The following is a 72,089-nucleotide window of genomic DNA, read 5'->3' as shown; positions in this document are numbered from 1 at the left end:
TAAAAACAATTTAAATTCATGTTCGTAGACCATCTAACCATGACTAAATTTTGGAAACACATAAGAGAAAAAACGCATGATTACAATATGGTGTGTATCTTTTTTCCTTGGCCATATCTATCCAAATTCTATAGGAATTGATTTGTTTAATTGTATCAAAGAAGGAAGAAAAACGATTCATTCCAAGAGTATTTAGTGAATGCAAAATTTCTCATGAATATGAAATATATTGTACGAAGGAATATGTAAGGAAGACTTATATCTGTCCCTATATATATATATATATATATATATATATATATATATATATATATGTATATATATATAAAATAAAGCATCGATTGCTTCTGGTCGTCCGTCGTGTCTTTTTCAAGAAAACCCTCTGCCTTTTTCAATAATTAACCCGCAGTTCATCGTTAAGTTAGAACGAACCGTTTTTTGCTGTTTACACAAAAACCTCTGGATTTTACATTAATTAACCCGCAGTCCAGAATTAAGGCATAGTGAGTCGTTTTTTGCAGTTTTATATAAATGCCCCTGATATCTACGGTAATCATAGCGCAGTCTATTAAAAATAAATAAATATTTTCAAATAACCATATCTTTTAAACCTTAACTCCGATTTTAACATGTTATATATGAAATTTGATTAAAAAATATGTAGAATTTGAATATGATGTTATCTTATATTTTAAATATTTTTAAAATTATATTTAGGATACAATGTTAATCAATGGCGCATGATCCGCCTTTATTTCATATCGACGCAGATAAGTATTACAATATGTACAATTGAACGTTAATAATTGGGAAAGATTATAATCCTTGGGCATGTTGTACTTGCACCAGATTCTTTTTTTGTACATGTTTCATGAGATAAGACCTTACGTACATACTTTTTCTTTACAAAATCCGTGCGCGTACTTACCATCGGACTACACTTTTTTTATAGTGAATACACAAACAATTTTTATAGGATGTACATACACTTATCAAATTCATGAATATCAGATACATGAATGTTTATTTCAAAAATATCCGAACTTTTTGTGTGATAGTCATGCACGTTCATAGTGCAACCGATAAATACAATCTTAATTTGTCTTCCATCTGTTGCATGTGATGGTGATACATGTAGGATTTCTAGTATAAACTTAATCTATAAACGCGGCCTCCTTAGTGTCAAACGACACCACAAAGGTACTGACTGAGTGTGGGTGTAGGTGCTTGCCATCAATATGACGAGTCAAAATTAAAATTGAGCCGAAATGATAACGGCTTAGATAAAAAAAATTACTCCCCATTACAACACACGGGCATATTTGCTAGCATGATTCAATATAACAAATCAAACGACCATCGAAGAAAAGGGTGCGGTTACACGTCAGTCGATTGGTTTTTCAAATCCGGCCAGTCGATTCATTCTAGACGTTGGATGGAGATCTAACGGCCCGCGGCCCTTCTTCTTCCTTCTTCTCCCAGCGTTCCACTAGCCGAACCGCTGGCCACCACCATCCGTGGCCGCCGCCCCGCCCTCACCGGAACCACCCCGCACTGCCCCGGACATCCCTCTAGCCCCCCCCCCCCCCCCCTCACGCGCCGAGTTTTTCTCCGGCGAAGCCCCACACCACCGCCCCCACCCTAAATAAACCGTAAGATAGATAATAGGGTACTCCGGCGAGCCCCTTCCTTCCCTCGGGCTCACTCCGGCAAACTCTCAAAAATCGACTGACCTCAATTCGAAAATCAGTCCACCTGTCATTTAGTTAAACTGAAAAGAAAATTGTCGTAAGGTTTCAATCCTCGAAAACCTATAAAAATCTGAGAGGCGCTTAACCTCGTACGCGGTTCGGTTCAGGATGGCGCCTGGTCGATCGATAGAGTGCTGCTACGACGCAGGACCGCGATGTGTTAGACAAGTACTGATGATTCTGAAGGCGGGTCTGGCAACCGAAGATTCACTTCTTTTTTAGCCTGTGTTTTTCGTGCGTGCCACTGTCGGGGAATCAGCTTTTTTGCTAGCTGCGACCGAACATTGACCAGCGATAGATGATTGATCAAACAAGCTTGATGCATAGTGGGTAAATCACAGAATGGAGGGGACGTGTACACTGTTAATTTGCCATCGTTCCTTCTCAAACATATACTGCCAGTACAAATTGGTGAACTTCCATGTCAAAATATATAGGAAAAAAGAGGGCAGGGGTAAATGCAGTGGCGATTCTACTCAACAGGCTTCATCAGGCTCTAGCCTACCCTCAAAATTTGCCACACAAAGAAACACCACCAATGATTAGCACAATAGTAGTTAGGTGCAGCGTATAAAATAGCTTCTGACACCAAAAAATCAGTATCCTTGAAGTCGAGCCTGCCCTGCAATTATGTTCTAGATTCGCCACTGGGTAAATGTGGTAGATTGGATACGACCATTTTATGTAAACACACATGGTTACAGAGAAAATATTACCTTCATTTGCGTATCATAGTTTTTGGTAGCCAAGTATATGCAATATACCCACTAATTACTTCGTTCCATCTTCGCGGTAACAAATTGAAGCACGCTGCATGGGCTCGCCCGGACAAAGGACGTAGTACGTGTCAGTGGTTTAGTCTACACGTGGGTGAGCGTGTGTCCATGCAAGCCATGACTAGTCTTGCCATGCGCGGACCAAACCAACGATCGAACACCATTCTCCTCCATCACTCCAAGCAGCTTTAGTACTATAGTACAGTAGCTTATTCTTCTTTGGGTGTGCGTGCTAGCTACTTCTTCTTACTGCTGCTGTAGTAGTCCTCCGCGAGGAGCTCGTCCAGGACCCTGTCGTCGAGGTACTCCAGCTCCACCTTCTCCGTGTCAGGGACGCGCCTGCTCGCGGCCGCCTGGGCGGCGGCCGACGACGAAGAAGACCCGCCACTCATCCTGCCAGCCTCGCCGGGGAAGTTGAGGATGGCGGTGGCGCCCTTCTGCGCGAATGCGGCACGGTCGTAGGCGCGCGCGGCCTCCTCGGCGGTGTCGAAGGTGCCGAGCCAGACGCGGGAGCCGCCGCGCTCCGGGTCCCGGATCTCGGCCGCGAACTTGCCCCACGGCCGCTTCCGCACGCCGCGGTACTTGCCCTCCTTCTTGTCATCCTCCATGTGCTATTGCTAGCTAGCTGAGGGTCGGTCTGTACTGTATGCAGGCAGCAGCGCTCAGTTAGCCAGCTCGCATGCAGGCAGGGCAGATGCAGCTATAGCTTGGTGAGGTTATAATCTAGAAGGAGCTAGATAGCACTAGTATCTAGCTTGCTAGCCAGCTAGCTATGCAGATACTCGTAGCTAGCTAGCTGCGTATATGTGGCTGCCGGCATATGCAGGTGCAGCTAGCTATTTATACAGAATTGGCGGTGCATGCAGCAGCTAGCGAGCGAGCTAGCTTAGGGCGTTTGCATCATGCGCGCAGGCGTAATTATCTATCTACCTACCTTACGATCACATCACCACACAAGCAGTGCACTACCGCGCTCTTCTGACCGTTCTGGGAAGCTAGGCCGTAGACCATTCTACTGCCGCGACGGGCGGGTCGATCGATCGACATGGACGAATAATCAGCCGCAATCAAGCAGTTGGGGTGGGATAGGGAATGCATATTCTCCGATCGACCGAGAAAAGTACGTCAGTTTAAATTTACTGGTGATCGATCGATCGACATGACCCCGACAGTTAAAGATGTAAGAAGATTGGGCGGGCGGCGGCTGCGCCTGCGCCCGCGCGCGTGAGCTCCATTCCATCCTTGTGCGTGGCCGGCCGTGACGCTCCACGGATGCCGATGCGTACGTCGGCCGACCGGCGCTGGAAAGCGGGGGCATCGGAATCCCGGTTCACGTGGGGGCGCGGCCCGGACGGCGGGACTAAGCCGAGAAAAGCAAGCCCCCTCACGGGCGGAGAATTTTCGCCCGCCGGCGCCACCAGCCAGCTGAGCTCCATCGGCTATGTCTATCGGTCGACCTTACAGGTAGGTCTGTGTATCTACGTCGCCGTCATTTTTTCCCGATGATGGACTGTTAGCCACATGCATCTGCATGCATGTCACGGATGGACGGACGGGATTTGAGCAGCGGATGCATGCACTGCCGCCGGTGCAGTGGCATCAACTTGCACCGTACGTACGTCCATCCCTGTGCCGTGAATGGTGAATCGCGATAGCCGGCCTATCGGCACGGCCGCCTGCCGCTCGATCGGCGCCACCAGTCGTGTCGTTGCATGTCTCGCCGGGATACATACGTGCGTACACCCGCGCGCCTCGGTACTTGTCGACCGGCATTGCCAGAGTACGTGTACGTGCGTGGAGGGCCATGGATCAGATCAAGGGCGCGAGCAACACCAAGAACGTGCCGCCTTCATCGAGCTCTCTGGTACGTTCACACATTCCTCTCCCTTTCCTACAGTAGTTAGCTAGTGCCAACTTCTTCGTCTCTTCAATTAAAAAGAAAAAAGAAAAAAAAGCTGGTGCCAACTTCTTCCAACAGAATCCATGCTTCGACCCCAGGAAAAGGAAATATATGCGAACCCGATAAAGGAAATCAAAGGAGCCGGAAAAAGGAAAGAAAATATTGGCCAGTGTGATGCCTCTGTACCGAGACCCAAAGTTACGTACGATCGAGGCCTCTCGTTCGGGCCATGCACGTAGCCAGCCTATCGGCATATTGCTTGTGTGCTACCACCTACCACAGCAGCGTTACGTTAGTACCATGCATACCAAAGGCACTACGGCTCGATGTATGGCTAGCTAGCAACCACAGACGCATTGGATCACAGACTACACACGGTTTACAAGTTATCTCACACGTTTTTTAGTTTATCCACTCACTCTACATCCATAGGTATCATTCGGTACACCTCCCTTGGAGAAATGCTTACCCATCTTAACGCAACCCTTTTATGTACTATTTTTGTTGACTAAAACTAATTCAGCAAAAACAGTTCCCAATTATCATTGGATGATGAGGGGAAGAGCCGGAGAGGCAACAACACAATGAGAAGTTTTGCTACACCTACGAACTAATCTTACAGACTTAACTTTAATATTTGATTGGAATTAAAAGGGGTGAGGCGAGGGCCCACCGTGAAATTCGCGCCACGACTTCCTGTAAAAGCAGTTCATAGCAATCTCTCCATAAGTGTAGCATTTTTTGCAATGTCAGATTCTCTCAGAAAGAAGAACAGACAAGTTCCCTGGTCATAATGGTAAAATGCATGTAAGATTATCTATTCGGAAAATAGATCTAGGTTATGAAGGTGTAAGATTTAATCACAATCATTGATGTTCATCAAAAATTGAAATTTATATAAGTAGGGTATACCAAGCAAACCTCCAATTATTCATAGGATGTGGCTAGGTCTCAGTCGACTGAGACTTAACCAAGTTTCAGTCAAGTGACATAGTATATAAGAAGAAGAGAGAAAAAACTGAAAAGAAAAAAATGTATGAATCTTCATGCAAAATCAAAGGAATATAGTATCGACTGAGACATAATGCGAAGTCTCAGTCAAATGAGACTTAGCAAAACTGTTATCCATATGTCACTTACTACCTCCGTCTTGATTTATTGGTCCCTTTTATATTTTCTGCCCAATTTTGACCATAGATTTGACTAACAAAATATAAGTACTATGTCATAAAACTTATAGTGTTGAATTCATATTTGAACGAAGCTTCCAAAGATACTATTTTTGTGGTATACTAGTACCCTTCATATGATGCTCATTGATGTAGTAAAATGACGGTTAATTCCTCTCTTCTTCCTCGTCTCTAGCGGCTACCACAGTCGGTTCCCTCACCATAAATTCTAAACTTACGAGTAAATTATTCAGAGAGGACCTATGGGGGCACATGTCCACTCCTCCACTGCTACCCCCCCCCCCCCCCCCCCCAGAACCTAATCCCTCCACGTAATCCTATAAGGGCATCTCCAACAGGTTGTATGTTAGTCTTGTTGGTAAAATGTCCATGTCATCAACTAACAAGCTATCATACAACTACTCCAATGGGTTGTACGTAAGCTATCCAATAGATGGTGAGACAATAAATGTGATTGTTCTCTATTTCACCTTGGAGCTTGTGCAAAGGTTGTTGGTTAATCTACATACTCCCTCCATCCGCCAAAGAGTGTGCATCTGGCACTTTGGAGACAAATTAAGCATTTTTGCATAAAACCCCTTACTCTCCTCATTTAAGTAGCTGGCAGCGGCTGTGTTGCTTCGATTATAGTGTGCAGTTAATGTAAACAAGCAAAAAGGAATCCAAATACTAGAAATGGCTTCCCGCCAGCAAATGTACTCCAACTTTCACTGTTCCCTCCAACGGCTGTAGTACTAGTAAAACAACAAAGGTACTTGGCGCCACAAAAATTAGAAGGGAGACCAATGGTCTAATCCCAGCTACAAAGCCAGCTTACATAGACCAAACAGTAGACCACACACACAGCCATGGCCATCGACTTGAACTTAGCAGCACCAGATGAGCGAGAGGAAGAAGATGGCAGGTTGCCTGATCTCAATTGGCAACCTGTACAGGAAGAAAATGAAGCTGCCTTGGATGAGCAAGCTGTACAAGAAGAAGATGGACTTTGGGTTAAAATTATTTATCCAACTGTTTATTTAGTATGCACAAAATTGATCTTTTCATATCCAATATCTAGCATCTGTAACTTCAAAGACCAGGACTTATTGTTCGTTCGTCAACATAATACAAATTATGCAACCGAAAATTGTAACGACACTGTCATCTACCAACCATAATACGAATCAAAGATTGCATCAGCCAACCTACTTGATAAGATTGCAATGATATGCAGCCACACTTAGATTGCATCCAGCCAACTACTTTTCATACTTGACAAGATTAAACTGATTTGCATCTGGCCAAACTAAAGCCGGACTAATTGACAAGATAACCGTTGTATTGCAACGGATCATGCAAGCCTCAACGTTAGAGACCAAGACTTGATTATTCATTCACGGAGTACAGCTTGCATCGCCAAACTTACAGAGCTACTGGTACTCACGGAGTAGTAGAATTGCTTGTCTTCTCCATGGCGTCCTGGTCAGTCCCAAGACCAGCTTGCCCGGCACCTGCCGGTGCGCCGTTTTGCCCAGCACTTGCCGCCGGGCCGTCCTGCCCAGTCGCATGAGCCGCTCCACCGCAGGGTACAGTGCCTACGTGCCCGACACCGGCTTCACCGCCAACCCCTGCTCCATCTACCAGCTCTAGGTGCCTGAAAATTTTTGCTCCAACGCCGCTCCGCCGAACCAGATTGGTCTTCGAGGGCGGACGAGGACGGAACCTGGCTGCCAGAGCACGGCGAGGGCCTCCAGATCCAGATCCGCCGCGGTCGCGTGTTCCGCCGCCGGCCGTCGCGACGGCCTTGACTTGCTGGCCATCGCCGGCTTCTTCTCCTTCGCCGCCTTCCATGGATGCGGTTTGATGCACACCCTACCGGCAGCTTATATGGACCGGCTGCCATTAATCTCTGCATCACCAGCAATGGCGTTGGATTGGATGATTGACTCTTTGTGATGTGGCATTGGATCGGGAGGGAGAGAGTTTGGGGGAGAGGGGGAAGACCGGCTTCGATTTGGGGGAGGACGAGAGGATTGGGTTGTCGCTCGGTGCGGTGACCTCGAGGCGTAGACCAGGGGGGTGAATGGAAAATTACCAGCGGGGGAGCCAGATGTACACTTATTTTGGGAAAAAATCAGGAGCCAGACGTACGCTCTTTGGCGGACGGAGGGAGTACAACTTTGCTCTCTCTCCACATTTAATACATGCCACATCATCACTATATCCTAGATGGCAAATTTACCAACAACTATCTCACAATTGTTGGAGATGCCCTAATGAAAGCACCCACAAAGCACTCCGGACTGTCATACGAAAAGAAAAAACAAACAAAAAAACAGAAACTTGCCATCAGAATTTTTTTTTTTGCCATGCTTGACAACTAAAATTGATATCCTCGCGTCATTAAACTTATCATAAAAACGTTCGGAGTTGCCATGTGTTCGTGCCATACGTGTGACACTTATCAGGGTCCTAAAAGTATCTCTAACAGTACTCATCCGGCACCAATTTACTGGTTAGTTTGATCATCTATTTTTTGAATGTGCTCTAGCCAAATTGGTAGGGCGAGTGGTGATTTGTGCTTTTGGTATTCCAAAAGCCCCATCTAAGCTCAATGATCTGGTGGGTGGGTGGATCAAAGACTTTTCGCAGAGACCGGAGAAAACTTGTGTTGTGTGGACGGGTTATCGTTTGGAAGACTAGGAATAATGCATGAACTTCCTAATGATCATGCTTCTGTGGCGTATCACATGTACTGTTGTCTAAATGCTTGGAGTATTTTAAAGCAAAGCCAAGACAGAGGAAGAACTAAGCAATGGGTGGCCCTGATCAGGAAGGTGCTTGATCCTGCGTGATCAAAGTACTTTGTTCCTTTCTCTGTCAGCTACAGACATAATCTGTTGCCACTTGCCAACTTCCATAGAGCACATATACATTCCTTTGCAAGTTGCAGCTAGCACTTGTGTTGTCGATCACATGACTTTGCTGTCGTGGTGGTCTGGCTCAGACACGGATATGATCTCGAGAGCCAGCCAGATGGGACCATGACAGCAGAGCAGCGACATGCATGTGTACCGAAGTAGCCAAATAGGTCGACGCGCAAAATGGGCCAGAAGTGGTTCTATCAAGCATACTTACGTTTTGAAGAAAAAAAAAGGCGTACTTAGAGCATCCACAGCCGGACTTGACAAATCTGATTCTTCAAACGGCTGCGGATGCGTCCACAGACAGTGACCGATCACGCCTCAAAAAATGCATTCCACATCTGAATACCTCAAATTAGAAACCTCAGATCCATATTATTACATGCAACGCAACCATCTTTGAGCGGAACTTCATCCAGTTCCGCTTTCCACCCGCCCGGCTCCGTCGTGGCCATGTTCGGTGGCTGATTGCGCCCCTCAGAGTGTTGGTCCAGTCGCCGGCAAGGTGGAGTAGGACATGGGACACAGGACGGCTCACGGGACTCAAGGCGCCACCGTCTTCCTTGCCCTACTCTTTCTCGTCAGAGCCCGGAACCCGTTGGGTGCCGGTAGACGTTAGATCGATGACGGTGCCATGCACAGCGGGCAGCCGTGCCATGGCCTCGTTGGACGAGGCCCATGGTGCGTCCCGATGCTCGGCGCACCAACGGAGGGGTTGCGCGTCCGCCAGCGCGTTTGGACGCCTAACGTCAGGTCCATCCGCCATTTGGGCGGACGCAATGGATTCCCGGCAGAAGGAGTTCGAGCGCAACCGTGCACGGGCCTTCTCCCGAGCGTGGCAGAGCGCAAGCCAGACGGTCATCTCCTCCTCGGGTCAACAGATCTGGAGGTGAAGAAGTCGGATCCGCTGCCCACCATGCCGGAAGGACCCGAAGACGAGTTTGGGTGGCGGAGGGGAATGAAGTGGCTAGTGTTTGGTCCGGCGAGTGGATGGGGAGGAATTTATACGGGGTCGGGTGGGCCAGCGTGGCCCGGGTCCGACATGGCGGGTGTGTCCGAACAACCCCATATCCGCCCCATATTTGAGCTGGACATGAGGGTTGCCGGTCAGCCTAAACATTTGAGGGCCATTTAAGGGGGTCGTCTGAGTCGAAAAGTCATGACTGAACAGTGACGGGACGGCCAGCCCGAACGTATGAGACGAGTTTAAGGCGCCCAACTATGAACGCTCTTACATAATGGTTTCTAAAGCACATTACGATGCTAATAGATTCACATGAGCGAACCTCATTACCCCTTTCTTATAGGATATGGGCTGAACGAAAGCCTGAACTCTTTTCTTTCTAAACATAAATAGATAGACATTGCGGGTAGGCATCACAGTAGGCGTACATACACCCCAATTATTTTGATGGGGGTACATACACCCCACTTGACAGTCGACCACAGCATTGCATGGCATCCACATCAAGATGCATTAATCTTTTGAAAAGTCAAAATTTCCAAAATTCCTTCCTTTCTCATTTCAGTCCTCGCCTTTTCCATCTTTTCGATTAACATTTTCTATTGTCTGAGGAAACGGTCTAGACTTCGTATGGACAGAATCTCAAATAAAAACCTAACAAAAGTTATGTGACTCCTTCATGAAATATAGGTCTTGGAAAGACCTATGTTAGTTCAAACCTGGCGAGTCATTAGTAGATTCACATAACATAAGAAGAAGTTCACTCTCACTTGCGCACTACAAAAAGGCATCCAACGACTTTGGACGTACTCCGCCTTTCAAGCGTATTTTTAGATTTGATCAAATTTTGAGAAATTTATCAATATCTAAAATCCCAAATCGGTATCATTAGATTGGTCATGAAATATAATTTTAATTATTTTTAGTTGGTATTGTAGATGTTGATATTTTTATATAAACTTGGTAAAATATTGGAAAGTTTGTCTTAGAAAATAATACTACAACTTATATTATTAAAACATAAGGGGGTACAAACATGAGCAAATGTGAAATGTTACACCTTGGTAAGAGCAAGTACAATAAGGTGAAGTAGATGGACTATAAGACTTTAAATACTCCCTCCATCTAGGTGTATAAGTCACCTTACGAAAACCAAATAATCCCAAAATACTTAGGCGCGGTGCATTAACTCCCACCTCATCTTTTCTTTCTTGACATAAATAAAAGAATCAACCAATAAGAGGTGGGGGGCGTGCATGCTTTGACTTGAGACTATCAAACACGACATGCGGTGGTCATTTTATTGCATGCAATTCTATTAATTAGCAAATAAACATTAAGTACTCTCGTTTTCCCTTCGCCTTGGTCGCGGTGCACAACCTAAGATGACTTATGCACCTGGACGGAGGGAGTATTATATTTTTGCTGAGTTAGAGGAAAGAGAAGAGGAGAGAGGAGAAGCGGGCTATAGATTAACAGTCAGCTGCAGCACATGCTCCTATACACTATGTGAGAGAATGAGGCGGACCATGTATCAATAAAATGGTATATATTTAACTATTGCACTTGCCATCCATAAGCTTAACTATAGATAACATGGCAACATCATATAGCCAGCAACTGATTGTACTACTAACCATGCTCTAACACACGCAAACACAAGCATTTATCATCATCCTCGTGTTCCATATCTTCTTTTTCTTATATTTAAATTTTGCGTGAAAATAGGTTTTATGTTGTGTGCTTACTGACCAATAAGTGCGCAAAAAAAAACACCATTATGTGTCAATGGATATATGCTTTAGTATTAAAGGTTATGGCAAAACTTGTCTAGTTTACTAGTGATAAAAAGTACAGTACTAACCACATTCGGAAGTTGATCACAAAGAATAGTTTATGTATTTCTGATTCCGCCAACTTCACTGTATAATTATAGACCAACATTCCAACTAAAAAAACTATAGGCCAACGTCCATGGACACTAAAACCAGTCACAGTTGACAAACTAAATTGTAAAATTGGATAAATTGGTGCCTCGCCGCATTCAAACAATTTTCGACACATGAGGTGGTGGTGGTTTTGCACACACAGCAACGGAGTCAGCTTAGGAAACTTTGGAAAATTCATAAGAACAATTAATATGAAAACATAAAACATTTATAAAGTAAATATAAAGTTAGTAAAGTAACTGAGTATGTTGGAAAATGAAAAAAATAGAAGTATTTCTAAGTAAATTGTGGAATTAGATAAACCTCAGAAATAAGTTATGAGATCATGAAAAGTAGCCATGTTTCCCATTTTTCATGGAAGATCATTTACACTAGTATTTTTACATAATAAAATTATCAGATTTTGAAATAATAACTATCTTTAAACTTTGGATGTTTCCTATTTTCATTATCGTTAAAATAGTCTAAAATATATCCATTATTTCCCCATTTGCCGTACCATTGAAAAAAGTTTTTATATTGTTGCATTGAATGGCTTTGAGTCGGATAAGCTGCTAAATATATCTGAGCTATGAAGTTGATACAAGGTTCAAGCTTAACTGGGTGCAGAGTTTAGGAATGAATACTCCTCCCTCAGTCTCATAATATAAGAGTGTTTTTGAAAACATGCTGAATATATCAGATTAGACGAATATAGCTGAATTATGAAAATATGCTATTTCATCGTTGGACTCTCCATTGACTTGTACGCATGCCAAGTTGGCCACCTCGGATGACAGTAGATTCTAGGAGGTTCTGGACGGGATGCGTGAACCTGATCATGTCAGGTGCGGATGTTCGATTCCGAAAGGAACGCCGATGGAAAGAACGAAGAAACCATCAGATCGGCGGAGCCACTTGGCAATGCAAAGCAGAGAAGAGACGGGGAGGGGATCGAGCGACGCCGACGGGTTCCGCAATGATGAGGGAAAAAGGCGCATCATTTTGCCCATCTGCCGTCGCCGTCGGGTTATCCCTCCCCGCGCCGCGCTGCCGGTCTCTCCTTATGGAATACTGACACTTGATCGTTCCGGGCCTCCCATGTCGCCATGACCCATGTGAAAGACAGCCGGCCGGAATATTTGATGCATCGCCGACGGGAGAAACGGCTGGCCGAGGGGGGAGCGCGCGCGCCATCCACACGACGGCCCCTGCCGCCGCCTCGCCGGCGACGTGGCCCCGTGCGGCGCCAGAGACTGATGCAGCAGCCAGCAGATATGCTGATATACCTAGGCCCCAGGGTGATGGCCGCAACCGTGTTGTACGTCAAATCGCGCGGCAAATTTGAGTTCTCCTTTTCCTCTTGTTTGAAAGTTTTCGTGTGGTGTGGGTGTTCTTATTATTTGAAAGTTTTCCAGAGGCAGGAGTTTTTCTTTGGGATTCTTCCTACAAAGTTTTCCTGTGGCGAGAGTTTTCTTTTGCTGTTTCTTCGAAAAGTTTTCCTGTGGCGATATATGCCTGAATCTTGTGATGCCCTTTCTTATTTAATTCAATGAAAAGCAGCACTGCCGCGTTCGTCAAACAAATATGGAGAAAGATGGGTTCACTTGTGCTCCTAATAAGTAGAAAAATATACTACCTCCAATTCATAATAAGAGGTTGCAGTTTTGAAATAACCACGACATTTATTTTGGATCAGATGGGGTACTATCTTTACCAGGTAACGGAGATTTTCTTGTGAAGTAGCTTGAAAGGGAACATTCAGGGAAATGTCTTAGCGCGGCGATTCGCGCCCACGAGGCATCACGCCTAGTTAGTGGAAGAAGAAGGGAAAGGAGGAAGAAAGGAAGGAGGAAGGCATGCAAAAAGGACGGGAAGAGTGCCACAGCAATTCGGCTCCCGAGCTCATCTGTTCTCTTGTGTGAACACTACAAAAATACTAGAAAATTCAAGAAAAAATGAACTTCTCGTCATGGTATATGTTCGAGTGTGTGATGTCCATGTCAAATTTAGTGGTGTTTGAACATCTAAGTAGCTCAAAGCAGAAAAACAAAGTTGGGATCTATGAGAAAGTTTACTGTTCACACACTGTTCGGAATGATTTTGTCTCTTTTGCCACGAGCTCCTCAGATATCCAAACACAATGGAACTTTGCCCAGACATCACGCATTTGAGTGTCTTGATTGACAAAAAAATCAGATTTTTTGAACTTTTCTAGTATTTCTTTTGATTTCACTGTTCATTGAGAGCAAATGAGCCGGGTTCAGAAACAATTATTCATGGGGAGAGGCCAGAAATGCCTTCTGCTGCCCGGGCTCCATGAGCTCCCTTTTTTTTCAAAAAAAAAGAATTTTTTTGCTGTTTTGAAAATTCTAAAAACAAATCCACAATATCATACAGATGTATATTGCATGGGTGCAATTTTTCATGATGAAATACATTGACACGTAAACTACACAGACAATACAAATTGGTGATTGTGAACATACTGTTCACTACAAAAAACCAATGATGTTCACTTTTTTGTGTAGCACACGAACTAGTGTATTTTCTCGTGAAATTTACATCTGTATGTCAATGTGGATTTTTTTTTTTTTAACTTTGAAATGTAATTTTTGAATCTCTAAAAAAATGGTTCCATGGAGTCCGAGCACCAGAACGCTGCACTAGGGGCTCGGTTGCTAAATGGATGACGACTATCACCACCACAACGGGAGGGACAATGAGTATATTGCCAAGGTTAGATGAATGTGTTATCATGGCTAAACGCAGAGAGGGGCAGTGACAGATTTGCTCGTGTGGTAGCTAGTCGAGAGGGAGAAGGAGCCATGAGGAGGAGGAAGGGAAAGGGGCATAGAGAATTTTAGGGGCGAAGGCAAACCCGGGGCACCTCGAGGCACCTTGAGGCGGGACGGCCGTGTGCAGGCTTTCTATAGCATTATATAGTGTCCTATAGCCACTAGTAGAAAACAGGGCTTTGGTCTAGGCCGGGTCAGCCCTCTAGAACCGGGACCAATGTGGGCATTGGTCCCGGTTCGTGAGCCCAGGGGGCCGGCCGGGCCACGTGGGCCATTGGTCCCGGTTCATCTGAACCTTTTGGTCCCGGTTGGTGGGATGAACCGGGACCAATGGGCCTCGCTTCTGGCCCACCATCATTGGTCCCGGTTGGTGGCTTGAACCGGGACCAAAGGCTCCCCTTTAGTCCCGGCTCTTGTCACCAACCGGGACCAATGAGGTGCCTATATATACCCCCTCGCGCAAGAGCAGAGCACAGTGCTCTGTTTTTTCGGGCCGAGGGGGAGAGGGCTTTGTGGTGCTCTAGCTCACCTCCTATGCACATGAGGTGTTCGATGGAATGCCCGAGCCACACTACTTAAGCTTTCTCCTCTCGAAACTCGACCTCCAAGCTCCATTTTTCTCGAGATTTGTCTAGATTTAGCGGTCCGTCACGCCCCGTCCCCGTCTTCACCGCCGTCGATCACCCGCGCCGATCTCATCACCGACACCACCGTGGTGAGCCTCTTGTTCTTATCTTCTTTCTGAAAGGAAAAATATTCTTACTTGTATGTTTAGATAGATACTTGTATCATTTTCTTACATTTATTATTGCATCTTATATAGTGCGATGGTTTTGGTATCCGCCCCCGTCGGCCCTCGTCCTGTCTATGATTCGGATGTGGTATGTATATTATCTTTATAACTATTGGTTCATTTATTGTTTATGAAAATTATGCCGACCAACGTGACATAGATTTTATTTATCTAGGATGTATGTGAATCGAAAATGCCAACCGACCCTATTGTCGAGAGGTTAAATTTAGTTGAAGAAGAAAACAATTTGTTGAAGGAAAAAATAAAAAAAATTGAGGAGGAGAAGATGATATTGGAGTTGCATGTTGCGGATGTCGTCGATGATCACAAGATCAAGATGGATGCAATGCGCTTGAAGATTAGAAAGATTAGAAAATATGCCATTCATACCGAGGCTTGGTATCATTATGCCGTTGGATCAATTGTTACCTTGGTTGCGATTATGATTGCATTTGTTTTTGCATTGAAATGTTTTACATAGTTTCAATGTATGGTTTAATTAATTAGATGCTCTGAAGAGCTATATGTTGTTAGATGAGAACTATGTATGCACTTTGGTTTTAATGTGATGATGAATTTCTATTAATTTGGACACTTAATTATATATAATGCACGCAGATGAACCGGCAATGGATGTACGGTGACAGACACACCCGCGAGTATATTAAGGGCGTGCATGAGTTTCTCGATACGGCTGAGGCAAACAAACAGAATGGTTTTATGTATTGTCCATGCACTGAATGTGGGAATACGAGGTCTTACTCTAACCGGAAAATCCTTCACTCCCACCTTCTTTACAAGGGTTTCATGCCACACTATAATGTTTGGACGAGGCACGGAGAAATAGGGGTTATGATGGAAGACGGCGAAGAAGAAGACTACGATGACAACTATGTGCCCCCTGAATACGGTGATGCTGCAACGGGGGGAGCTGGTGAAGATCAAGAGGAACCAGACGATGTGCCCAATGATGCTGCAATGGGTGAAGCTGCTGAAGATCAAGAGGAACCAGACGATGTGCCCGATGATGATGATCTCCGCCGGGTCATTGTCGATGCAAGGACGCAATGCATTAGTCAAAAGGAGAAGCTGAAGTTCGATCGCATGTTAGAGGATCACAAAAAGGGTTATACCCCAATTGCTAAGATGGCAACACAAAGCTCGGTACCATACTAGAATTGCTGCAGTGGAAGGCAGAGAATGCTGTGGCTGACAAAGGATTTGAGAAGCTACTGAAAATATTAAAGAAGAAGCTTCCAAAGGATAACGAATTGCCCGACAATACATATGCAGCAAAGAAGGTCGTATGCCCTCTAGGATTGGAGGTGGAGAAGATACATGCATGCCCTAATGACTGCATCCTCTACCGCGGTGCATACAAGGATCTGAACGCATGCCCGGTATGCGGTGCATTGCGGTATAAGATCAGACGAGATGACCCTGGTGATGTTGACGGCGAGCCCCCCAGGAAGAGGGTTCCTGCGAAGGTGATGTGGTATGCTCCTATAATACCACGGTTGAAACGTCTGTTCAAAAACGAAAAACGAAGAGCATGCCAAGTTGATGCGATGGCACAGTGAGAACCGAAAGAAAGATGGGAAGTTGAGAGCACCCGCTGACGGGTCGCAGTGGAGAAAAATTGAGAGAAAGTACTGGGATGAGTTTGCAAAGGACCCAAGGAATGTGTGGTTTGCTTTAAGCACGGATGGCATTAATCCTTTCGGGAAGCAGAGCAGCAATCACAGCACCTGGCCCGTGACTCTATGTATGTATAACCTTCCTCCTTGGATGTGCATGAAGCGAAAGTTCATTATGATGCCAGTTCTCATCCAAGGCCCTAAGCAACCCGGCAACGAAATTGATGTGTACCTAAGGCCATTAGTTGAAGAACTTTTACAGCTGTGGAATGAAAACGGTGTACGTACGTGGGATGAGCACAGACAGGAGGAATTTAACCTTAAGGCGTTGCTGTTCGTGACCATCAACGATTGGCCCGCTCTCAGTAACCTTTCAAGACAGACAAACAAAGGATACCACGCATGCACGCACTGTTTAGATGACACTGAAAGTATATACCTGGACAAATGCAGGAAGAATGTGTACCTGGGCCAACGTCGATTTCTTCCGACCAACCATCAATGTCGAAATAAAGGCAAGCATTTCAAAGGCGAGGCAGATCACCGGAAGAAACCCGCCATGCGCACCAGTGATCACGTGCTTACTATGGTCAATGATTTACACTACGTAATCTTTGGAAAGGGTCCTGGTGGACTAGCTGTTCCGAATGACGCTGAGGGACACGCACCCATGTGGAAGAAGAAATCTATATTTTGGGACCTACCCTACTGGAAAGACCTAGAGGTCCGCTCCTCAATCGACGTGATGCACGTGACAAAGAACCTTTGCGTGAACCTACTAGGCTTCTTGGGCGTGTATGGAAAGACAAAAGATACACCTGAGGCACGGGAGGACCTGCAACGTTTGCACGAAAAAGACGGCATGCCTCCGAAGCAGTATAAAGGTCCTGCCAGCTACGCTCTTACGAAAGAAGAGAAAGAAATCTTCTTTGAATGTCTGCTCAGTATGAAGGTCACGACTGGCTTCTCGTCGAATATAAAGGGAATAATAAATATGCCAGAGAAAAAGTTTCAGAACCTAAAGTCTCATGACTGCCACGTGATTATGACGCAACTGCTTCCGGTTGCATTGAGAGGGCTTCTACCGGAAAACGTCTGATTAGTTATTGTGAAGCTATGTGCATTCCTGAATGCAATCTCTCAGAAGGTGATCGATCCAGAAATCGTACCAAGGCTAAGGAGTGATGTGGCGCAATGTCTTGTCAGTTTCGAGCTGGTGTTCCCACCATCCTTCTTCAATATCATGACGCACGTCCTAGTTCATCTAGTCGACGAGATTGTCATCCTGGGGCCCGTATTTCTACACAATATGTTCCCCTTTGAGAGGTTCATGGGAGTCCTAAAGAAATATGTCCGTAATCGCGCTAGGCCAGAAGGAAGCATCTCCATGGGCCATCAAACAGAGGATGTTATCGGGTTTTGTGTTGACTTCATTCCTGGCCTTAACAAGATAGGTCTTCCTAAATCGCGGTATGAGGGGAGACTGACTGGAAAAGGCACTCTTGGAAGAGACTCAATAATATGCAGGGACGGATATTCTTGGTCTCAAGCACACTACACAGTTCTACAGAACTCTACCTTGGTGACCCCGTATGTCGATGAACACAAGAACAGTCTGCGCTCCAAACACCCGGAGCAGTGCGACGACTGGATTACATGTGAATACATCAGGACTTTCAGCAGTTGGTTGGAAACACGTCTCAGAGGTGACAACACTGTTTGTGATGAGTTGTACTTGTTGTCCAGGGGACCATCTTTGACTGTATTGACTTACAAAGAATACGAGATAAATGGGAATGCATTTTACACGATCGCCCAAGATCAAAAGAGCACCAACCAAAACAGCGGTGTCCGCTTTGATGCAGCAACCGAGAGCGGAAAGGATACATATTATGATTACATAGTGGACATATGGGAACTTGACTACGGACCTGATTTTAAGGTCCCTTTGTTTAAGTGCAAATGGGTCAATCTGTTAGGCGACGGGGTACAGGTAGACCCATAGTACGGAATGACAACAGTGGATCTGAAAAATCTTGGGTACACTGACGAACCGTTCGTCCTAGCCAATGATGTGGCACAGGTTATCTATGTGAAGGACATGTCTACCAAATCGAGAAAAAGAAAAGATAAGGAAGCGAATACATCATACGATAAGCCAAAGCGCCACATAGTTCTTTCAGGAAAAAGGGACATCCTGGGAGTGGACGGCAAAACAGACATGTCTGAAGATTATGAAAAGTTTCATGAAATTCCTCCCTTCAATGTCAAGGCTGACCCAAACATCCTGATAAACAATGAAGATTATCCATGGTTACGGCGCAATAAGCAAATGACACAAGCGAAGAAAAAGTGAAGACTTTCTCCCGCAACTATTATGATGATACCATGCCAAATTTGTAACAGACGAGTATGCTATGCCAACTTTTTCAGAGTTCATTTGAAAACTATGAATTTAGGTCGAATTTTCTCTATAGGTGCATCTATGTTCAAATTTTAACTATTCAAATTTGAAAACTAATGGCACTAACAGAAAGTTTATATTTTTTCTAAAACTAATGGCACTAACAGAAAGTTTATAATTTTGCTGACCTAAAAGCAAAAAGAATTAAAAAATAAAGCAAAAAACAAAAGAAAATAAATAATACAGAAAACAAAACAAAAAAACTGGAAAAAAATAAAAATAGCAACAATAAGTATTTTGTTGTAAGTAGAAACAAAATAAAATAAATGAAGAAACAAAGAAAATTAAAAAAACTAAAAAAGTGTTTTCAAATTTGAAAACTAATGGCACTAACAGAAAGTTTATAATTTTTCTAAAACTAAAAGCAAAAAGAATTAAAAAATAAAGCAAAAAACAAAAGGAAATAAATAATGCAGAAAACAAAACAAAAAAACTGGAAAAAATAGGGCTCACCCCTATAATATTTGATACGACTAACTAAAATTACCAAATTGAGTATAATGATAAAACACAGTAATATTAAATAGCAGGAAAAAGATTGACTCAAAAATCAATTTTTATAGTAAAGTTATTCATAAACTAGTGATTCACACAAATTTTAAAAAAATCAAATTTAAACTATTCAAATTTTAAAACTAATGGCACTAACAGAAAGTTTATAATTTTTGTGACCTAAAATAAAAAAGAAATCACTACAAAACTATAAGTATTTAGTTCTAAGTAGAAACAAAAAAACAAAAAAAACAAAAAAAAAGCCACCTACTGGGCCCCCACGGCCTGAATACGACTAGAAACCCTACCATGGGCCAGGATTCAAGCCCGCGGGAGGCCCAGTAGGCCCACAGACACAGATTGCAGTGTTAGGCCCGAAAGTCTGCTTTAGAGAGGAGCTCGAGAGGGAAGGCGCACCGCACCTTATAAACCGGTGCGCCTCCCTCTCAACTAGCGAGGTGGGACTAAATATTTGGGTTCGGGGCAGCACAGGCCTTTGGTCCCGGTTGGTGGCACCAACCGGGACTAAAGGGGGGCATTGGTCCCGGTTGGTGCTACGACCCGGGACTAATGCCCCCCTTTAGTCCCGGTTGGTGCCACCAACCGGGACCAAAGGCCGCCGCTTCCCGCCCTTTGGGCTGCTGAAAAGAGGCTTTTGGTCCCGGTTGGTGGCACCAACCGGGACTAAAGGGGGGCATTAGTCCCGGGTCGTAGCACCAACCGGGACCAATGCTCTTGCTATATATACAGCACTTTGCAGTTTTCGCCAAAATCCATCTGTTTCTTCTCGCCCCGACGCCTTCTGCTCCTCGTCGCCGTCGCCGCCGAGCCCTGCCCTGACGCCGTCAGGCTGGTCCACCTCGCCGTCGCCGCCGCCGAGCCACTGCCCCGACACCGTCGCCGCGCCCGCCGCCCCTGCCGGCCCCGACACAATCGCCGTCGCCGCGCGCGCCGGCCCTGCCCCGACCCCGTCGTCGTCGCCGCGCGCGCCACCCGTTCCCCGACCCCGTCGTCGTCGCCGCGCGCGCCGCCCCTTCCCCGACCCCGTCGCCGTCGCCGCGCGCGCCGCCCCTTCCCCAACCCCGTCGTCGTCGCCCCGACCACACGCCGCCACCTTCGGTCCGTCCGCCGGCGCCCTTTCCTCTTATTTTTTTCATTATTATAAAAATGTGCATATATGTATATGTTCTCTGTGTATATATGTTCATATATGCAAAACTTAGATTTTAGAAAAACTTTATATATGCAAAAATTAATACATATATGCAAGTATATATGTATTTTATATATGCAAAAAATTATATATCTAGCTAGGAAGAAGGAAGAAAGGAAGAAGAAGAAAAACTTATATATGAGAAATGTATGTATGTATAGATGTATGTATGTGGATACATGAGGGGGGTCGATATACCCCCTCTCCGATAGCATTTTTGTGCATTTTAGATTAGTGTATATATATGTTGATGTATATATGCAAAAGATAGATTTTTAGAAAAAATACTATTTTTTCTGTTGATGATATGATGATGTTTTTTTTTCATGTTAGTGGAGAGGAAAAAGTAAAATAAGGACAAGGAAAATAAGTAGAGAAAGAAGGAGAAGAAGAAGGAGAAGACGAGGAGAGGAAGAAGAGGAAGAAGAAGAAAAAAAGAGGAGAAGAAGAAGGAATAGAGGAGCTTCTTCTCCTTTTTTTTCTCCTCTTTTTTTTCTTCTTCTTCTTAATTTTTATCGGGAACGAGGGTGTCGAGGATCGCCGAGGGGTCGAGGGTCGGGAACTAGGGTAGAGGGTCGAGGGTCGTTTAAGGGGTCAAGGGTCGAGGGTTTCAGGGTCGAGGGTTCGAGGGTTCTATAGGGTCGAGGGTCGAGGGTTCCAGGGTCGTCTAGGGGTCGAGGGTTCCAGGGTCGTCGAGGGTTCGAGGGGTCGAGGATCGCCGAGGGGTCGAGAGAGGTTTCCTAGTGTCAAAGTATTGAAGAAATCCATGGCTTCATCATTAGCCGGAAGTAACCAGGGCATGACGAAGTCCTCCAAAATTATTTTGGAATGGTGTCCCGGATAGGATAATTTTCCTTTTTGTATGAATTTCAGCAAAGGCCTTCCAAATAACGATATTTGGAAGGTTCTTGCTGAACTTTGTATCAAAAAGCGAATTATCCTATCTAGGACTCCGTTCCAAAATAACTTTGGAGAGCTTCGTACCATCATGCACATGTTACTTTCGCCTAATGATGAAGACATGGTTTTGTTGAATCCTTTGACACTACGCAACCTCCCGACCCCTCGGCGATCCTCTCGAACATGAGAGGAAGAAGAGGATCGCCGAGGGGTCGAGGGTTCCAGGGTCGTCGAGGGTTCGAGGGTCACCGAGGGGTCGAGAGAGGTTTCCTAGTGTCAAAGTATTGAAGAAATCCATGGCTTCATCATTAGCCAGAAGTAACCAGGGCATGACGAAGTCCTCCAAAATTATTTTGGAATGGTGTCCCGGATAGGATAATTTGCCTTCTTGTATGAATTTCAGCAAAGGCCTTCCAAATAACGATATTTGGAAGGTTCTTGCTGAACTTTGTACCAAAAAGCGAATTATCCTATCTAGGACTCCGTTCCAAAATAACTTTGGAGAGCTTCGTACCATCATGCACATGTTACTTTCGCCTAATGATGAAGACATGGTTTTGTTGAATCCTTTGACACTAGGCAACCTCCCGACCCCTCGGCGATGCTCTCGAACATGAGAGGAAGAAGAGGATAAAAAAAGAAGAGGAAGAAGAAAAAACAAGAGAAGAAAGAATAGAGGAGTTCTTCTCCTCTATTCTTTCTTCTTCCTCCTCTTTTTTTATCGGGAACGATGGTCGTCGAGGGACATAGATGTAGTGTCGTCATTGTCGATATATACCCCCTCCCGATAGCTTACTATGATTAGGTAGCTAGTTCTACGTTTGGCACTAATATATCCATCTGTCATGTTTGAATAATAATTGACATGTTGTAAATATTTGTAGAAACTATGGACACCGCCCTAGACGAAGCAAAAGAAGCGTTGTTGAGGGACATAATCGCAGAAGGAAGTGATGCCGTCTCGTTGTTTCTCAACGAAACCGATGGTCTGGAAGGAGAGGGTGAACAAGCTGGCTACGGTGACCTAATGCCGGTGCAAGAAGAAGAACATGAGGACGGCTCCGGTGACCCAATGCCGGTGCAAGAAGGAGACCGTGATGATGGCTCCGGTGACCGAACCGAGTCCGGCCAGGTATATATATTAGTTAAGCCTGTGCTGACTAGCTGATTGATGCATTCATTGTTTTGGTATGTACACATATTAATTAAGTCTTTGTTCTTTTTTCTAGCCCTCCGGATCGAGCACAACTTCGGTAAAGAGACGAGGCCCGAAGAAAAAGTTGAGCTCAGATGAAAAGTTTGAGATCATAGCAATCGCGCCCGACGGCCAACCGATTGAACCCCTCCAGACAAAGAGCGCATTTGTTGCTCAGTGCGGGGTTCTGGTTAGGGACAAGATCCCGATAAGCATCCAGCAATGGTTTAAGCCGGCTACAGAAGACCCTGAGGTGTCTTATGTCAATGATATGCAGAAAAATGATCTTTGGACTGAGCTGAAGTCAAATTCCACCCTACCGCCAGAGGATAATCCAGAGAACCCAGTTAAAGAGAAATTAATCAAGTCTTTTGCTCTTAGAGGGTGGCAGAACTATTCAGGAGGTGGAAGAAAGAGCTGAATAAGTTTGTCGAAAATAATGAGACACCAGAATTCAAGGGCAGATATGACAAGATCAGAGATCACTGGCCCGCATTTGTGGCCCACAAAACATCGGAAAAGAGTAAGAATATGTCGGCGACAAACAAGCAAAATGCCGCGAAGAAGATGCTTCATGATCGCACGGGGTCAGGTGGCTACCTCGTAGCCCGGCCTAAGTGGGCCAAGACTGAGAATGATCTGGTTGATAAAGGGATCGAACCAGAGACAATTAGCTGGCCAGACCGTTGCCGGACTTGGTTCTTCGGGGCTGGCGGAACCTTGGACCCTGTAACAGGGAAGTGCATTTGGACGAACGATCAAATGGACATACCAGTCAGGAAGCTTAAGCAGTATATCGAAGCAGCGCAGCAAGGGAAGTTCTTTCCAGACAGAGAGAACGACGAGCTCACAATGGCCCTCGGGAATCCTGAGCACCCTGGACGGACACGAGGCACGCCAGGCTCCATTCCGTGGAAGGTTGGGTTTCCGGACGCAGGCGGTTACAAATCCCATGAGAGGAGGAAAAAAGTGCAGCAGACCCAAATGCAGGCGCTGCAAGCAAGGGTAGACGCGATAGAGGAACGAGAAGCAAATCGCAGCAAACGTACTGCCGAAGCCTCCCCCGAAGCTACCCCGCCATCTCAGCGCAGAAGCAGCGTGGCTTCCACCGAGCTGCTTCAGCCGGAGCATGCCTTGATGGCTCCTGCCAGCTATCCCGTGGATGCTATCACGGAGTCTCAAAATTGCCACCTTATGACACAATGGATGAATTTGAAGGTCAAGGCGGCTGTTGGCTCTGTTTATCCTACTGAACCCGGCGCAACTTTTCACTGCCGGCCGATTCCAGAAGGATATGCTAGGGTGATGGTGGATGAAATAACGGAGGGATTTGAGGACCTCCAGCTTGACCACCCTACCGGTGAAGGGGAGACTCGGCTGGGGTCTGCTCTGAAGACTCCATGCCTATGGCGGAAGGAGCTCATCAACCTTCTGAACTGGACGCCTCCGCCTCCTCCTCCTCCTCTGGCGAGTCAGGGTACTCCGCCTCCTCCACCGCCTCCTCCTCTGGCGAGTGACGATCAGGGCCCTCGGCCGGCTCCTTCTCCGGCGCGTGGCGGCACTCCGCCCCCTTCTCCGCCTGCGCCGACGCGCCCGAGCAGCCAGCCTCCTCCTTCTCCGCCTCGTCAGCAAGGGCGGAAGAGACCTGCCGCCGCTCCAGCTGCTCCGGCACGTCGTAGTCCTTCTCCTCCGCCTCGTAAGCAAGTAAAGAAGACAACCGCTCCGTCTGCTCGGTCGGCGTCTAGCAGTACAACCAGAGGCGGGAGGACATACAGATTCGGTCCTTCTCTGAAGACTCCAGAGAAGTTACCATATGAGAGGACCCCGGAGGAGAACGCCAAGATCGCGTGAACCGAAGTGGATGACTGGTTTCAAGGGTTGAGAGCAAAGAGACATCCACCTCCGGAGGAGAAGGTAGATCCGGTGAAAGTGAAGCGCACTCTGGCTGCCCTGGCAAAACCACCCAAGTCTTCGCTGAAAGGCAACTATGAGCGCATTATTGCAAAGACATGGGCCGAAGCGGAGCGGTCGGGAAGTACAGCCAGTGATCAAAGGCTGAAAGAACGACGAGCAGCTGGGAAACAAATTGCCCAGCTCGGCGAACAAGCGAAGCAATCGTGCCCCCCCCCAAGGTGCCTAGCGACATCGTCGATCCGAGGATGGTGCCCGGTTATGGCAATGTTTATGATTACCTGCCCGACGATGTACATTATGATACCATGGAGGTGCAGATACACAGATACGAGTACGGGAAGCCTCTCGTCAAAGATGAAAAATCTTTAACAACGATGATGCGAAGATTACATGATTGGTACTTGAAAATCTGTAGAGAGTCTGGGGGAGGAGTACTTTGTATGCGAGAGTTAAACCGGAGCATGACCTCGTTGGAATTGAACTGTTGCCTATTCCATTTGAGGAGTTCTATCAGTTTTTCAATCAATTGGCCCTCGATAAAACAACGATCACCTGCTACTGTCTGTAAGTACTACTACTTCTGTCATTAAGTCTCTCTATATAGCTCATCTCTTTCATTGCATGTATTTATAATTATCCTCACTATATTATGCAGAATGAAGATCGCCGAATTGAAGAAAAGACAAATCGGTGATATTGGGTTCATTAACACATATCTCATAGATGCAACTGAGGTTCAACATCGTCCCGGAGATACCGAGGCCAACTTGCTACGATCATTCAAAAAAAATAAAAACAAAGATATAATACTCTTTCCTTACAACTTCAAGTGAGTGTTACTGTCTTGTGCATATTCGGTTTCCCTTATATATTAGTCCAGGTTATAGTAATGTAATTGATGAGTTATGCATGCGTGTGCAGTTTCCACTATATTCTCCTAGAGATTAGGCTTGAGCAGGGAGTAGTAACCGTCTTGGACTCTAAACGAAAAGATCCCCAGGAGTATGCGGACATGACTGAAATCCTCAAGAAGTAAGTTAAATCGATCATTATCCACCATATCAGCAACTTTGTTCATTTCCTCATATCAAGTTATTGTTTTCTTTGTCCGGTGGGGTTTGGAGAAAATTCACCAAAACAGTTCCGGGACTGCCGAAGGAGCTGGAATTTAGACACCCGAAAGTAAGTACTATAGTAGCATGTTCCGCGCAACTCCTAGTGATTCAAGCGCTAGTTTCATCAAATACCATTTAGCATTCTTGCTTATCGGTTTGATTGACCTCTATTTCTTGTAAAGTGGTTGTGGCAGGAAAAAGGGAATGATTTCTGTGGATACTACGTCTGCGAGTCCATCCGCCACACGACCTGTGAGCGGGGCGGGTACTCTGATGAACAATATGAAGTACGTAAATAACAACATTCACAATTTTATTTTATTACCATCATTTGTATTGAGTTTCATTCATTCATATATATATATGTATTGACCCCCTTCTTCAAATTAGATGTTTCGGAAGCGGGATGAACTCCTAGCACCAGCTCGCATGCGAGCAATTCAAGAGGAATTGGCGGCATTCTTTCTTGACCAAGTGATCGCTGAAGACGGAGAATACTATGTGGACCATGAGTCCGTATGATTATATTTGTAAGAGATAATTATTGTATATATGTAGCCGGTAGTGTCGGATAGATATACGAGAACTTGTTGTTCAACCAATCTCTCGGAGAAGGAGAGGTGGTCGATATCACTTCTCTCTGTATGCATATATGTTCATGACGATCTTCTGTTTCCTTCGTTTGCTTACTAACTAACTAGCGTGTCTAGTCCTCTCTATACGTATGTATAGTACGTAGCGTCGACCAAGCACGGACGTAAGAGAGGACACTTCTCTTTATTAATTATAGCTAGCTAACACAATATATGAAACACCTAAATTAACCCCCCAAAACCCCCAAACACATCCCTCCTTTCAAAAAAAAACAAAAACCCCAGCCACAGAAATGCTGACGCGTGGATGCCTATTGGTCCCGATTGGTGCCACCAACCGGGACCAAAGGGTCTCCTGCATGGGCTCTGCGCACTGCCCACGTGGAAGCCCATCAGTCCCAGTTCTGGATTGAACCGGGACTAAAGGTACATGGCATTAGTACCGACACTTTAGTCCCGGTTCAGGAAAATGGGTCAGCCCATTTCGATTGCTTCCACGCCTGCCTATGTGATTGGATGCCTATTTGATGCAAAATGCATCTATTCAGAAATTCCCTTAAAAGTGCTAGGAATTGATATAAATTTACGGAACAGATACTATATGCATCTATGATGTTGCAACATTGTGGAACCAAATTAATTCTGTATATAGCTCGAGCAATATAAGAAACAAGCTCACATTGATAATGGTTAATGGGCTGATTTCATAGTCAAATTTGACTAGCTACTATTCATAGTCAAATTTGACGAGACATGGTGAAGCAGATCGATTCAGCGGAAGAAAAGATCCATTATTCTATTCCATCGGGTAGCAGGAGGGGCTCGTGACCCGATCTAGCGTCACCGCCGGATCCTTCCTCCGCCCCCACCTCATCCGGCCCTCCCCCGTTCCCGTGCGACGCCGCCGCGCCACACTGGGGTGTCCCTGCCTCCCTCCTCCAATCTCCCGCCACCACTCTCCTCTCCATCGCCGTTGGGTATTTTTCGTGAAGCACTCCACATTATCGAGTTTGTAGATGTGAATGATGACTTCGGGTGGCTTGATGTATATTCTTTTCAGAACTTTGTTGGACAATTAATAAAGATGTCTATATGCATCGACTGATGCAGAGGCCGGGGTTTTAACCTTCTTTTCCAAAAAAGAAAATCTCCTATTCATCACTAGATATGTCATTTTTGTGTAAAAATAAAAACTAGATATGTCGTTTCTTTTACCATAGTTGTATGTTGAATATGGATCTAAATTTTCGCGGTACAGTTAATACGTATTGTATCTATCTCATCATTTTGTTTTATGAATTTTTGGTCGCTTTTAAGGTGAAGTTTCTGAATTTTTGTGGTACCGGAAGTACTTCGGACGTGGGAGCACATTATACGACCTCGTGGGCATCAAAAAACATGTTTAAAAGTTGTTAAAAATTCTCATAGTACAAGATAATACACATCTGCCAGGTCTCAGTTTGTTGAATGTAAATTCAGTTCCAACTTGGGAGACAAAAAAAAGGCAAATCAGATTGTGAATAGTGCAGTAGTATGGAGACAATACTATTCCAACATACTCACTCCGTTCCCAAATATAAGTCTTTTTAGAGATTTCAACAAGTGACTACATACGGAGCGAAATGAGTGAATCTACACCCTAAAATATGTCTACATACATCCGTATATTGTAGTCCATTTGAAATGTCTAAAAAGACTTATATTTAGGAACGAAGGGAGAAGATTTGTTTTTTTAGTAAATATTTACTGACCTGTGCAACATGCTGCATAAACTTTGTTATTATCCCGATTTGAAACTTGAAGTACTGATTTAGTCGTGGTCAAGGATATTAGAGCAACTCTAGCAAATCCCGCAAAATCTAGACCCGCAAAATGCGTTTGCAATTTGACGAAGATCTCGTTTATGGGTCAAGAACGAGCGCGGCCGAACAGAAACCGTAGATGAAACTGCATAATTTGAAGAAAAAAACTGTTTCGCGGGAGAAATTGCACCATAATAGTTCATCACATAATACATATATTACATGATAAAACACTACAAACACTAATTCATACTACATACTACATCAGTACTAGTACTAGAGGGGTGGGGATCTCACGGTGGCGAGCTCGCGGTCATGGACGACGCCGTGGAGGAGCTCAATCCTCCTCGCCGGAGCTGCCGAGGTCGATGTGTTGGAAATATGCCCTAGAGGCAATAATAAATTAGTTATTATTATATTTCCTTGTTCATGATAATCGTTTATTATCCATGCTAGAATTGTATTGATAGGAAACTCAGATACATGTGTGGATACATAGACAACACCATGTCCTAGTAAGTCTCTAGTTGACTAGCTCGTTGATCAATAGATGGTTACGGTTTCCTGACCATGGACATTGGATGTCGTTGATAACGGGATCACATCATTAGGAGAATGATGTGATGGACAAGACCCAATCCTAAGCCTAGCACAAGATCATGTAGTTCGTATGCTAAAGCTTTTCTAATGTCAAGTATCATTTTCTTAGACCATGAGATTGTGCAACTCCCGGATACCGTAGGAGTGCTTTGGGTGTGCCAAACGTCACAACGTAACTGGGTGGCTATAAAGGTACACTACAGGTATCTCCGAAAGTGTCTGTTGGGTTGGCACGAATCGAGACTGGGATTTGTCACTCCGTGTAAACGGAGAGGTATCTCTGGGCCCACTCGGTAGGACATCATCATAATGTGCACAATGTGATCAAGGAGTTGATCACGGGATGATGTGTTACGGAACGAGTAAAGAGACTTGCCGGTAACGATATTGAACAAGGTATCGGGATACCGACGATCGAATCTCGGGCAAGTATCGTACCGCTAGACAAAGGGAATTGTATACGGGATTGATTAAGTCCTTAACATCGTGGTTCATCCGATGAGATCATCGTGGAACATGTGGGAGCCAACATGGGTATCCAGATCCCGCTGTTGGTTATTGACCAGAGAGTTATCTCGGTCATGTCTGCATGGTTCCCGAACCCGTAGGGTCTACACACTTAAGGTTCGATGACGCTAGGGTTATAGGGAATAGATATACGTGGTTACCAAATGTTGTTCGGAGTCCCGGATGAGATCCGGACGTCACGAGAAGTTCCGGAATGGACCGGAGGTAAAGATTTATATATGGGAAGTCCTGTTTTGGTCACCGGAAAAGTTTCGGGTTTTATCGGTAACATACCGGGACCACCAGGAGGGTCCGGGGGGTCCACCAAGTGGGGCCACCGGCCCCGGAGGGCTTGGGCCAAGTGTGGGAGGGGACCAGCCCCAGGTGGGCTGGTGCGCCCCCCCCCCCCCCACAAGGGCCCAAGGCGCCTAGGGTTTGGGGAGGGGTGCCCCACCTAGCTTGGGGGGCAAGTTTCCCCTCTCCCCCCCTTGGCCGCCCCACCAGATGGGATCTGGGCTGGCCGCCGCCCCTAGGGTGGAACCCTAGGTGGGGGCACAACCCCCTCCCTCTCCCCTATATATAGTTGAGGTCTTTGGGGCTGCCAACACATGAGTTTTGACCTCTCCCTGGCGCAGCCCTACCTCTCTCCCTCCTCGTCTCTTGCGGTGCTTGGCGAAGCCCTGCTGGAGTACCATGCTCCTCCACCACCACCACGCCGTCGTGCTGCTACCGGATGGAGTCTTCCTCAACCTCTCATTCTCTCCTTGCTGGATCAAGGCATGGGAGACGTCACCGGGTTGTACGTGTGTTGAACGCGGAGGTGCCGTCCGTTCGGCACTAGGATCTCTGGTGATTTGGATCACGACAAGTACGACTCCTTCAACCCCGTTCTTGAACGCTTCCGCTTAGCGATCTACAAGGGTATGTAGATGCACTCTCCTTCCCCTCGTTGTTGGTCTCTCCATAGATAGATCTTGGTGACACGTAGGAAAATTTTAAATTTCTGCTACGTTCCCCAACACGATGTACTTCTCCCTCTGCTCCTCGCGGATGCGCAGCCACTCGTCGTCCTTCTCCTTGGCGGCGAGGTTGGCCGCGACCGCCTGCTGGAACACGAGGTTTTTGAGCTCCTCATGGTGGCGCCGGCGCTCCGCCTCCTCGTGCAAGCTCCGTTCGGTAATGGCGGCCGCGACCGCGTCGACATCGGCGACGAAGTCCTCCGGCCCGATGACTCCGCGGCTCCCGAGCTCCTCGGGCTCCTGCTTGACGGGGACGAACTTGATCTTCTCCGGCTCCTCAGACCACTCCCTCTTCACGGGGAGAAGGTCCACGCCGAAAGAGGAGGAGCTCCCGGCGTAGGAAGATCTCGCCGCGGAGGACGAGTCCGCGACAGAGGACGACGTACGGCCGTGCCAACGGTCGTATTCGTCCGTCTCGCAGACGCAGAAGCTCGGCGGCGGTGAGAGGCCGCGGTTGGTCCGCTTCCTCGCGCCGTCCGACTGGACGCGCCGCTCGCGCACGGGGTCGCTGCCGCTGCCGGATCTGCTTCAGGAGCCGCGTCCGAAGCTCCACATGCGGTCCCACATGGCGACTGGCGGCGGAAGGGGCTCGCCGGCGGCGAGAAATGTGAGAAGGGGAGTGGTGAATTGCGGAGCTCGACGGCGGCGGAGGATAGGGTTTCAACCCGAAAACGCGTCGCGAACCCGTAGATATACTGGTCGGGGCAGGCAGTTTGCGGGCCGCGGTAAATACTTTTACGGGCCGGGCGAGCATGCGGGCTCTGTTCTGGCCGGAAAATTGGGCCGAGCCCGTATACTCGCTGGAATTTTACGGGTTTGCGGATTTTGCAGGGTCTACTAGAATTGCTTTTAGTATGTCTCAAAATACCATTGTGTCGAATAGTCTCCAAACAAGCAGGCATACTGTAAGAGCATCTACAACCGCAATACTTAAAATTTGGCACCCAAATGTCCATGGACACACGCCGGGACACGTTCGCGAACAGTGACAGGACAACACATAAAAAGTTTATTCCACAACCATAAACACCATTTTGACATCATCACTCCATATTATTACATGCAACTTAAAACCTAATGTAAGCGGATCTCGGCCGGCTCCGCCGTGGCCATGTCCTGCGGCCGGCTACGCCCTTCGAAGTGTTGGTCTGGTTGCAAGTGAGGTAGAGTAGGACATGGGACACGGACGGGCTCATTCTCAAGGCGCCACCGTCTCCCATATCCTACTTTTTCACATCAGAGTCCGTGACATTCACCGTGCCGGTGAATGTGAGATCGATAATGAATCCGTCATGGGAAGAGTTGACGACGTCCACAAGGACGATGCCGTTTAGGACCAGGTGTGAGATCCGATTGTAGATGCTCTAAAGGCATCTCCACCGCTATCCACTAATGAAACTGACACACTATGCGTCCGTGCACCCACGTCCATAGACTAGATACGTGGTCCGGTCTTCTTTCAAAACATCCAGCTCTATTACTTTAAAAAGATGGCAATCTTCCGTCAAATGGCTGAACAACCTTTGCTAAAATCAGCGCCAAATACCAATAGAGCCAAATAGACCCAAATTAGTTTGATTATTTTGTTGCTCCACCAAACAATTCTTCCCCCAAATTGATGTTTGTACCTAGAAACCTTCTGCCAAATACGTGAATGCCTTCATGTTAATCATGTTTAGCTAGCTAGCTACATTCCGTCCCAAAAACAAGCTAGCTAGGCAGTTTCTATTTGACGCTTCAGGTGTCCGTTATAGTTATTGTGCTTTTCGCAAACGGGCGCTTGAAGCGCACCCCCTCCGTTGGCAAGCTCGGCCCATGTATGTTCTGTTTATTCTTTTTTTTTGCGGGGGGTATGTTCTGTTTATTCTGTAAAACCAAAAAAGGTGTGTTACTTGAGTCAAACTCGTGTTCACTTCCTTCATCACCAACGACATCAACCACTACACCATTGAACAACTAGTTATTTATAATTTGTTTTTATTTGTTCTCTTCAGTCGTGGGAATCCTCTTCCCAAACCAGTTTTTTTCCGGTTCGTGGTCATTTCTGGGGCGGTTTTATATGGGTTTTCTTTTTTCTTCTCTTTTTGTTATTTTTTAATGCGTGTTTTTTCTAAAATTGATGGTTTTTTCTATTATTCTGTTTTTTCTAAAAAAATTGATAAACTTTTTAAAAATTTATGATTTTTTGTAATCAATGAACTTCTTTTAAAATTCGTGAACTTTTTTCAAATTCAATACAGTTTTTCTACTTCGAAGAACATTTTTTTCAAATATGATGAACTATTTTTGTAATTCGATGAACGTTTTTCAAAGTCGATGATTTTTTGTCAATTTCAATGAACATTTTATCAAATTCGACAAAAAAACAAGTTTGATGAAGTTTTTTTCAAAAACGATGACCTTTTTCAAACCCAATAATTTTTTTCCAAATCCAATGATTTTTTCAAATTTGTGAGCTTTTTTTCAAATCTGATGAACTTTTTTTCAAAGTTCATAAAAAATCATCAAATTTGAAAAAAAAATGTTCATCAATTTGAGAAGAGTTCACGAATTTGAAAAAAATCATCAAATAAGGAAGAAAAAACAGGAAAAAAAGTAAAAAGGAAAGAAGAAACAAGAAAGTAAGGGAAAAGATGTAAACTATCAGATTCACCTAAGTTGCCGAGTGGTTAGCACAGTGTAACATGAAACAGGAGGTCATTGGTTTAATTCTCCCTGTGCGCGGCATTTTCCCTTATTTTCCTTTTGGGTGCGCCCCATTTTTGGGCCGGCCAAGAGCGCGGCAACGTGGGCGCCGGAACCCCTAGTTGGCGCCAAAGACGCTGACTAGGAGCTCCCGGCTAGCTAGCTTGTGCCCTTGCATCAAATTGTTGAGTTATACTCCCTCCGTTCTTAAATATTTATCTTTTTAGAGATTTTAAATGGACTACCACATAAAGATGTATGCAGACTTATTTTAGAGTGTAGATTCACTCATTTTATTTTGTATGTAGTCACTTGTTGAAATCTTTAGAAAGACAAATATTTAGAAACAGAGGGAGTAGATGGGCTTTGGCCCATATAGAAAATAATTTCTAATTTCTCTCTAAGGCCCATGTAGGTGAGACCTAGCTTGTTGCTTTCCAACGACATTGTATCTTTCCACTATGTACTTTCTTTCTCGTTGCTTAAGGGCGTTTGCTTGTAATTCTGACCGGTTGATGGCTTTGTTAATTAAACGTTGGGCTAGGCTCAGGCCTTATCTCGAGCTGGGTTGATGCATTTTCTCTAAAAAATAAAGCTCTCTATCAAACGATCCATTTTCTTTTGCCTCTGGCACTGCCAGCCCACAACTCTCGCCGCATGATGCGTGTGGGTTGTCCCCAGAGGAGACTTAACGGTGCACTAGGTAAATTAAAAGCCACTGCCCAAATGGCATCTGTTGCGGCCTTAGTCTGGCGTACTAGAGGGTATGATTTGTTCATCCCATACTTCTCGTTCATGTGCTAGCTTTATATCCTCTATTCATAGATATTTTGGTTCTATAATACATCCGTGCACACATGTTTAGATATCGGTATGAGCTGCATACTGTGAATGCCATGTTTACTGCTTCCTCGTAGATTAGACTAATAAAAATGTGCTAATATATTCATCATAAACACCATGCTAATTCATTATAATCGCACTCTCCTTCTGCCAAATAGCATCGGTCCTCTGCCATTGTGCGTGGATTGCTTCCAGTTTGCGAAAAAAAACAGATATTCAGACAAGTCGACGGACCAATGGGCTACCCGATCGGATATGAAAAACTGTGTCCAAACATTTCGGTCCATATACTGCGGACAGTTTTAAGGGTTTTTTTTAGGGTGACAGTTTGAGGGTTCGTGTTAAAGATGCCCTCCTAATAAGCTACACAAAGAACGCTGCTCGTAATGCTCTCTATCGAGCGATCCATTTTCTTTTGCCATTGTATCTTTCTACTCTGTATTTTCTTTTGCCATTGTATCTTTCTACTTTGTATTTTCTTTCTCATTGTCTAAGGGCCGGGCGTCTGCTTGTAATCCTGACCGGTCAATGGCTTTGTTAATTAAACATCAAGATAAGTTTAAGCCTTACCTCGAGCTGGGTTGATGCTTTTTCTCTAGAAAAACAAAAGCTCTCTATCGAACGATCCATTTTCTTTTGCCTCTGCCACCGCCAGCCTGCAAGTCTCGCCGCGTGATGCGTGTGGGTTGTCCCCGGAGTAGACTTGACGGTGCAAAATCTAAGTTAAAAGACACTACGCAAATGGCGTAGGCTTTAATTTTGTTTAACCTAGTGGATAGTTTTTCTTGGCGATTATCGTAGATGCCACCAGACATGTGAATGCGATGTGTTGTCCGAATTTTCTACCTGTTCAACGTAGGGGTTGCAGACGTTGCATGCATACCAGTACAGTATACTATGGGCTCGCTCCTGGACTGGAGCTGGAGCAGGTGCAACCTTTCCGCTTGTTTTTTTTTCTTTTGCGCCGCGCCGCACCGTTCTGGGCCGCGGGCGAAATGCTGTTCACATGGACCTCGTGTCCAAGTTGGCCGGGTTGATTGATTGTTCGCAAAAGAAAAAAAAACTAAACTAAACCGGAATAAACAAAGAACCCATTAAACAAAGACACTGACGAAGCGCCGCGGAAGAAGCAACCCGTGTCCGGAAGAAACGAGGAGCAAGTTGAGTGAGGGCACACCTGAAGCCCAGAATGGCCCAGGTTGTGTTTTATTTTTCTAATAAAACTGGATATATAAAAGTACCTTGCTAGACCGAAAATGAGCAATGGAGGCCGGGCTCCAGGGAGGCCGGTTTTAAAATACTATATTTTTCACAGCGCAACAAAAATCCTAAAAAAATATACATATAGAAGTACATGTATAGTATGTTTGAAAACAATTCATGACAATATACTTTCATACGTGTCATAGACAAAAAAGACAAATACGTACATGAAAATGGGCCAATTTTTTCTGTTGGCCGTGATTTTTGTGTGTGGCTTGAAAATCATAATGGTTTTGAATGAAAAATAACAGATCAGTCACAAATATGTATAAGTTTCCAATTAATTTTTTACGATAAAGGGTTTTCCCCCGCGTTATATATAAAGCAGACGACCGATACATCCATTTTGTTGGGGCCATAGCACAGCAGAGCCCAAAAGGAAAAACAAGAAGAAAAAAGAAGAGAAATAAATGCCGACACCGGCAGATCAACGGCGAAAGGAAGCCTAGCAACCGCTGCACCCTCCGAAGAAGTGCCACCACGCTCCCAGCATCCCGAAGCACCGTGCACCAAGCAACACCTTCAAGAAAGGATGAGACATCGTCGCCGTTGTTGCCCGAACAAGTTCTAGGGTTTCCCCCGGTACACGAGGGATAGTGGGGAAGGGATACACCCGACACCCCTCAGGAAGGGCGGATGGCGCCTACATGCGTCACCGCGTCGGTGCCGGACAAACCGACAGGGATTTCTCCCGATCCACGACCACCACCACCACCTCAGGCATTTCGACATGCATCACCCCAACATCCGCCCATCAGCGTGTGCCACCACGATTACCGGGCAACCCTCGCCGCCTCACTGGAGCTGCCAACACGAGACATGTTGGGGTGATGTACAAGATGTCGCCGGACTTGAACCAAACTTGGGGAAAAGAGTGGGGAGTCAACGATCTAAACACCGGTCAAAACCGCCCCAAATTTGGACATATTAGCTTCAAACCACTCAAGGGAGTAATTTCTACGGAAATTGCTTTTGGAGGCCGAGCTCCATGAAGGCCTTCAAACGCAAATTCAAAATTCATGAAAATTCTTATTTTTACATTTCAATTTTTTTTGAAAACAAATACCGAGATAGACGAAGGCATAATGCACAAGTGTGTATATTTTCAGGACAAAAAACGTTGAAACGAGGGCTGTGCAAAAAAGACAAATCTGAGACTTTTTAACACATTATATTATTCATTCGTCTAGACCATGAATTTGTCTTTTTTGTATAGGTCGCAGTTCAACGTATTTCATTCTGAAATTTTACACACATACGCCTCATATCCTTGTTTACTTGCACAATTTTTTTCAGATTTTTTTAAACCAAGATTTATCGATTTTTGAATTTTTGATTTTTTCAAAAACTGAGCCTCCATGGAGGCCGAGATCCAAAACGTCATTCTCGTAATTTATATGGTTTTATAGAAGTGAGGGTAAAAATTGACTTCCAGGGCACACATCTCCATTAGGGTGAATTATGGGTGATTTATAGCACTTCTTTCTATTTTATATAGATTTCAAAATGTTTGATTCAATTTCAAGTGAATGCTTGGGGTGTTTTTTTTCAAGGACTTTCTTATGTTGGGCTAGAAAAAGTCCCTAGCAAACCAAACAGGGTGGAACTTTTTGCTAAAAGTCCTTAGAAGCACCTTATTAAGAGTCTTTTTTAAACAGTCCTAAAGACTAGAAAAAGTCATAAGACTAGAGAACCAAACACGGAAACACCACCTGGGTCCTTTGGACGAAATGCAAGCCAAAATCACAGAGATTCCGGTGTGGACTAGAAAATTTCGAAACTGAAGTTCAGAGAGCCATGCCACACAGGCCGTCGTGTCGTGTACTGACCCGAAGTTGCTGGCATGTCTTTCCAGAACCACTTCACGTCTGTCCAGGCCGACAGCATGAATAGTTGCAGATTGAGTAGGAACTTATGCGGCGGGCATCAATTATTAATGATGCGAGGATCTTAGTTTCTGAAGACGAACGGTATTTGAATATCGTTAGGCTGAGCTGGACTCGACCCTCGCGATTAAAATGAGGACCTCGTACCAAACCACCAATTTTCCCCCATTATAATCAGCTCCCAACCCTAACTTTTGCCCGTTTACAATGGTTCGTTCGCTCGACGGATGCATAAACAACAAGAGGAGCTGTTTCGAACTAACGATCGTTAAGGTCCATATATAAACTGCTCCGATTAGGTAACCGGTGCATACAATTTGCCCCTGCCACGAGTGAACAATACGATTACTCGTATCATCATGAACCAATTTTGTAGTCAGATGACTTTTTTTTGTGTAGTCGGATGACTAGGACGGCAGTGTTATCTCCTGCCCATCAGGGATCAAGTTCTAAACTTGATATTAGTACTCGTGTTTTTTTCTATGCGTCAATAGCGACTTTGTCAATCTTAAATGATGTTCTCAATCTCTTAGAGGTGCTCATAGAAATAAAGTATGTGTGTGTGCGTTCATAAAAATGAGTGTATGTGCGTAGATATAAGCGTGTGCGTCTATACTTCGTTAAAGAAAACTGGTACATGTAAGTATCTATCTGGCTTGACGACACGGTACGAGCGGCTGGATTGACTAATTCGTGGAGCCAAACAAGCCGACTTCGGAATACGGGCGCAGAGTAGGCGCGCCGGGTCGTCGTCGCGAAAACGATGCAGCCGCGCACGCGCTGGTACAGTACGCGCACCGGCCGGTGGCGAGTTGACCTGGCGCCATGCCGTTGCCGTCGCCAACCGGCACTGCACGGGATGCTTCTCCTTGCCACTCGCGCGAGAGTCAGCTCGCTCCTGGCGGCGAGTTGGCCATTTTTCTATCGGCCGACGCGCGCGACGTCGACCACGCTCCGCCCAGTCGCCCACCGCGCACTACAAACCCGCAGCCCGCCTCGCCTCGCGCTCGCTTCCTTGGATCACTCGCCACCTCCACGCCCCAGCCTGACGCCCCCTGCCATCCTCCTCCCCGTTTCAACGCCTCCTCCTACTATTTCTTAACTCGCTCCGGCCGGTCGGAGCGACCCATCCATCTCCATCCATCCCTCGGCAATGGACAAGGCGTTGGCGGGCATGGCGGACGCGCCGGGGGCGGCGCCGCCGCCGTACGTCAGCCCGTCGGCGGCGTTCCCCATCGCGATCGTCATCGCCATCGGCTTCATGGTCACCTCCGTCATCCTCGTCAGCTACTACCTGCTCGTCGTCCGCTGCTGGCTCCGCGCCAGCGGCGCCAGCCTGCTCCCGCGCACCCGCCGCGACGAGCTCGTGGACCGCGTCTCCGCCGTCTTCTTCACCGACCACGACGCCGACCAGCTGCCCGGCGGCGTCGACCCGGAGGTCGTCGCCGCGCTCCCCGTCGTCAGGTGCCGGCCGGCCGGGAAGGCGGTCGAGTGCGCCGTGTGCCTGTCCGAGTTCGCGCCCGGGGAGCGGCTCAAGATGCTGCCGGCCTGCTCCCACGCCTTCCACATCGACTGCATCGACACCTGGCTCCACCACAACGTCAGCTGCCCGCTCTGCCGGACCGAGGTCACCGCCGCCGCGGGCAAGGCCTGCTGCGACGACCACGACGCGCTCGCCGCCCGCGACAGGCGCATCGACGCGGGCCCCTCGGGGCCGGGGGGCTCCTGCCGGTTTCCCACTCCCAAGCAGGGCGTCGCCGTGCAGGAGCCCATCAGGCGGTCCATGTCCATGGACTTCCTGCCGGGCGACCGCGGACGGAAGCCGCGGAAGGAGGCCGAGCTGCCGAGCCACGCCGACGTGGCCGGCAGCAGCAGCAGCGTGGCCGCCACCCCCGCCGGCGTGGGCGAGACGAGCGGGCGGTTCCGGCGGCTCATGTCGTCGTTCGGGCTCGGGCGGAGCTCGCGGAGCACGGTGCTGCCCATCCACCTCGACCCATGAACCCATCATGGCACACACGATCTCGAGCGGCCGGTTCGTACGTGATCGACGCTTTTGTGGTTGATTAAACTCCCCGCTTGCCTGCCTGCCTAATGTAGCTGAGGATGGATGTACGGATTACTGTTCTGTGTTCATGCAAGCAATGTACAGCCCGTGGTAGGAGACTGCTAGTAGTTTTTGGATGAATTCCGCCATCATTCCATTGATTTGTTCCTGCAATCCACTAGCTCATGTGTGTCCATGCATCTTTCGTAGTGCTCGATCCATGGCACGTAATCAGCGGCTGCTGGCTAGCTAGTTGCTGCACCATGCATGCAATGCAATGCATACGGGCAAATTCGGACCAGACGTCAAGCAAGTGTAACAACACTGCCATTAGCAAGCCGTTTCCACAGAGTTCCTCCCGTCGGTGTGCACCGTGCATTCACGGGCACATTTCGGATGAGACGTCAAGCGCGTAGCAACATCGATCGCGCAGCAAATCAAATCACCCGTGACAAAAGCTGAGATGGCTCACAATGAAAAGAGAAGAAAAGAAAAGGCGCGCCTGCCAGTTCCAGGCGAGGCCATGGATATTGCTGGCTCCATTATCCTTGCTCCGTCTCCCTCACGGCCTGATTTGATTTGGATCGGACATGACACAAAGACATCTTCTGCCTGGCTTTGGAACCACGCCTGGACGGTGGGCAAGCGATACGATGCACACCAGGTCACCGATCGCCTTGCAGGTCAGCGTCACAAGGGTAGGCTGTCTAACCCACATGACACATCACCGCTAGTAGCTTTTGCCCATGAAGCAACAATTTCTTTTGCTCAAGTAAAGTATCCATCTGTCAACATACTTACATAAGCCACGCATCCATCACCACCACTAATCCTACTCCCCTTGGCTTCCTCTCTTCTTAGATAAGCCGGGGTACTTGCTTTAATGGTTAAGCAATTGGGTCTGTCTCGGACACATCTAGATGTGACACTGATGTTCACTCTGTTTGTGATCTATTTTTTTGTTCTAGTTTTTATTTTTATTTTTTATTACTACACTATATATTTGTGGAAGTTTAGATGTGACATGCTTAAAAAACATCTAGACGTGAATTAGACAAACTGTAAGCAATTGGTCAGATGGCGGCATGGAGGCTTCACCGGGACCACACGCAGAGCGACACATGTAACCAACCCTCTCCTCTCCGGTTCTCCATGGCCATCGTTAGCATATGTATATGTGCCACTAGGATGCATAGACTATCTCTTCGCACATGATCGATCAACCTTCGTTCTTGGTTCGTCGTCCGCATGCATGTGAGGTTTGCAGCGTTGACCTTGTGAAATTGCGCCTGTAACGGCCAATCGAGCCGCGTACACACACACAAACTAACAAAGAGAGAGACAGCGAGAGAGAGAGAGAGAGAGAGTATATATAGAATTGCGTGTGCAGATCAACCGCTGACAATAACAAGCTAGCTAGGCCCGTCGTCGTCGCATCTACGCATGTGGATCTCCTCATGATTAACGGCGCAACGGGGTTGACTTCCAGCTACGCTAGCCATAGCTAGCTAGCTAGCTCCTCGGAAAACTAGACGCCATCCTGTCCATCGTGGCGACACGGCCGGCCGGCGAGCCGCGAGCCCGACGACGATGCGCGTGCTCACATGTATCACCGGTCGGTCGACCGATCGATCGATAGATCCTGTGGCTGTGCGGGCATGCCGAACTAGAGCGGGAGGCAAGAATAGTCGCCGCGTAGTGCAGGACCGATCCGTCTACTAGTGGCAGAGATGCATGGGGTCGCTTCATTCTCATTTCAGCGTACGTACGTACGTACGTGCGTGCGTGGTGCAATTATAGCTGGTCGGAAATTATTGAGCGCTGCCTGCAGGTGCCGCGTCCCCTGCCCGCGCCTGTAGCCCGACCTCGAGCGCGCGCGCGCGCGGTCACCATCGCGGGCGCGCCTTCGTGGGCACGCACGCACGCACGCGGTCTCGGCGGAACAGGGCGAGCGCTCGACGCCATGCTGATGCCGGTGTTGACGTCTGGGTGGGACGAGCGAGCGAGGGAACAGAGCCGGGCCGCGCGGACGGTGACCGCGGCAGCCTACGACTCGGCAAGCGGGCCAGGGGCTGAGCTCGGCTCAGGTCGGTCGGCGGCAACGCATGGGGCACGGCGGCTAAGGGGCTAGCGACACGACATGTTTCTTTTTTTTTTTCTTTTATCATTATGCCTCGGCCTTATGTGTGTGTTTTTTAAAAGAGTGTGGCTAGATCTCTAGGGTTTCCTTGCCTCTTGCCGGCGCCGCCGGTCCGCCTTATCTTCTATGGTCCTCGGATCATGGAGGCACGGTGGATCCCGGCCCTTACCGGCGGGAGGGCTCCGTTTTTAGATGCTTTTCTGAGTTTTGTTAGAGTTTGTGCCATACTCAAGAAGATGAGGCGGTGGCGGCTTCTTGAAGATGGAATAAGGTCCTCCCCGCCTAGCCCCCGTCCCGCTGATGTTTCAAACATCGTCAAAGGCGTGTGGAGGTTTGTCTCCGGCGGATCTCATGGGATCCGGTCGGCGTTTGTCTTCGGTGGATCCGACTGGATCCGGTCTTCGCTCGTCTACGTCTGTGTGTCTGCAGGTTGGATCCTTCCGGTCTATGCTTCTTTTCATCGGCGGCGGTTGCTGTTCTGGTGCGCTGGTTCTATGGGGCCTTAGCACGACGACTTCCCGACTGTCTACTACAACAATGTTTGCCCGGCTCCGACGAGGGAGGGGCGATGACGGCGGCGCGCCTTCGGCTCGCTCCAGTAATTGTAGTCGTCACTAGGTGGTCTACGGACCTGGATGTAATTTTTACTTCTAGTGTTCTTTGTACTACCTTGACAGTTCATGAATAGATCGAAAGTTTTCACGCAAAAAAAAAATCTCTGTTAAGTGACTTGACATGTACTCCCTCCATTTCAAAATAGATGACCCAAAAGAGAGAAAATCAAAAAGGAAATTTTACACAAATCTTAACATAAGATCTCATAATATAGCATCGATTCCGACTTCGTTAAGTCTTAGTCAACTGAGACATAAGACTGTTGAGAAACCTGTACAAATGTTTTGAAAACGGTTAGCAAAATCATTAGTTGCAGGAAACTTTCGAAATTACTCTCCAGTGCTGACTCGAGAGTTCATGTATGGACAGGGAACAAGTTCACGGACACAGATACAGGGGGCGGCCATTCAACATTGCCCGTATACATTTCAAACACGGTTCAACTAAGCTAGACGAAATTCTTGCAAGCACTGCAGATTTTCATATAAACTAGACAAAATTAATTGCATTTTGCGCTTTTTCATATAAACCGGAAAAAATCATTACTTTTTAGACAATTTTTTAATTAAACCCTACCCTAAACCTAATCTAAATGATCGTCGGCGCCCGTTCCCATGTCCGGCCATGAGCCCCGAGAACTGAAGCTCCGGCTCTTGCCTTCAGCTTCTCCAGTTCCGCCTCAATGCTCACCTGCTATGCCTCCGCGGCCTCCACCACCGCAACTTGAGCGGCTAATCATCTGAAGATTTTGAGCCCGCCAAGCTTGGCTTTAGATAGAGGGGAAGAGTGGTCGTCTTCTTGGACCCGAGCGCCGGCGACCAACCATGCACTACTCTTACCCACGGATGAGCTGACTTCGTGGTTGTGGCGGTGGGGCATGGCCTTGGCGGAGCCGGCGATGAGGTCCTCCTCATCATCGCTCTTGCCGAACACCTCGTCTTCCGCCTCATCCATCTCCTTGTAGGCTGCCTCCAGTTTCGTCTGATACTGGCGGTACCGCCGGCGGGAGAGGCGGATTTTGCGGGCGGAGCGGTAGGACTCGAGCAGCGTCACCTGCTTTGCCACGTCCGCGCCCCACGCGATGGCCATGCTGGCAGCGAGTTGCTCCTCCGCATGTCGGTGCTTGTCAAGGAGATGGAGGTTGTAGGCCTGGTCGGCCTGCGCCTCCCAGAATTGCTCCTCCCGCATCATGTCCATATTGTGGGCACGAGCCACGCTGATGGTCATGCCGTCATGCATCGGTGAGGAGGGTGGCTCCGTCTCATCCCCCGCTGCGTCCTTCATTGGGATATCGTCGAGCTCCATCTGCTTGTCGGCCTGTCAGCCGACAGGAATTGCGATCATCTCCTTCTTCTTCTCTGAAGAGAGTCTGTCCAAGAAGGCTTTGGAGTGCGAGGAGGACATGGTGAGTGTGGCGCGGAGAGGAGAAAGGGACCAGAGGAGGATGACTACGGCTATGGCCAGGGCTAGATTTTATATAGCGGGCAGATGGCAATGGTGGGCGGTAGATGGACGGACGGGTAGTGCCGGAGTGGGTTTCTCGGCCGGTGCGCCGCTTCAATGCCGACAACAGTGAGAGGCCGTGTCCGCTCTAGTCGGCATGAATGCGGCACTGACATTCTGAACTGGCACTGACAGTTTCAGGGGGAAATGCGCGTGGGCGAGGGAAGGGGTGTCTCCGGGTTGCGGGAACAGTGCGTCCGGACCACCGAGCGGACCCATACAGGCCCGTATTGAAGGCACGCTCTGAACGTATGCGGATGGTTTGAGAGTTCGCATTGGAGATGCCTAAGGGGTACAATCATACGCACACTCGTACATATTCAAAAAAACTAGGAAGGGATACCCTTGCGAAGGCACCACACTTTGCTTGTCATAGTCGGGGTGTTTTTCTTTTTTTAATGCATTCGTTTATTTTAAAGGTTTTGTCTCTTCAACCGTGTGTCAAAATCATAAATCGCCTTGGCCATTAGATTTGTCGCGTTAAAATCTTTGAAACTAGGTCCTAAGTTAGTAGCTTCGATGAACCTTTTTTTCATAAAAAAACAGAAATTAAAAAGAAAACAAAGAAAAAACAAAAAAACTGGTTCAGCCAAAAAATAGTAAAAAGGAAGAAAAAACTAGAGCCAAGAAGCACGGTTGTAGTTTTTCACCTTTTTGGAGCACAGGCTGGGCTTTTCCATTTTTTTGGAGTGTGATTGTAAGCAAAACTTTGCTTTCACGAGAACATGGTTGTGTTTCTCATAGAAGCATTTTTTTTCTTCAAAAAAGCACGGTTATGCTTTTCGCGAAAGCAAATCTGTGCTTTTCATAGAAGCACGGAGTTTTTTCCCTTTTACGTAAAGCACACCGGTGCATCACACGAAAACAAATATGTTCTTCTATCGTAAGCAAATTTGTGCTCCTCATGGAAGCACAAATATTTATTTTCCTCGAGAAGCACAAGCGACTTAAATTTGTGCTTGCACGAGAAACAAGTATGTGTTCTTCGTGAAAGCACACATTTTTCCTTTTCTCAAGAAGCACAACTTTGTTTCTCGCCGAAGTAAATTTATGCTTCTCGTGGAAGCACAATTTTTTTCTGCGGAAAAAAAAATCCTCCACAACCTAGGAAAAACAAGACAAAAGCCAAAAAGCCAAAAAAAACATCTAAAACTCGAAAACACGTATAGAAAAAAAAAATCTAGAGGATAAACCCAACAGGCAACATGTGGCGACGGTTGAACGCATCATTTGACGTGTTCCAGGCAACCAAAAGTGGACCTTGGAGGTCCCCTCAAGACGTAACCTCCAGTTAGTTGCCCGAAAACTGTACGTAGGAAATTGTTTTAGTAACAATGAAAGAGTAGAAACCTGGGAGGAATGACTTGCCTGGGCCCGGCTGGGCTCACAATTTAAGTCATACTGTGCTAGACTTTGTTTTGTTTTTTAGATTCATACTTTGAATTATTAGCTGCCGTGTACCCGTGTAGATCGGCTGGCTTGGGCTGGGACCCCTCGTTTTTAGTAACAATGAAAGAGTAGAAACCTGGGAGGAATTAATTGCCTCGGCCGGGCTGGGTTCACAATTCAAGTCATACTATCCTAGATGTTTTGTTTTTAAGATTCGTACTTTGAATTATTAGTTGCGGTGTAGTGTGTAGTTTGGCTGGCTTGGGCTGTGACCCCAACACATTTTTCATAAAGTTCATTTTTTTGGGGGGAAGTGAGATTCGAACTCCATACCTCATTGTTTGGTTCCAACATGCAGTAACCATTTCGGACAATTCTCTTGATGTGCCTACTACTACTTCATCCCCTCCTTTGTTAGGTTATATTTTGGTTTTTCTTTTTTCTTTTCCTTTTTTCTTTTTTTCTTTTGTTTTTCTTTTGGTTTTTCCTTCTTTATATGAGGGAACTTTTTTCAAATTCATGAATTTTTCTTCAAAACACAAAGACATAAACTTTGTCAAAATTGTGAACTTTTTATGAATTGCAATTGTTTACCAAAACCCGTGAAATTTTAATAAATTCCTGAACTTTTTCAGAAACCATGAACTATTTTCTAATCCGTGAACATTTTATAAAAATTGATGGACTTATTTTCAAATCTGTGAACGTTTTTTTTTCAAAACCGATGATTTTTTTTCAAATCCATGAACTCTTTCAAATCATGAACTTTTTTTCAAAATCCGTGAACTTCTACCAAATTCATGAACATTTTTCCAAATTGGTGATTTTTTTTTCAAAAAAATTGATTAATTTTTTCAAATCGGTAAACTTTTTCTCAAGAATCCATGATCTTTCTAAAATTCGTGAACTTTTTTCAAAATAGCAAACATTCTTTGAATTACGTGAACTTTTTTTAATCCAAAGTTTTTTTGCATACTTGTGAAGTTTTGGAGAAAAGTCCACATTTCAACCCGGAACTAACCACACGGTTTGATTGAAGTCGAAGCTAACTGGGCAATGTGACGTCAGCATCCATGCCAATTAAGCTATCTATGTATGTAATTCAACGCCGCCCGACCCAAGCAACTCTAGCCGCCGCCGCGCTGTCCATGCCGCCCTAGCCGCCCTGCACCCCTTCCGCCGGTGGCGAGCAACGATCGGCGGCGCTGCAGCTCCGCCGCCCTCTCTCTTGTCCCCGAGCCGAGCCCGAGCCCCTCGCCACCACATCCACAACAGCGGGGAGAGGAAGACGACGCAGGGAAAGACGGGATGTACGGCTACTAGGAGACGACGTGCATTGACAGCAACGGCAGTAGCGCACCTAGTTACATACGGATGTATATAAACATATTTTAGAGTGTAGGTTCACTCATTTTACTTCATATGTAGTCTCTTTTGGAATATCTAGAAAGACTTATATTTAAAAACAGAGGAAGTATTTGTTAGAATTAAGTTCTAACAAAAACCACCATGGATTACCCACGGGAGCAGCAGGTGATCTACGTGTTGTTTGTTAGAAACTTAGAATTAATTTCTTCCTCCTGACTCTTGAGCGAGTTCACCCCTACCTCGAGCATATGGTTCTTCCTCTTGAGGGAGTTCACTCCTCACAATGACGCCAGCAGCCACCGATGCCACACCAACAACACCTAGTTCAGGTTCTAAGAGCGGCAGCAGCAATGTCCCCGCCAAGCCATGGGCGTCGCAGCGCACGCCTTTGCTCCTTGGTTGTGCTCGCTACTGACTGCTACTCTGTGCTGCTTGCTGCTTGTTGAGTTTGGCCTTTACTTGCTGCTGCTCTGTCCGGCGCCACCGCCTGCTGCGCTCCATGGATAGAAAGATAGACAGATTACAGAGCACCGTGGAGTTGCAGCGTCGTTGTTTGTCGGTCGCTGCTGGCGGACGGAATCAGGGCATGGTGGACGGCGACGGCGGAGGCTACTGTGTGCGTGAGCTGCTCAGGTCAGGCGCTATCAAAACCGATTGACCGGGTCAAAACCAAAGGAAAGGTTGTCTTTTGAACTTTGTGGTAACTTGAGGGTGCAATACGCCTGGTTTTGAATCTGAGGGTTGTAAATCAAACCGGATGGTTAGTTCGGAATTGAAATGTGGACTTTTCCCAAGTTTTTTTCACGAGCAACTGACAGTCTTTTTTTACGAACGAGCGAGCTACTCACTCGCGTAGCTGGGCCGGCCCACCCGAGGGGAACCGTGGGCGCTGCTTTTGCTACCTTGCGCTGAGAGCGCTGATTAGGAGTTTCTGGCTGGGACCTCCTATTCTCCGACCTACATTGGTAATAGAGAGGAAATGCGCGACCCTCCTAGCGTTGGACCGGCCCATATGCGCAGCCATGCCTCACTGTTTTCATTTTGTTTTAATTTTCTTTTGTTTCGTTTTTTTGCTTCTTAAAAAAATCTTTAGGACTTCAAAATGTTCTGAATTTCAAAAATGTTTAAAATTCAAAAACTTATTCATAAATTTGACAAAAACTAGGATTATAAAAAATATTCATGACTTTTTAAAATTCCATTTTTCAAAAAATGATCACAAATTTGAAAAGCCTCATAAGTTTGAATGAAGTTTGTGAATTTGAAAAATATTCCCCGGATCAAAAAATTATTAATGAACTTGAATAATATGTTCATGATTTCAAAAGATGTTCGCAAATCAAAAATTATACATGTGATTCACAAACTTCTCAGAAATTTAAAAATTTATTGGTAATTCAAAAATTGTTCCGAAAATTTCAATAAATGTGCACTGTTTCAATTAATATTCACGGTTTTTTAAATGTTCGCCGATTCAAAAAAGTGTTCATGAATTCAAACAAATGTTCCCAAAGACCAGAAAATCTTCATGAATTTCAAAATATTGTTCACAATTTTAAAAAATTGTTCTCAAATTTCAGAAATTCTTTATGAATATCAAAATTTGTACAGAATTTTTAAATAAAAATTAAAAGGTGAAAAATAGAAAATAAAAAGGAAAACTGAAAGAAGAAAGTAAAAACAAAAAACCGGTTCTGAGAAGGTTCTAGCCCAAAACATGTGTGGAGGAAACCCTAAAGGGTTGGCCCATATAGCGCAAGGGTACTCGCGTCTCGCCTCCTAGGGGTGTGTGATTCATATATGTCCCCGGCGGTATGCGGGGAATAGAATTTGCCGTTGGAGCCGTCTTCATCATTTAGTCGTGCAAAGTAATGAAAATGTTGATACGTGTTCTCAAAAAAAATGAGTGAAGGGGGAGGAACATCTTTCTCTCAAAAAGAAAGAAAGAAAATTGTAAGCGTTAATCCAAACTTCTATATCCACTCCAGTGCGAGCAATAAGAAGGAATCGGCCATAGAGGCCCAAGCATGGCAGAGCGGAGCAGGTGGTTATTCTCCGCGAGCGCTATATCTCGCATTCAGCGAGACTGGAAGTTCTCTCGCAGAAGCATCTCGACTAATCGAGCCAGCCCAGTAGCCCATATATTTGCGAGAATCTATACCTACTATTAAAGGAAGGTGATATTCTTGGTTTCGTCCCGCTTCGTTTGGCCCCGCTTCAATTAATTTCACGTACGCTATTTGGTTTTGTTACTTGCCACCCGTTTTGGTCCAACGAAGGAAGCCCATATGGCGGCACATTGTGGCCCAGGTCAGGAGAGCTGGCGAAAAATAAAATTGCTGATGGGAGAGTTCGATCTCATAACCTGTCAACCGATCAAACACAGTTTGTCCAACTGACCCAGCTAGAGATATGAGAGGATTTTTGTTCTCCCGTTGCAACGCACGGGCCTTTTTGCTAGTAGAGTAAAAAAAGGGAGTGGAACGCGGGGATTGAACGTGGGATCTCCTGGTTGCTTCATAGCACTGTTAGCTAGTGAACCAACATCGAGTTTGTGTAAAATAAGTCAGGCGCAACCTACTACAAGGAAAAGAGCTGGTTTTTACGCTGGTTTTCTGTTTTTCCTTTTGTTTCTCTCTTCTTCTATCTCTTCAATTTCCTCTGATTTATTTGGGTTTCCTTGTTTTTTGTTTTCTTTTTTTTTCTTCGGTTGTATTTTTATTTTTTTTCCTTTTGGTTTATTTTTTTGTTTTATTTTTTTATTTTAGTTTTTCATTCTAAATTTTTGGTGTATGTCATCAACATTTGTTTTGTAAAACTTTAATATTTTTTATGCATAGTCAACATTTTTGCTATACAATTTTTTTAACAGTTTTCAAATGCTTGATTACAATTTTAAAATACTCCACGCGTACAATAACAAAACAATACCATTAGATTCACTATTGAATATACTTTGACATCATATAGATTTGTTATAATAAATGTTTATATTATTTTCTCTAAATTTGTGAAACTTTGCAAAGTTTAACTTCAGTCAAATCTAATATGCAGACTAAATAAAAATAGAGGGAGTACAAGATTCACATTTACTGAATACACGGGCAATATATTTCCTATACACACTTTGAAAAAAATTCAAATGGTTGATTAATATCTTTGATATACAAGATTAACATTTTTCTAATACATGGTCAACATTTTTTCTATGCACATTTAACCTTTTTCAAATGCTTCATCAACATTTTTTTTCAAATGCAAGATTTTTTTTAAAGTATGGCCAACATTTTTTCTATACATATTTAATTTATCAAATGCTTCTTTAGCGATTTTAAAATCTTATACCCTTTTTCAGAAGCTTGAATAACATTTTTATATACAATAATAAAAATATTACTTTAATGCATGGTCAACATTTTTTCTATACACATTTAACATTTTCGCAATACTTTGTTAGCGTCGTTGAAATACATGCTCAATTTTTTTTAAATGCTTGATTAATATTTTATGTACATGATCAAAAGATTTCATCATAGTTTAATACATGATCAACATTTTTTATATACACATTCAACATTTTTCAAATGCATGATTAACATTTTTAAAAACTTTATATAAAGTATATTTTTATAATATACTCCCTCCGCTCTATAATATAACATCGCTTTGCAAGCTGAAGCATGTATGCAAGGTCACCAGCAAGCTCAAGACATGGGAATCACCCATATTATGGTGGAAACAGATGCAATGCTCCTCGTCCAAGCCCTCAAGTCAGCTTGCTATGCCTCATCGCATAATGGAGTTCTTTTCCATGAGATCAAGTCTTTTACGTCGTTAAACTTTACCTCTTTTACAATTGATTTCTGCCCTAGGGCATGTAATGAGATAGCAGACGCTCTTGCGCTGTTTGGGTCAAAGATGAGGCAGACACCCCAAGCCGTATGGCCGGGCGGTGTACCCACCTTTCCCCAGTGTCTTGTTCGACTCTGCTATGCACCGACATTAAAAAAAGGTACACTCACGGCCGCAAACATAACTCCAACAGATTTTTAAAGGGGCTCCAACGGAGATTACTCCACTGCAACATGGCTGTAGGTAGAACGCTTGCTCCATAAAATTGTTGTTTTCTTCATGGTATCAATTTATTTTTGTGGTCCTTTTCTAGTTTCCTCTAGTTTTGCTTTGTTTTCTGTTTTTACTTTATTTTTGGGGTTTTCTTATTTCCTTCGTTTTTCTACTTCTCTTTTATATCATTTGTCTTTTCTCTTTTTGTTTTGCCCCGAATTCTTAATGTCTTTCTTTTTTTCTACTTCTTCATATTTTATTAATAAATACTATGTAACTAATATAATTTTTGAACAAATAGTTTTAAAAATATGTGAACTTTTTTAAACTACATAAGCAATTTTTAAAAAATCATGACTCTTACTGTTAAATGCACGATCATTTCTCATAAAATACATGCACCATTTTTAATTATGCAAGTATTTTTTTGAAATTTTGTGACCAAACCATAGATTTCACATTGATTAAATATTTTTTAGATTTACATGAATATTTTTAAAAATAATTGAACACCATATTTTTAATTATATAAACCTGGCAAAGCCGATCAAGGAGAGTGACCGGCGAAGGTCTACAAACGCTTCTAGGAGCATAAGGCCGCGAGACTCATGGTGCCGGAGGAGGGGCATACGATTGATATCTCCTTGGACTCCCTCATGTCTAAATCCAGGCTCCAACATAGTTGTGGGTGCAATCTTTATGGCCCTTGCTAAACGAAGGAATGTGATCTATACATACTAATAAAGAGTGGTGTAAGTGGGAAAATGTTTTGTTTTATATATATGGGCAAAAAATGCTTGGTATGTTCGCTCTGTTGGGCCTCCTCCTAGGCCACGTAAGTCGCTCAGTTGGGCCTCCACCTGACACGAGCTCCTCAGACTCAGATGCCAAAAGATAAAATTCCTTTACCAATTAATAATCCCACCTCACTTCTTTCCAACAAATTCCACCAATGTATATACGCCTACAAATAACGAGAATCAACAAGTTGAAGCATCAACAAAATAGAGGATGCGGTTGCTATCTCTTGAGCACTGCGTTGGTTTTCACTTGAAGAGGAAAGCATGATGCAGCAAAGTAGGTAAGTATTTTCCTCAGTTTTTGAGAACCAAGGTATCAATCCAGTAGGAGATCACGCTCGAGTCCCACGCACCTACACAAACAAATAAGAACCTCGCAACCAACGCGATAAAGGGTTGTCAGTCCCTTCACAGTCACTTACGAGAGTGAGATCTGATAATATGATAAGATAATTTTTTGGTATTTTTATGATAAAGATGCAAGGTAAAATAAATGCCAAAAGAAATAACTAAGTATTGAAAGATTAATATGATGGAAGATAGACCCGGGGGCATAGGTTTCACTAGTGGCTTCTCTCAAGAGCATAAGTATTACGGTGGGAAAACGAATTACTGTCGAGCAATTGATAGAATTGAGCATAGTTATGAAAATATCTAGGTATGATCATGTATATAGGCATCACGTCCGCGACAAGTAGACCGAAACGATTCTGCATCTACTACTATTACTTCACACATCAACCGCTATCCAGCATGCGTGAGTATTAAGTTCATAAGAACAGAATAATGCTTTAAGTAAGATGACATGATGTAGAGGGATAAACTCATCCAATATGATATAAACCCCATCTTTTTATTCTCGATGGCAACAATACAATACGTGCCTTGCTGCCCCTACTGTCACTAGGAAAGGACACCGCAAGATTGAACCCAAAGCTAAGCACTTCTCCCATTGCAAGAAAGATCAATCTAGTAGGTCAAACCAAACTGATAATTCAAAGAGATTTGCAAAGACAAACCAATTATACATAAAAGAATTCAGAGGAGATTCAAATATTATTCATAGATAAACTGGATCATAAACCCACAATTCATCAGATCTCGACAAACACACCGCAAAAGAAGATTACATCGAATAGATCTCCAAGAAGATCGAGGAGAAATTTGTATTGAGATCCAAAGAGAGAGAAGAAACCATCTAGATAATAACTATGGATCGGTAGGTCTGAAATAAACTACTCACACATCACCGGAGAGGCCATGGAGTTGATGTAGAGGCCCTCCGTGATCAATGCCCCTCCGGCGGAGCTTCGGAAAAGGCTCCGAGATGGGATCTCTCGGGTACAGAAGGTTGCGGCGGTGGAATCAGGTTTTTGTGGTGCTCCTGGATGTTTGGGGGATACGTGGATATATATAGGAGGAAGAAGTACGTTGGTGGAGCATCGAGGGGCCCACGAGGGTGGAGGGCGCGCCAGGGGGTAGGCGCGCCCCCTGCCTCGTGCCCTCCTCGATCGTTTCTTGACGCCCACTCCAAGTCTCCTGGATCACATTTGTTGAGAAAATCACGTCCCTGAAGGTTTCATTCCGTTTGGACTCCGTTTGATATTACTTTTGTTCGAAACCCTAAAATAGAAAAAAAAAACAGCAATTTGGGCTGGGCCTCCGGTTAGTAGGTTAGTCACAAAAATGATATAAAAGTGTAAAATAAAGCCTATTAACATTCAAAAAAGATAATATAATATCATGAAGCAATCAAAAATTATATATACGTTGGAGACGTATCAGCAGTGTGGGTTCTTTTTGTTTGAGGGAACCAAAGAAATTAAATTCGCTTGTGTGGCTAGGAAAACAAAGAAATTAACAATCAAAGAGGTGCATGCATTATTAACACCTATACCTGGTCATCCACCGGGCCGGGCCGGGCTTCGGGCCGAGCCTGACCAAGCCCGAGGTAAAAAAACTCAGGCCCGAGCCCGGCCCGCCACTGCAAAAAGACCCCCGTGCCTCGGGCTGGGCCTGACCAAGCCCGAGGTAAAAAAACTCAGGCTCGAGCCCGGCCCGCCATTGCAAAAAGACCCCCGTGCCTCGGGCCGGGCCTCTTCAATAAACGTCAAAAACAACGGGCCCAGGTCGGGCCGACCTAGTTTTTGGGCTCAAAATATAGGCCCGAGCCTGGCCCGGGAGCAACGTCGGGCTTTTTCGTGTCGGGCCGGGCTACCCATGGCCAGGACTATTAACACCTCAGCCTCGATGGAGACGATCGCGGCCAGGGCCATCTTAGTGGAGTAGAACACTATAGCCGCTGCACGGCTTCCTTGCGACTCAATAAACCCTTTCAGGGTCTGAACAGACTGACAAATTTATCTTGAAAACCAACTCTTCTGAAGCCTTAATCTGATTTCTGTTTTTTTACGAGAAAAACAAGTCTAAATGTGTAGCCTACCTGTCGGCTGCCTAATTTGTCTTCAAAGTAAATTCCTCCGGAGTCTAAGAGTTGGGTTATTAATCCGATTTTTGATTTTTCACGAGAAAAATAAGACTACATATCGGAGTTCGCCTACCCGCAGTCGTCGGGTGCATAACACACCGATGAACGTTTTTACGGACGCGCTAATTTTCTTTCCAGTTGCAAGGTACGGACATATGTGCTAGTAATAAGTAACAAGGGTACACGCACTATGTTGCACATGTTTTTTTTTGTGGGACAGTCTTGGTCACACTCAACAGGCGGCAGTTGAATGAAGAAAACCGACCGGCCCCTCTTGATGGGCCCAGCCCAACAGCCAGCAGGGGAGGCGGTGCAATGTAGCGCATGTGCGTGATGTACCGCCACTGTGCAGTGCATGGCCGTGGTGCCTCCCGAAGAGGGAGCCCGTATAACCTGCGAACCTTCCCTCACCCATTTCCCAGCCAGCCAGTGTAGCAGTTGAGCTCGATCGTCCTGTTCCTAGGGGAATTCGGCCTCCGCTAACTAATCACATGCAGACGCTCACTGTGCAGCTGTGTGCGCATGGGCCGAAAGAAATTAATCACCTGCCCGGCCCCAACGTCGAAGGCACGGCGTCTTTCTCCTGCGCCTCATTGTCAACCCCGAGAAACAACCCCCTTGGACAAATTGGTCACGCGATCTCTGCCTCTCTGGTGGTTAGTGGTTACCCGTGCAGCACGCAGTACATACGTACGGCGCGTACGGCGCTTGTGCTGTACAAAATGCGCTCCGTTTTTCCTCGCCAACTACCAGTGCCAGCCATATACACGCGAGACCGCAATGAGCCGCCCATGCCCTCAGGCCAACTCCGACGACCTTAAATAGTTCGGCCGCGTTTGTTTAGAGGTAAACAGACAGAAAACAAGGAGCAAATCTACAAACATTGTTTTTCTGTTTTGCCGTCGACGTATTCCCGGCTTAAATTTAGGTCGTATTTGCGTCGAAATAGGCAGCGCGGAGACAGGTGGGATGCGTGCCCTTATCGCGTCTAGAAAAACGACCGGCCGCCACAATTTCATTGTCCTATTCAAACAGACAAAATCTAAATAAAACGGACGTCCGTTTAGGATTTGGGTTGGAGTTGGCCTCAGATACCGATCAGGTTTGTGTGATCTCCGGGCACGTACCAAGGTAGAGTAGTACCAGACCTCTGATGATTAGGCAGAGGCGCCGAGGAGAAATGGAAATGGAAAACTCCGTGCCTTCCTTTTCCTGTGAAATCCAATCCCCGCTACGTTATCGCTAGCGAGTCCTCTTGGCTTGAGCCTTCTCGCCTCGCCCGCTGCACCGTGCTGTTGCGCCATCGGTTGTCTGTCAGTACTCGCTACAGAGGGCAGCTCCACGTCTCTCTCGGCCGGACGGAATCCCGCCTTCTCTTTCCGCCCTTAACTGTAATCCGTCCATCCGTCCGTCCGTCCGTCCGACCGGCCGGATAGCGAGGCCGGCCGAGAGCAGCCAGCCAGCCGGCTACCTACAAGATGAGCTCGGTATCGCCATTCCCACCCCCCTCGCCGTCGAGCGCGAGCGTCCCGATGGTGGTGATCACCGTGGTGGGGATACTCGCGGCGTTCGCGCTGCTGGCGGGCTACTACGCCTTCGTCACCCGGTGCCAGCCGCTCCGCGCGCTGCTCTCGCGCGGCGGCCCCACGACGTCGGTGAGCCCCGGCCCCTCCCCGCCGGCGGCGGCCGACGAGAAGCGGGGCCTCGGGCTGCCGCTCATCCGCATGCTCCCCGTCGTCCGGTTCACGGCGGCGGAGGACGCGGCGGCGCCGAGGATCTCCGTGTCGGAGTGCGCCGTGTGCCTGAGCGAGTTCGCGGAGCGGGAGCGCGTGCGGCTGCTGCCCGGCTGCTCCCACGCCTTCCACATCGACTGCATCGACACCTGGCTGCAGGGCAGCGCCCGGTGCCCCTTCTGCCGGAGGGACGTCACCCTGCCGGCGCCGCACGCGCAATACCATCGGCCGCCGCCGCCCTTCCGCCGTCGGGACGAGCAGCTCCCGACCAGCGCCACCGGCGGCAACGACAACGGCGGGAGCATCGTGATCGAGGTGAGAGGGGAGCGCGAGACCTGGTCCGACGGCAGGAGGGGCCGGAAGAAGAAGGCGGAGAGCCTGGGCGACGAGGCGGTGGACACGAGGACGAAGAAAGGGGAGTTCGCGGCGGTGCAGCCGATGCGGCGGTCGCTCTCCATGGACTCGTGCGACGCCAAGCGGCGGCAGCTCTACCTGTCCGTCGTCCGGGAGTTCCTCGCGCAGAGCTAGGCAGGCGTCGTCGTAGCAGCGGTGGTGGTAGTACATTCATCATACATACAGTACCATTCTTTCTTCGACCGATCGATTGTAGTAGTACATTAGCCTCCGTACGTTGCTGTAGCGGTGGTACGCCTAGCGTACGTAGGCACGTGTAAATTCACTCCTCGACCGCGGCTAGATGCATGGCATGGCGGTCGTCTCTAATTTTTTGTGGGCAGTCCATATGTACAGGGGCAATTAAGCAAGTGTTTCCTCTGTTTCATAATATAAAAGTGTTACTAGTGTCGAGAGCACATCTGTATTATGAAACAGAGAGAGTAGTAGTGAGTAAGCTATAGTAGAAGCAACAACCTTGCAGACATTTGGTGACGGTATTTTAAAAACAACAAAAAACATGTTTAGACGTTTCGGAAAAATCTAGAAAAAAATCCATGGAAACATACATGTGTTCCGCATGAACTTGTGAAATTTCGTTTAATGATACTGCGATCTGTAGGTTGTAAAAAGGGAAACATTTCCGGGCCAACAACAAAACTAAAGGGCCTAATTTGAATATACGTACTTCTGCATGCCCTATGTGAAAGTATAATGTTGTGAAACTTTGCACATACGTAATATATATATATATATATATATATATATATATATATGTGTGTGTGTGTGTGTGTGTGTGTGTGTGTGTGTGTGTGTGTGTGTGTGTTCACAAAATAATCAATTTTTTCACACTGGAAAGTTGAATTTTGAAGATGAGCTCCGTGTAGCTCGAGCCTCCGTTGGCAATTTCCGCAACAATGCATGACTATTCACAGAGGAGAAACAAAAGGATGGTATCTACACGTACTAGCATTCTAGCTATGTTGGGTGTGGGAGTGTACGTACGTACGTACATGTTGTGGCCGGTGGGCAGCCGGGCGCGGTAGCTAGCTACTAGGTGCGGCGTTGTTTGCACGTCTCTTTCGGATGGATCTTGCGCTTTACAGTTGGCGGGTGGATGGATGGATGGATGGATCGATCGCATGCATTTCCGCGGGACCTTAATTAGCCCATGATGAGACATAACCTAGCCGTCTTCTTCAACTTCCAGATTCTGTGACGGGCAACGAGTTTGTAGATCCTCTCTTCAATTTGACTGAGGGCCTCGAACCGCCCACAACCTTCTACATCGTGCAGTTGGAATGTGTTTTGTGATACAACGCCGGTCATGTCTTCGGTCACGGGCTGGTCTGAACGTTTTTTTCTCGTAAACCAGAAGCAAACCAAAGGATTTTACGGGTGTCTAGATCGTTGCCACGCTCGCTTCTAGAGTGTAAAATGACCAGAGATTCACATTAGTCGTAGAAAACTTAAGTATTTATTGTGAATATCTTGTAGCCCTCGAAGCCAGCACGGCTCACATGCCTCTAGAGAAGGTTGGGAGTAGTTAAACCAGCGCGTGTGATGAGGAACCTACTCCGGTGTCCTCAGCGCCATACATCTATCCCTGTGCCGGCCAACATTAATCACGTCTGCGGTCGGCGTCTCACATCCGCCCGCTATCTAAATATGGCCAGACGCTGAGCAAAAACCACACGACTCCTCCGCTCTCTATCTCCTCTTTGTACCACACCCATCATGGCCGCTGGCTCCAAAGTCTTCTAGGACGGCCTCTCCGGCAAGCAGAAGAAGGAGCTCCGATATTGCAGCCACCTAGGTTGCCCGACATGCCCTCCGGAGTAGGCGCCAACGTCTCCAGGATGTCCTTGCATGTCCAGGCTGGCCAACGTCGTCTCTTGGCAAATCCGCCGCGAGCGATGGCGGGAACGAGTCCGGCAAGCGGAGGAAAAAGCCATATTCGCGAATGTTGACACGGCGGCATAGGAATTTGACTAGGGCACCGACAATAACTCGCCATCTCCATGGCGGCCGCGTGCCTGTGCAACGACGACCAAGGCGACATGTCCACGATCTCCGCCGAGATCAAGGAAAAGTAAAACATGTTGGACTGTAGATGGGCTTAGGAAGATACAAGACAATAATTCCTGATTAATCTCTAAGACACATTTAGGTGCATGACAAGTGGTGAAAAATTTAGTACCATACAGCTACGGTAAGAAAAGTGAGACTCCTTTATAAGGGTTGCTCTACCACATGCATTTGGGAACTTGGGAAAAGGAGCTATACACGCACACTCCTCCTCCCTCGCTTGTCTCGCCTCGTCAAGGCGCGCGCGCGCCGCGGGTTGCGAAAATGAGCCGAGCCTTATTTTTATCGGTCAAGAATGGTTAATTAATTACTGATTAATTAACCAGTTGCTAATAGAAGTGCCACTGTCCGAGATGTTGGACTGTGGGCCGTTCGCGGACTCGGTCGTGGGCATGAGCCCAGGCCCATCTCCTTGCCGGCCTACATAAGGAGGCGTGGGCCAGTGGAGTGAACCTAACTCACTCCCTCCCTCCTGCACAACCCTAGTCGTCATCTATTGTTCCTCTCAGTGTGCTGCTTCTGGCGATTCCATCTCGACGACCGCGTGCATGGTTGGTTAGGAGAGCAGGTGCCTCCGAAACCCTGTCGTTCGAGGTCCTGTCCAGGAGAACGGCAATAAGTTTTTTGTGGAGCGTCTTGACGCGACTTCTCACGATCCGTTCCCAGAAGGCCGCACCATCGAAAGAATTAACACGCCAAAAGGGCCACCAGCTTTCCCCCAAAAAGGGAGATCCGCTGCTTACTGCTCACGAAAACATCCGACCTTATGGTCAAGTCGCCCGCCTATCTTTCTGATCTCATTCGTTGTCCGATCACATAAAAAGTCATGAGATTTAAAAAGAAATGTGAGAATGTAGTTGCAGATGTAAAAAAAAGCTATTTACCAAGTGAGTCTGTGCAACATGCTACGAAGCATAAGAAACATTTTGAATCTCATTTGCACCCGGATTCAGCTTCTTTCAAACTAGCAAATGCACTTTCAGAGCCAACAACGGATCGGCTTGGCCCATTCCCCATCCGGGGAAGAAAGAGTACCTATATCTGCATCTACTAAGTATGCCCTAAAATTCATTTTATGATCTGGTCTTTCCCAACGAAAATGGAAAGGGTTGTATTACATCGAGATGTCGATTCATTCTTCGCCCCAAATGAGATGGGGAATTAGTCACCTATGTCCCTTCGTCTTTCTGAAAGGAATCGAGGCCCGACCCGATAGCTCTTTTTTTTCTCAAATGACCTATTTCACATAACCGATATTGATTACAAATTTTGCCTTGCATCACATTATCGTGGTGATCAATTCCTTTCATGGATCGATTGAAACAACCGATTTTGACGTATTAATTCAAGATAGGTAATTTTCCTCAAGGTCATAAAGATCGGTCATCTAGCATGGACTTCCCGTCTGCCTCTGCTTCCTTCTCCTGCATCGACTCCATCGTTGACGATGAAGCCGCCAAGAAGAAGACCTCGACCAATGCCGAGGCTGCTGCTGCCGCCGTCGCGTTGGCCTGGTCAACCAGAGGGTATGATTCGTTCATCCCCTTTTTTGCTCATTCATGTGCTAGCCATATATGTTCTGTTCATAGATGTTTCGATTCTATGTATTGTACGTGTTCACATGGTTAGGTATCGGTATGAGTTGTATATTATGATTGCCATGTCTATTATCTACTCGTGGATTAGATTAGTAGAAAATATCGTAATATTTCCAACAGAACATGGGGCCGCTGCCGCTTGGGTCCCACGAAGGCCACCGCCTGCCGCCTCGCCAGGTTTCACAACCAGTGACTTGCCCAGTTCGCGGTGGTCTTGGCCACGACGACCGCCTTCCCCGGCCCAAAAACAACTTTGATCTGTGCTTCGCGGCAGCGGAGGGAAGCTACTCTTCCCCTCCCGCTGAAGCATATCCATCTGAGGCTCACGACAGTCCGATGAGCGAGCTGTCGGATATAGGAAAGACATGTTGTGGGAATGGAGATTGGCCGAGGCCGGCTATAGACTAGTTTAGCCTAGTCCGGTATAGTTTAGTTAGAATATGTTTGAAACGTAAATATATTCTTCCGGTTTACTGAAATCCGGCTTTAAATGTATGCGGATAGTTTTGGATGGCCGGCTCCCGCATCAGTCGAATGATATACTCCAATGGAATTGTATGAGTGTTTTTTTTGACATATAAAAAAATGTGCTCGCCAGTGAAATTGAAGCCTAAAATTCAGTCCTATGCAAACCATGACAGACGACATTTGTCTGCAAGCACATCACTGACAGTGAGGTACCAATATGTGCACGGGCGGCCGGGTGGTTAAGGCGCGGATTGGACGTCTCCGGCCGGGGAACCGCGGCGCACGCTGCCTAGCTAGCTAGCTAGCCTATGCACGCCACGTAGTAGTACAGTGGTACGCCTGCACGTAGTACAGGGCATAAAAGGTGGTGGCGCCTGGGACGAGAAAGGATTTTTGTTTTTGTAATATGCTGGCGGTGCGCGGGGAGAGCGGATGCATGCATGCATCCGTCCGTCGATCGATCGTGTGTGCGTGCGCTGGCTTGATTGCATGGCATGGCATGGCAGGCAACTTTCTACACGGACGAACGGACGGACTTGTCCAATCCATCACCATGCACAGACACGCTAGAGCGGGTAGCTAGCTAGCTACCTCGCCGGCCCCGGCCCCGGCCGGCCGTGCCGTGCCCTGTGGCGGGCGTGCGCCACCTGCCATCGCCATGCATGCATGTGCCGCTGCCGGGCGGCGGCATCCTCCTCGGCTGGGCGCGCGCGTACGCCCAAATGGCGGGCAGCTCCTCGAACGACAACCGCACGTACGCGCGACCCCCCACAATTTGCATCGGTTTTTTTTTTCTGCTTGTGTGCGGATGCGGCCTCTTCGGTGGCTTCAACTTCAGCTAAACCATTCAGACCTGATACAATACAAGGTGCTTGGAGAAAATGCTTACTCTGAATAAATAAACAAGATTTTTCCTCATGCAAAAATAAACAAGCAAGCACATTGCACCATACAAGGCCGTAGGCATCTTCAATACCGATCATCAAACATCCCGCATCCGTTTGAATCGTAAAAGCCATCCAACGCGTTTCTGTATCGGTACGCGGTACGGTTCGGACGTGTTTTCTCCCGTAAACCGGAGACAAATGTGGGGTGTTTTGCGAGAGTCCGAACCACTCCCACGCCCGCTTCTGTCCACCGCGGCCCACCCAAACCCCTCCAACCTCGCTTGTACGCGTTCTCGCTCGGCGCCAGCTCCCCGCATTCATGCCGCCGTAGAGCGCGCCGTTCCACATTGAAGACGGCTCAGGGCAACGCGATCTCTCTTCCGCCGCCATTGAAGTGGCGCGCAGGCCCGGTCCTGATGGGGGGGCAGGGGGGGCGGCCGCCCCGGGCCCCCGGAGTGGAGGGCCCCCACCCAGGGACGTATGTAGGCCTGCTGCTAAGTTGAAATCCTGCATGGGCTGAAGAAGCGTGCTGCTAAATTGGCCCAAGTTACTACGTTGTTGGCCACTAATTACGCACAAGCGTGGTTCATGGATCTGAGTCAGCGATCTTGGAGAGGCGAGTCTCGACTTGTCGCACGCAAGGCACGGACGGCGGCTGCCACTAATTACGCACAAGCGTGGTTCATGGATTTTCGCCTCTTGGCCTTGCGACCGCCGGAATCAGTTGACAACGGCGGACGAGGGACCGCCACCGAGCATGCGCCATGCTGTGCTACTACTGTAGCCGGCGTTTCCCATCGGCCATCAAGGAGATGAAAAACTGATTCTAGATAAGGTATTGTGCCCTAACTATTTTACTTTTCCCGTGATAATTAATAAAAAGTTACAAATCATAATTAATATTCGATCTTCATTGATAATTGATTGATTGGCCGTGGTTACTTAACTGATTGAATTACGTGGTATCTTTCTAAGAGTCACCACGTCTGGTGCTAATTGCAAGGTATAGATGCTTTCTCATTTAACTGATTGAATTCCCCATCAAAAAATTTAATTGGTTTGCGTATGGTCTTTGCAATGTTCAATGAAAAGAAACTAGTTCATGATCATGGTTACTCTATTTTTCTCTAAAAATGCACTGGATGTGATAGTACTTCCAATTCAGCCTCCTAAGCAAATTCGTTTGGTGTTAGACGCAAGATTGACTCTTGGGATCAAATAGGAAGCAAGAAAGATGGTTAGAAAAATCAGTTCCGAGGGCACGCTCTAAGGGGCCCCGAGCTCTACTCTCGCCCCGGGCCTCTAAAATCCCAGGACCGGCCCTGGTGGCGCGCCGATAGAGGACGCTGCCCGCTGCACGCCCGACTGAATACGCGTCTTCGCCGCATTCAAATGTTTCTGTTAAACCCGTGTGAAAGCCCAGAAACCAACTCCGGCCACATGTCCGTTCATGAGCGGGCCGGCATTAAACGCAACGCCGGGAAAGCTCCTTCCGCCCGCCCTCTATTTAAATGGGGCATGACGTCAGGCAAGAATTGCACCACTTCGCCACTCCCTTTCTCCACCTTCCACCATTTTTCTTCACCTTTTCGATGGCATCCAAAAGAGCAGGAAGACCAGTTCTCCGGCATAAAAGCCGGCTGGGTGGCAACCGAGCCGGCCGGATACAAGCGAGGTAGTTGGCTGCTCCACCTCCCTCGCCTGGCCCGACGGAGCAAGTAGCCGCACCATGCCGACGCATGATTCAACACCTTGCCGCTCCAAGCCATCTCGTGGAGGAGTGGCACGTTGCTCCAGGTAGCACACGACGGCACGCGCGTCATCGCTGCCGTCGACGACTCGTACCGTGCCTCCCATGCCTATGACCGTGCTATCTGTCGTCAACGCGCGCATAACCGCGCCCCGCCGTAGAGAAAGAAGCCGGTTGCGTGGAGATGATGAGTCGGTGGCCAGCACGTCTGCGTCCGCCGCCAACATGGAGGGAAAGTAGACACACGGAAGGCTGTTGCCACTTGGGTCCCGGGAAGGCCATCGCTGACGTGTCATTGGTTTGCACAGTCGGTGACTTGCCCGGTTCTTCAGTGCAGACCATCGTCGACCCCCATTTGGACTCCACAGAAGCGGAGGCGCCCCCCCCCCCCCACACACACACCCTCCACCCCCTCCCGCTGAAGCATTAGCCGGTGGTTCCACTCCGATGAGCGATGGGGAAGAGAGCTGCCCTTTGCGTTGAAGCATATGCCTCCGGGGCTGCCAGACGTGGGGATGACAAAGGGATCCGCCCCGGCTGGCCGTAGTCTAGTGTAGTGTATCCTTGTCTGACTGAAGCTCCGCGCGACCGTACGTGCACATAGTTTTACGTTTTTGGTTGAAATATGTCCAAAATATAGACGTTTTCATATGATTTGTATGAAATCCGTCATGTTTATATGAAATGCGGTCGTGTTTGCATGAACTTTATCTGGTTGTTGAAAAAGAGTTTGAAATGTATGCGGCTACAATTGGATGGCGGCCTCCTGCGTCCGTGTCCGCGGACGGATGCGGGAGGAAATTTGCGGGTTGTCGTTAAAGATGTCATTATGCAAAAACATTTATCAAAATTATGAGTAAAATGTGCGTTTGTTCATTCATAGGGATGGGTGTGTGTGCGTATATGTAAACGCCCGCGCCTGTATTGTGTTTAAAAGAAAATTTAAACTAAAACATATGTTGGTCCCTAGTCCTGGCCATGGGTAGCCCGACCCGGCCCGGCCCGATGCCGCTCCCGGGCCGGGCTCGGGCCTAGATTTTGAGCCCGAAGGCCGGGCCGGGGCCCATCATTATCGTATTTTTCTGAAGGACGGGCCGGGCGGCCCGAAGCCCGACAGGCTTTTACATGTTCGGGCCGGGCTCGGGACTGAGGTTTTTTGCGTCGGGCTTGGTTAGGCCCGGCCCGAAGCCCGACCCGGCCTGAGGTATGGCCAGGTATATTGGTCCACGAAGAAAATACGTATTTGGTACTTCTATGAAACACGATAGTTATATGTAAGTTGATTGGATTTGTAATTTGTGCGAGGAGAAAGAAGAAAAAAGGACGGTCATTGGATCTTAATCTAACGACCCAGCTTAGTGAAATGGTAGCAAAAGTCTCGCAAAAAGAAAAAGAAATGGTAGCAAAAGGCCAATGCTATTTTAGTTAGTGTAGCTAGTTATGTAAAGTAAACCTTTTACGGGTGATGTCACGATGAAGCCGAGTCGAGCTGGCCGGGGTAGATTTGGTTAGCTGGTCCGTCCGTCCGGCACATAATCATACAGTATATAGAGTGGGGGGTGGTAATGGAGGGTGGGATGTCAACGTTGCGGCGTGCTTTCGGGCGCCGGTCACCACTCCGGCCAGCGATGCCTCCCTCCTCTCTCATAGCCCCCATGGCCATGGGGGACCGAGGGAACGTACCCACCCGGTCGAATAATTGTCAAATGGCATCTCGTACGTCTCGCCTCCATGGATCGACGATGATATACTGATACAACGCCCCGGCCGTACGGATGTGAACCGGACGGCGGAGAAAACGTCGGGGATGTTGTGATCGGAACCACCACGGCACCGCCTATTTGGAGCGCCTGCGCTAGCACGACGGTTGGTGGCCCGGGTAGGGCTGCGCAGGCACCCGACCGGCTGCTGGAACTCTAGCTAGGTTTCCTTTCACGTGCCACCTTCACTCCAGGAATCCCACGGAACCGTCAATTCATCGGTTTTTCTATCTTCCGGAGTAAACAGAGGAAACCTAGGCCGCATTCGTTGAGATCTTGTATGGAGTACCAGCTTGATAGCCCAAAAGAAATCAGTTTTGCTAAAACATATCTGAATGTGACTTAACACATCTAAGTCTTATGTCAATGGATTTACGTAGAGATTCGTGTAAAAGAATTATTTTATCATTTATTTTTCTTTTAATTTGATATAATCATTTAGATGTGCAATAATTAGAGCGCATCTAGATGTGATCTAGGCACGTCCGAAAGAAAACATCTGCTTAATATACAATAACAAGCACCGCTTTCGATCTGGCCGTTGGCTTTGGTGCATGTCCTTTGTGAGCCTAATGACAAGGGGCGACTCTTTTTCCTAGAGATACAAAGGACAGACTTGGAGATAACACTGGCTTACTTCTTTGCTGTACAGAACATATACGAGTACCTACTTTTATCCATATATAATTCTGTTTTTTTAAAAGCTTTTATTCATATAATCCTCTACAGTTGTAAATATTTAGAGGGATGTCCCTTCTTAGCTCCTCTCTGTAATTCAGCTTGTCCTATCTCTGTAATTCATGTTGTACTGTACCCGAGCTGAGTTTGAATGAAAGTTTGGCGCTCTGGGCGCCTTTTCTTGTTCAAAAAAAAAGACCATGCGTGCCTAGCTTGTCTGGACCGTATATATAGCAGTTCATGTTTAATAAGTGACATCTTTTTTTTAATAAACATGGTCAGACTTAAGCAATCTAACCTAAGACTTTAGTCTGGATGTGTGACTTGTCACAACATTTACACGGCCGCTCGATCTACCTTGTGGCCTTGACCCGTCCCCTGTCGTCGCGTCGTCGAGCCCCCCCCCCCCTCCCCTCCTACTCCTCGGCAATGGAATCAAACCGGACCGTCATTCCGCAACCCTACTACCCTCTCCCACACCTACCTTTTCCTCACTCGACAATGCCGGAGTCGGCTTTTTAGCCACTGACGAGCCCGCCGTCGCGAACCTCCACACGTTTGCTACCCGTGGTCAGCCAGGAACCAGACAGAGGGACCTTGAAGACGGCAGAGCAAATTCAAGCACATGAAATAACCAGTCGGCGGTGCCAGAACCGGAGAAGTCGATTGTTGTCAGTGCCCCTACTACACGACTGCTTTCGTCGCCTCCATGCCCGGGGAACCTCCTGTGTGGCCACCTAGGATGAATCGGCAGTGTCCTCCGCCACTTTGGGGCCTTAGCCGGAGGTAACTTGCCGGCCACTGTCACTCCGACCCCGTCTGCCATAAGGTATTTGTCAAATTGCCTCTATGTTTATTTTATTTTCATCAAAGGAATATCTCAAATGGATCATTAAAGTCTCTTATGTTTAGCTGAAAGGTTGTGGGAGATGATCTTCGATGATTCATCGTCGGAGTAGGAAATAAGAGATGATGAATTCAAGTTGACGCCTGATACGTTCATTTTGCATCATATTTTTCTACTGTTATTTACAATATTTTTGATCAATATAATACTTTGTGGAGCAATTCTAACGCCTTTTCTCTCTTAATTTGCAAGATTTATATGAATTGGGAGATTGCCAGTAGCTGAAATTATGGACCTGAAAAATTCATGTCAGAGATACTTATTCTGCACATCTCCAAATGAGCTGAAATTTCACGAAGAATTATTTTGGAATAAACAAAAATTATTGGTGAAAATAGATACTAGAGGGGGCCACCCAGGTGCCCACAAGGCACCAAGGCGCGCCCTGGTGGCTCGTGGGGCCCCTAGCTAGCCTCTGGTGCCCATCTTATGGTATATAAGCCCATTTGTCCTAGAAAAAATATGGAGAGGACTCTCGGTACGAAACACCGCCGTCTCGAGGCGGAATCTGGGCAGGAGCACTTTTTCTCTCCGGCGAAGCAATTTTACCGGGGATATTTTCCTCCGGGAGAGGGAAATCGAAGCCATCGTCATCACCAACGACCCTCTCATCGTGGGAGGACCAATCTTCATCAACATCTTCACCAGCACCATCTCATCTCAAACCCTAGTTCATCTCTTGCATTCAATCTTTGTATCAATTCTCAGATTGGTACCTGTGGGTTGCTAGTTGTGTTGATTATATCTTGTAGTTGATGCTAGTTAGTTTATTTGGTGGAAAATCAAATGTTCAGATCGTTGATGCTATTCCATACCCCTCTGATCTTGAAGATGAATATGATTTGTGAGTAGTTACTTTTGTTCTTGAGGACATTGAAGAAATCTTGTCATAAGTAATCATATGAATTTGGTATTCGTTTGATATTTTGATGATATGTATGTTGTTATTTTCCTTAATGTTGCTATGTGAATGTCTACTACGTGATACTTCATCATCTTTGGGCCTAAGAGAATGCACTGTGGAGTAGTAATTAGATGATGGATTGCTAGAGTGACAGAAGGTTAAGCCCTAGTTTATGCGATATTTCATAAGGGGCTGGTTTGGATCCATATGTTTAATGCTATGGTTGGATGGTTAGAGGGACTGTGGTATCCACAGCCCACCAGGGTTCAAATCCTGATGCTCGCATTTATTTCAGGGTTTCCGGCGATGCGCATTCAGTGGGAGGAGACGTTCCCGCCGCCGACGAGGTGCCTACGGTGACTTCGTAAATTTCAAGATGATATGCCGGCTCAGTCTTTCAGAGGTGCTCATAGGGGTAGGGTGTGTGTGTGGGCATTCATATGGGTGAGTGTATGCGCATGTATATGAGCGCTTATGTCTGTACTGATGTTTTAAAAAAGATTTATCTTAATTCTTCTTCATAATTGCGGATGCTTGCGAGATGGGTTAATGAGAGGTTTGTTAAGTAAGAACAACACCCAAGTATCGGTTTACTCATATATCAAATTATCAAAGTAGCAAACGTGAATCAGAAAAACACGATGAAAGTGACTATACGAAATCCAGTGTGTCCTTAAAAATGCTTTGCTTATTATAAGAGACTGTTTTGACATGTCTTTTGCTATAAAAAGAATTAGGTTATTTTCCTGCACTTTTGTTACCATTACTAAGATTGTACGTAGATGTGATCCAGATCTATGGATTGGAGTACTTGAGAGTTCCCACTGAAGAAGATACCAAGAGACTAATGAAACAAAATGAAGAGAGACGTTGGTCAGGGACGCCTGAATTGATTGACCGTATGCATTGGACATGATAGAATTGGGCTGTTTTGAGAAGCCCGACTGTACATGCTCTAAACGATAGCAAATGCGTAAAACCTTTCAGATTCAGCCAGACACCCATGGACTAGGGGGGCGCATTGGCAAGATGGCCGGTGCAGTTTTATCCGCATGCAGTGAGCCGTTTAATTTGGCAGTGGATTTTCTGGCAACTCGGCAAAGAAAGGATCAAGCTCGAGATTGCCACTGGAACGCACAGGGCACTCCCTGTAGCTCATGTGTCAGCTTATCACGGGTCCTCCTCTCGGCGGCATGCGGAGGCCCTCCTGCTGCCATGGAGGTTTAACTGTTTGATGACTGCCAACGCCCAAGCGCCAGGACGACGACATTGACCACCGGCCATGAGAAGGACCTCAGTCTTGGTCGATCGCTGCTGGAGGGTGAGACCTTCACAAGCCAACAACTGCTGCTACTGTGCTGTATGTAGCATGACTGACTGGTAGTGAACACATATGATTTTACAGTGCCATTCACTACCAGCCAAGCCCCTGAATGCGAGCTTATGGGAAAAATGCCCTGCTCTGAAGCTGCAATCCTAGTATTTTCTTTCTTTCTATTTTGCTCGGGTAGAGACTATGGACTAGAGGATGCATACTACCACTACTCCATCCGTTCCAAAATGTAAGACATTTTTTGACATGGTCTGACATTTTGAGACGGAGGGAGTGCTGTAGTGTTGGCTGGGATGGAGCGGCGGGTGGACATATTGCAATCTCGTGCAGTATTCGGGTACCACATTGTTGGCCCAGCTATCTAGGGTTGTCGGGTGGTAGGTGCGACATATGCCAATGGGTGGCTTATAATTGTGGGAGCCAGTAAGACATCGCCGGTGCCTGGAAACGGGATAAGGCGAAGACATGCACGCCGGCGGATCTTACCCAGCTTCGGGGCTCTCCGTGGAGATAACACCCCTACTGCTGCTCTGCAGGGTCTCCGCATGATCACTAGATGGACAAGTAGCTACACAATGCTCCTTGAGCTGTTCGGTGGGAGGAGGAAGAAGGGCACAGCTAGCCTGCTTCTTCTCCTTGTATGGTGTCTAGGACTAGCAGGGGGTCCAACCCTTTGCATGGGTGCCCCGGGGGGTTTATATAGGCCTACCCCCCGGGGTACAATGGTAATCCGACTGGGCGCGGGGCCCAGCCGTCTGTGACTGCGCTCGCCGGCTTCTGCGCTGGCTGGTGGGGCCCGCCGACTAGTGGGTCCCGCCGGCTGCCGGCCCCTTGGTCGACAGGTAGGCCCCACTGTCCAGGGTCTGGTCGGCGGCTGGTTACTGTTACTCTATCTTGGCGACGTGGGCTTCGTCGTGGTAGGCGCGGCTACAGTGCCGCCGCCCGTCGGGCGATCGCTGTAGCCTCACCGCGTCTTGTCTCCTTAATGGGGCGTCTCCTTCGAGGGAGGTGGCAAGCCGACTGCGGGGAGCCGGCTCTGTCTTGGGCCGACTGGGGGAGGCGTGGCCGCCTTCGGGTGTCTCTCTGCCCGAAGGGGCCCACCGCCTGTGGGCCGCGCTGGCGGCCAGTCGTGGGTGACATCAGGGTCAACATGGCAACAGTGCCGCGCCGGACGGGTCATGGCCACTCCGTACGGCGCACTGTGCCAGGCGTGCTCCGGGATTCGGGGGTGGCAGGCTTCACTGTAGCCACGCCCCGTCGCACCGCCGTTAGGTGGGTGCAAACTTTGAGGGTACGGTCTCGACCGCTTTATGGGAGCCGGCATCTTGGAGTCGGCCTTCTCACGGCCGGCTTCTCGAAGTCGGCCCTCCCGCGGCTTTCTTCATGAGGGCTAAAGTCGGGCCGCCTTCCGAAAGCCGGCTTGGATGACAGCCAGCGAGGGGAAGGCGGCCCCATGTCTTGGGTTCTTGAGAGCCGGACGGGCTCGTAACTTTTTCAGAAGGGCCAGGGGAAGCCGGCTAGGCTACCCATGGCTATTTACTCCGACAGTAGTCCCCGAAGCTGATCGAGCTCCGAGGCGGACAAAGGGACGAGAAGTTTGGTCAGCTTCCCATCCTGAAGAGCCGGCTTTGCGGGTGTATGCCGACTTTAGAGAGTTCCGCATCTTGTAGGCGGAAAAGGGGCCGACCTGCGTGCTGACCGCGGGCCCTCCCGCGGCCACGTGGCAGCGAGATCCTGCCAGCGCACGCGCGCGACGGGACGCCGCCGTAGGCCTGGGCCCGCCACTCGCAGGCCTTGGTCCGAGCGCGGATCTTCCGCGGCCCACATGGACCGCTCGCCTTCCCGCGGCGGTTTGATTTCGCCGTTAAGACACAATAAGCGCGGGACGTGGGGGAGTGGGCACGATCGATCCCCACGTTTCCCCACGCCGTGCCTCCTCGGCTCCGCCACGCGAGCCTATAAGTAGGGGGAGGAGGGGGAGCGGCAGAGGTTCGCACGCTCTCTCTCGCTCCGCCCCTTATCGTCCTCGTTTCTTCTTCTCGCTTCCGCCGCAGCCTCCCGTCTCAGCGCCGCCGCGCCTCCACATCGTCTTGCTCCCATGGCGCTGTCGAGCTCGTGGGACGGCTCCAACGTCCATGAGGACCATGTCGAGTTCCTCCGCCAGACTCGGCGCCTGCCCGACGCCAACCTCGTGCGGGTCCTCCGGGCGCCAGAGACGGAGGTCTCGCCGGCGTCGGAGGAGGGCGAGCGGGTCGTCTTCCGCTCGCACTTCCTGCGCGGCTTCGGCCTTCCAGCGAGCGGATTGCTGCGCTCCTTCCTCGAGTTCTACAACCTTCAGCCACATCACCTCACGCCCAATGCGGTGATGCTGCTGTCGGCCTTTGTCTCCCTCTACGAAGGTTTCTTGGGGCTGCTCCCCACGCTGGAGCTCTGGCGGGAGTTCTTTCAGAGCAAACTCGGCACCGTCGTCGCAGGTGTGCCCGCCCCCTGCGGGGCCTTCATCGCCATGAGGAGGGCGGGCGAGAACAACCCGTTCCCTCCCATCCCCCTGATCCAGTCGGTGAAGATCTGGCAGAAGTCATACTTCTACGTGAAGAACGTCGCCGAGCAAGGAGACCACGTCAACCTGCCGGCTTATGTAGCCGGCGCGCCGGCTGGGAGGCAGCCTTCATGGAATTTCCGGTCCCGGTCACTGTCTCAGGCCGGGAACGCCGCTGTCTCCCGGTTTCGGGTGATGATCCAGTCGGAAAACCTGAACGGGGCCGACTTGGTGGCCGCCTTCGTGGAGCGTCGGATATATCCTCTCCAAAGCCGGCCCCACATGATGTGCCAGATGAGCGGCCGCTTCGACCCAAGCCGGCTGAGCACCAGGGAGATGCCTCATGCGGAGGTATGGTATATGGTAAACTATATCTCCAACTGCAAGCTCGCCGAGGACTGGCGATACGGCAAGGCGCCGTATTCTCGCGCCAACACTCCGCCCGTGGCAAGCTTTCCTTTCTTTCTTCTTTTCGTTGGTTGCCGGCTTTATGATGGCCGGCTTCTGATCAGTCGGTTCTTCTTAGCAAAACCCCCTTCTCCCGCCGACAACCGGGGCAGCGGGGATAGAACGCCAGTATGCCCCCGACCGCACGGCGGACGACGTCGACGATCCGGATTTGGGGGCGGCCGCCATGGAGGACGCCGTCGTGGGGGACGACGCCGAGCCCGGGGGCTCAAGGCTCACCGCGAGCTTCGAGGACTGGCCGGATGATGCTGAAGCTGAAGTCGCCCCGCGTCGCCAGCCGGCGGCCGACCATCAGGGCGCGGGCTCGTCCATCGCGCCGGCTGCCGGCGGTGGCGCGCAGAAGCGTCGGGCCGCTTCAGGCCTCTTCGGCAATCGGCCGAAGAAGTCCAAAGCCTCCACCGCGGCGACCAAGCGAGATGAGGCGTCTGCGAAAGCGGCCCGCTTCCGCAAGGCGGTGAAGCAGCCTCAAGCGGTCTTAGCGTAAGTCGTCAGTTGCCCTGTCGCATGCTTTTCATCGTTCTCTCTTGTTCGAAAATTCTTCTTAACTTTTTCCGCTTGCTGAACAGGGCGCTGCTTTCCCTCGAGCGTGGTCCGGGCGGCTCCGTAGTTGGGCCGACTGGAGGTTCTTCAAGCTCCCGCCGCGTGGACCCCCGCGCCGACCTCAGGGAGGCCACAGAGCGGAACGCCCGTGAAGCGCGGGGGGAGCGCGAGGCGGCGGAGAAAGCGGCGGCCCAGGAGGCGAGGGAGCAGGCCGACGCGGCAGCCAAGGCCCAGGCGGAGGCGGCGACCGCGGAGACGGAGGTGGGGGGTTCGCGCAACCAGCCTCCGCTGCTCGCCATTCCCCTCCGAGCCGTGGCCCCCGACACCCCATTGCCCTTGGCGGAGGAGATCGTCCATGACCCGCCGCTGATGGAGAGGGGGGAGGACCCCGTGGCATTCTCGAGGAGAGCGCCGCCAGCTGCGCCAACCAGAGCGGGCCAAGGCGGCCAATCGTCAGCGGCGCCAGAGGAGCCGGCCGGGGGTGAGCCAGAGGACAG

At 47.6% G+C, this 72,089-nt stretch overlaps 2 protein-coding genes and 2 pseudogenes across 2 annotated transcripts; 3 read left to right on the top strand and 1 right to left on the bottom strand.

Annotated features, from left to right (window-relative positions):
• Positions 1–2,127: 2,127 nt before the first annotated feature.
• LOC125554285 (ethylene-responsive transcription factor ERF096 pseudogene) lies at positions 2,128–3,333 on the bottom strand (annotated as a pseudogene).
• A 27,128-nt stretch (positions 3,334–30,461) lies between these two features.
• Positions 30,462–31,147, top strand: LOC147976798 (uncharacterized; annotated as a pseudogene).
• A 6,820-nt stretch (positions 31,148–37,967) lies between these two features.
• Positions 37,968–39,372, top strand: LOC125554284 (RING-H2 finger protein ATL2). Its single transcript, XM_048717859.2, has one exon. It carries the CDS (start codon positions 38,288–38,290, stop codon positions 39,131–39,133), a length of 846 nt encoding a protein of 281 aa, XP_048573816.1. The 5' UTR covers positions 37,968–38,287; the 3' UTR covers positions 39,134–39,372.
• Positions 39,373–54,590: 15,218 nt separating this feature from the next.
• LOC125554283 (RING-H2 finger protein ATL1) lies at positions 54,591–56,086 on the top strand. Its single transcript, XM_048717858.2, has one exon. It carries the CDS (start codon positions 55,025–55,027, stop codon positions 55,805–55,807), a length of 783 nt encoding a protein of 260 aa, XP_048573815.1. The 5' UTR covers positions 54,591–55,024; the 3' UTR covers positions 55,808–56,086.
• Positions 56,087–72,089: the final 16,003 nt, after the last annotated feature.

The sequence above is a fragment of the Triticum urartu genome, chromosome 4A, assembly GCF_056163025.1.
Source record: "Triticum urartu cultivar PI428250 chromosome 4A, HENAU_Tu73, whole genome shotgun sequence".
Classification (NCBI taxonomy): Eukaryota; Viridiplantae; Streptophyta; class Magnoliopsida; order Poales; family Poaceae; genus Triticum; species Triticum urartu.
Note: the sequence above shows the minus strand (reverse complement) of the source record. Positions and strands in the feature narration are given on the sequence as shown.

Coding starts and splice junctions, on each gene's coding strand:
- LOC125554283 (XM_048717858.2), top strand. CDS start 55,025: ATGAGCTCGGTATCGCCATTCCCACCCCCCTCGCCGTCGAGCGCGAGC.
- LOC125554284 (XM_048717859.2), top strand. CDS start 38,288: ATGGACAAGGCGTTGGCGGGCATGGCGGACGCGCCGGGGGCGGCGCCG.